Source organism: Lepidochelys kempii, chromosome 5 (genome assembly GCF_965140265.1).
Source record: "Lepidochelys kempii isolate rLepKem1 chromosome 5, rLepKem1.hap2, whole genome shotgun sequence".
NCBI lineage: Eukaryota > Metazoa > Chordata > Testudines > Cheloniidae > Lepidochelys > Lepidochelys kempii.
In genome coordinates, this window is record NC_133260.1 from 22,508,977 (window position 1) to 22,569,924 (window position 60,948).

The window sequence follows — 60,948 nt, forward strand, 5'->3', positions numbered from 1 at the left end:
ATCGCACTACAGTGCTTGTATTAGGTGAATGCCATCTCTTTTATTACAGTTCAAATATTTGTAATAAAAAATATATCAAGTGAGCTCTGTACACTTTATATTCTGTGTAATAACTGAAATATATTTGAAAATGTAGAAAACATCCAAAATATTTAAATGAATGGTATTTTATTAACAGTGCAATTAATCATGCAATTAATTTTTTAATCACTTGACAGCCCTGTTGCAAACCAATGTAAACTTTAGAGTGGTCTATACTTGAAGTCGTACCAACATAACTAACTGTATCTGTTAGGGATTGGATTTTTTTTTTTTTAAAAAACCACTACAATCATACCAGTCCAAGTACTAGATTGGACACTACTATACCAGCACATATATATAAAAAAGACTCCTGCTGGTAGTTATCTCCCATCCCATATAGGAATAGCCATATTGGGATAAAGCAGGTTTATACTAATATAACTACATCCCACACTATGGAGGTTTGTACTATTTTATCCATAGACATAACTGTATATGTATAGAGGAAGCAGTACAACTTTCTAGTGTAGAAGAGGTCTTTGACTTTGACAGAATGAAACAGCAGAGAGGTGCGAACTATTCCAGCTTCTCTTTAAAAGATGTTTGTTATGAAGCTCAATGAAAACACTTCTAGGGCCAAAATTGTCAACTTAGATGCACGACTGTGTGTGAATTAAACATAAGCTTTAATCTTATTTATTCTACCTAACAGGCAGTAATACCACCCTGCATCATTCTCCTTACCTCGTATCTTAAATAAGACAGACAAGTAACTCCTATATCACTTATACTAATGTCATGGCAGTGGAGTTACACTGGTTTAAGTTGCATCCGATGAAGTGAGCTGTAGCTCACGAAATCTTATGCTCAAATAAATTGGTTAGTCTCTAAGGGGCCACAAGTCCTCCTTTTCTTTTTGCGGATACAGACTAACATGGCTGCTACCCTGAAACTGGTTTAAGTGAATGCAGAAATCAGGAACTAAATGTTTAGCTGATACAGAAAGGCCATATTGAATCCTAAACTTGTGTGTAACCCTACTACTGTAATCAGTGGCAGATCTGAAGTAGATTGAGAGTAGTCAAACACTAAGATTTGTAGCTATAGCTAACAGAATATGATAAAAAGGATATTCATTCCTTTCCACAAGATGAATTGATGCGAGAGTTAGTGTAGTTAATCCTCATTGTAAGCATTTTGCATTATTAAACCAAGAGACAAATCAATGGAATCTTAGTCCCCAGGCCAATGAGCACGAAGGACTCGATACAGTGAAATGCTGATCATGAGTGTAAATTAAAGGCACTGAGCCCCAATCCCAGAAAGCATCCAATCTCTGCTAAGCAGCAACAGCAGTTAGAGAATTTTTACAGTTTGCCTGCCCAGGAAATTTTCTAAAGTTATGCAACATGACACCATGAGAAACAGATTGAAGATTTTTGTTTTTAAAAGTGACTTCATTGACTGCTATACAGTAACTCCTCACTTAACATTGTCCCAGTTAACGTGATGATGTTTCTGATCAATTAGAGAACATACTTGTTTAAAGTTGTGCAGTGCTCCCTTATAATGTTGTTTGGCAGCCGCCTGCTTTGTACACTGCTTGCAGGAAGAGCAGCCCATTGGAGCTAGCTGGTGGGGGCTTGGAACCAGGGTGGACCAGTAGCCCCTCTATCAGCTCCCTGCTTTCCTAATTCTCTGTGTCGCGGCCACACAGCAGGCTATCAATTGCCAGCAGTTCAGGTGTCCCTCCTCTCACTGCCTTGTGCTGCTCCTGTCCTCTGCCTTGGAGCTGCTGCCGAGAGCCTCCTGCTTGCTGCGCAGGGGGTGGGAAGAGGGGTGCTGATGTCGGGGTGTCCCTCTCCCCCCGCTCCTGACCCCATCTCCACAATGCAGAGGGGTGGGAACAGGACAGGGCTCAGGATGGAGGGAGCTTGCTGGCAGCAGCTGCTGTCTCAACTTGTTGAATCTACTTAAGAAGGCAGTGTACTTAGAGTGGTGTCAGCCTACTTAAAGAGGCAAAGCAACTCTCTCTCTCACACATACACACAGGCCTGGTCTACGGGGCGGGGGGAGGACAAGAGACGAGGAGGGAAGTTAAGTCGGTTTAAGTTAAGCAACTTCAGCTACAAAAATAGCATAGCTTAAGTCGACGTACTTAGAGCTACTTACTGCGGTGTCTTCACTGTGGTAGGTTGACTGCTGCTGCTCCCCTGTCGACTCTGCCTATGCTTCTTGCTCCAGTGGAGTACTGGAGTTGACGGGAGAGTGCTTGGTGTTCGATTTATCGTGTCTTCACTAGACGCGATAAATCGACCCCCGCTGGATTGATCACTTTGGAGGTAAGTGTAGACATGCACACACACCCTCCCACCCCTGGCACTTTGGAAAGTGGAGAGTGGTGCACTCCAGTGGGATAGCGTGGGCTCATCCGCGTGGGTTCAGTTTCCGCAGGGAAGTTTGCAGCCACTGCCATGCCTCTATTATGTCTCCTTCCTCCATTCCTGCTGCTTTGTAGAGTTTGAGGTTACATTAACGATGTGTTAACCCTTGAGGACTCAGCCGAGTGCTAGTTCATCGTTTAGCAGCAAGGCATTCCCTGGGAAATATCCCACCCTCTGACTCCACCACCTCAACCAAGCTTCACAATCATCATTGCTGTGTACAGAATTAAATTATTTGTTTAAAACTTACACACACACACACAGTCTTGTGCGTCAAAAAAAATTCCCTGGAACCTCTCCCATTTACATTAATTCTTATGGGGAAATTGGATTCACTTATCATTTTGCTTAAAATAGCATTTTTCAGGAACATAACTACAACGTTAAGTGAGGAGTTACTGTACCAAATTCAGAGGGAAAAAGTTTACTAAAATATGAATCTTTATTCAAATAAGGTTATGTTCTTCACTTCCAAAACAACAGATGGACAACCTTTTCAGTGTTACAGTAATTGATACATCAATACAAGTCAAAGTCTCTCAAACAGGAAACAGTCAATTTAAATAACAGTGATTTTCCATTTTGCTTAAAGGGCTCAGATGACTAATTACTGTACTTGTCACCAATGTGTTGAGATTCTCTCTCCATTTCAAAATTTAGTTTTATGTGCCATTTATTCTGCTATGCTCAATTTTAAGACTCAGACGAGGCTAATTTGCCCCTCAAACTTAAAATTAGACTCCTTTTTTTTTCATCTCTCTAAGACTCAACTGTTATTTGAAAAAAGCAAGTGTGTTTGTACACAACATTGCAACACTTAGTGGCACTAATGAAACAGTATTTTAGCTAACAAGATAGTCTGATGAAAAAGCCACAATTCAAAGTCATGGTAGGAACGAGAGTAAAGTCAAGTAGTTACCAAGATGTTTTATAGTTTCCACCCCTCCAGCAAGTAGCAAGGATAGCCTATGAATTATTGTTTCATTGCTAGAATTAGGTACAATCACCTTTTGAAAATTACACATTTTGGGCCTTCTGTTTCCACAGAAGTCAATGGCAAACTGCTACTGTTTCCCATGGGATCAGGTCCACCCGCAGCATAAATGCATTTTAATTTAACATGATAGTGTAGACATAATTTTAGACAGTGAGCTAATTCTGAAACAAGTTGCCTCCAGTGTTTTCCTCTTCCCAACACAAGATACAATACCACTGGTTGCTTCAACATTTTAATTTTCAAATTGAATAAGTCATAGTTGGAGAGATTCACAAAATGGAGAAACAAGAATGTATTAATTGGAAGATCTCTTTAAGAGCTGTACATCATTTTACCAAATTTATTCTGGAAAGTATATCTCATATGGTCCTACTCTTTCAGCAGAACATACTAACTATTTACCTATCATGAAAGTGGGGTTTTTTGTTTGTTTGACCACGTTCCAGTGCCAGAGGTGAGAGAAATAATACTGTGCATTGTTGGAAAGATAATGAACTACAATACAACAATCTGATAAAACACTGGCATTTTCTTCATTAATTTATTTTAGTCCAAGGCACCTGTAAATACTTACTGGGGTGAGAGAAGAGAGCAAATTAATTACTGCCTTGTGTTACTATGGGCTATAACAAGGGTTCTGCCATTGCCTTGTCTTTATCTATCTAGATCAGTTTGGGGCAGTAGTTTCTCCTATCCATACAGTAAATAAAGCCTCCCCATAATTTAAGTAAATTTATTAAACTATACCATTTATAGTGTATCACATATTTTAGCTATACAAATAGGTATGGAAAGGATCTAACCACACTTTATTGGTAGAGCACAGACACCCACATTTATAGGATAGTTTAATTTAAGTAACAAAAATATATTGCATAGATTTATTATTTTTCCAAATTCTCAGGCACAATACTAACAAACAGTTTTTCATGACACTGAACTTGACAGCATGTGTTGCCTCCTCCAAAGGAGTCAAAGTTGCATACATTAAGTTCTAGACAATTTCTGCACATATCAAGTCCAACACATTCTGTCATAAAAACTGAACAGTTGCAATGTCCAGTTTTCATCATGTGCCTTGCAGAAACTTAGAAATACTTTTAACTCTGTAGGAGAGCTACTCAAGAACAGATTACTATGGATATGTAAACAAAGTAGAGTGAATCCTTTTCTTATTACTAATTTGAGCATCTGTTCCATTTTGTCCCTGAAGCAAGTGTTCACATGATAAACAGTATTGAACAATCTTCAAATCCATCAGACTGAACACTTAGTTAACTTACACAATACTGGTTCAGTAAGAGTTGCTGGAGTAACAACAGCAAAACACATCTGAGGCAACGGCTCGTGAGGAAGTAGGAAACGTGTACGCAAAACTCCTAGCTTTCAACACTTACTATGTAAAATATTAAGCAGTCTCTCCACTGTGATATTTCGATTAGAGTCATGAAACCACTTATAAAAATAAAGGCATTTGTCAGTCTAAATATGCCCTTATCTCAATTGGAGTTTAAGAAATATCAGCAATATTATCTCTTTGTCAGAGAGGTTCCATTCATCACTTTATAAAATTACGGTCAGTCATGAAACTACTATAACCCTAACAATCCCCACACAACTGCTTAAAAGGACCTCTACTCTATTAGAAGGTATTGTTTTCTCCCATTGTCTCCAAAGAGACAAGCCTTTGTTTGCTTGTTCTGCATAGAGAGCCTTTGTTCTATGCTCCAGCAGCTACTGGTCAGACTGTTATTAAAAGCCTTTGTCTTTCAGGGTCCACACATTACCAAGTTATTTCTACAGACTCTTGTGAAATTTAGATCTACAAGCCACTAAATCATTACCAAACTGAAATCCAAATGAAAAATAAAAGATTTATAACAATGCTTTTTCCCCCAAATTAGAGGAATGCAATTTTTTATTTAAAAGAAATCTCGTATGTCAGGATGCTTAAATATATTTTTCTGCACAAATCATTGGACGTGAAATACTCAGCAATAGCAACTGGACCTCTATACCCCAATTCTCTACCTTGGAAACTTATTATAAAACAATAGGAGTATCATGGTCAAGTCCAAGTATCTACCAGAAACATTTAAAAAAAAAAAAAGTAAGGTCCACAGTTTTCCTTTGTACTTTCTCCATTTCTCCAAGGGCTGTTTTTAACCACAGTATTAATGTTTTAAACAAGAACTTATTTTGTTTAACAAAAATTCAATAATTTACAATATTGAAGCATTTTCAACACTAGAATTTCCCTCATTTACAGACTTATGTAATATTCTGTGCATACATACTGCAGGCATATACACACAAAAGGAACAGATCATCAAAAGAACTTTTTGGCTGCTGCTTCTTGCTGACTCCTAAAAAAAAAAAAAAAGGGCAGAAGATAATGCACGAAGAACTTAGTACATCTCATTACGTGAGAAGGCTACTCATTGTTTTTCCAATAAAGCTTCAATTACATCGCAAGCATGGCACCATCAGGGACATCAGATTGGTTAACAGAACATTCAACCCAAAATTTAGGTTTTATAAAAAACAACCCCCCCCCCCAAAAAAAACCCATATTTTAGAAAACCAAGCCCAGTGCATAAAAAAAGTGTTAGTGTATTTTGAGAAAGTTTAATTGAAATAGTTAAAAAGATTGCTCTGCCATGTTTGAGTTTAACAATGTAGCACTGTGCTAAGGGATATATACAACAAAAAGAGGAAAGCTGAATATGCTATTTTAATTTGTCAGCCTGGACAAATAAATAGTTTGTGCCAATATATAATAAAAATTTTTTAAAAATCTAACTTAATAATACAAGTTTATTTTGAAAAAAATGAATATGGTCACTTTAACTGTACTCAAAACTATCAATCTTTTAAAGAGTAACTTACCTGTACATGATATAACCGATGAACAACACTGTTTGAACTGCTACAAAAATGAAGAAGTGAGTTGTAGACAGGCATGATGGAAACGGTGGTAATTCTGGACACTTTGGTTTCTCATTTGATGGCTAGAAAGCAAAAATTTGTTAAGATAATGCAGAAAGATGCCAATTGAATTTTTAAGACTGCTATTTTAAAAAACAACATTTTCAAAAGAAAGTTGCACGTACAGGTTTATAGAAAGAACAGGGGAAGTGAAGGAGTATGTGGGTAGGAGACTCAAGATGTAACTGTGTTTTTATTTTTGTGTACGAGAGCTGACAGACTGAAGTTACTTGGAGGCTGGGAGTGTGAGGATACATTTTTAGTTAAGCACCCCAGACATAATAATTTCTTGCAGGACTCATAAGTCATTTGAGCGCAACAGTGGTGAAGGGGCCTTGAATTATCTAATCTGGACACAGAGTAGCAGCCGTGTTAGTCTGTATCCGCAAAAAGAAAAGGAGGACTTGTGGCACCTTAGAGACGAACAGATTTATTTGAGCATATCTGGACTGTAGTTGGGAAGCTCTGAATGCCTGAGCTATATACAAAATACTCTCCATGTTAAAGCACACCAGCATGCTTGGACTTTCCTCGCAGCAATAGGGGCAGCTGCGAAGTCTGCAGATGATGTTATTACTGAAGCACATGCTGAAGCCAGTTACTTATGGTTTTAGAAATTGGTGAAAAGAAAAATAATGTGCCATTGTTAGGGGAACACATCAGGTTGTGGGACAAAAGGTACCGACCTTTTCTTTCAGTTTTTCGGAAATTCCAAGAGTTTTTGCTTTGTAAATACAGAAGTTAAATATGGCATAGCCAAAAAATATTTGAGATACATTTACTCAGAATGCATCTCAGGCCTGTTACCAAAGACAGGACCTGTCTATTATGGATGGAGCTCTGCTAAATACATTAGATGGACAAATAGGAAATTATTTGAATCAACGTTCCCAGTTTACAAAGAAAACATTGCATCACTAAACAAAAACAAAAAAACCCAAAAAACACACACCACCAGGACTGAGTGATTCCAAAGGTTACAAGTTTCAGGCTACTATATAGGTAAATATTCAAACAGCCATACTAAAGCAACTAATATGCAGTATTTCACAGCAATTCCCACACAGCTTCTTACAGCTGGGTTTTTAAACTATTGCAGCTCTTGCTTTGCAAGTATGATAAAAATAGTGTATGTGCCCCCATGCACTGACAGGTACCTTTATAATAAAACGGTTTTTCTAATTATTAAGCATTAGCTATAACAATTACTGTAGGTCCTCTTCACGCAATTAGGAAAAAAAATTAGCGTATTCTGAGGAATTACCTTCTAATTGGTCACAACATTTATTTTTGATCAGATTCTGAACAATGTTTGTATTTGAGTGTGCAATTAGCACAACAGCAGACACGGAGAACTCTGCATGCTCAAATGGGCAGTTGTGCATTTAACTGGCCATTATATTAATTCAAGAATTGCATGCACATTATAAATGTGATTTCAAGTTAAGGCAGTTAAAAACCTCATGCCTTTTATGCCTCTTATCAAAACACTGATCATGCAGTTAAGGCAAAACAGTTTCAGTAGAGCAGCTTAATGAAAGATTAATTGATCAGTAAATTACATGCTGGCTTTTCCCAACATTTCAGTAACAGCCATATGCTGAATTTCTGCAGCCAGTACGCAAATTACCATATTTCGCTGTACTAAATGCTCAATGTCCCTCTTTACTATATGAAGATGCTCTTTGATGTCATTGAAGTGCTGAGTTGTTTCATAGAGTCCTCCTGCAGAGCCAGGGTGCTGAACTCCACTGACCAACCTCAGAGTGTCACCCATGGAATTTCTGAAAACAAAAAGACTGGTCTCATTTCCTGAAAAATTCCCTTTTGCATACATGCTATAGTTATAACCTATTAAGATTAGTTTCAATTTAACATCTTACAAACAAAGGTAGGGCACTTTTTTTTTTTATAGCTTCCATGAATATCTATGAAGAAGCACTTACTTTTTCAAAATACCGATTTTAAAACTTGCATTCAGCAGAAGAATCTCAATTTTGTAGAGTGCAACATGTCCCAAAGCTATTGTAAAAGCAAAATCAGCTCTATGATGAATATTCTTTCGCTAAGCATCTGCTTTGGCTTATTTTTTTTGATGAAGTCTCAAACAAAATGTTCTGAATCTGTGGATCTGACCAAAGCTTTAGGATAAACATGGTATAATGCTATCTTTTAAGGAAACTAAAAGCTGTTCCAAAAAAAATAATGCAGTCATGTAAGAAATAAAGAAGAGGCTTTAGGGATAAGAAAAGATTTAGGGCCATCCATGTTCCATGATTACCTTTTACATGAGAAACTCATTTCCCCATATACACTGCTGTAATACTTAATGTGTTCACATGAATTCATTTTGTTGTTACAATAAATCAAATTAAATCCACAAAAAGTTGAAACTCCATAACTAATATAAACTAATCAATGAGGAAAACATGCATGCTCCTCTATCAATATGTTCATGTAATTTTTCCCTATTGTGATGCTTCTTTTCAGTTGCAAAGAGGATTAAAGTCTACAGCTAAAACATTTACCATGTGAATGTTAATCCCTTCATTATTAACAGAATAATCAAAATTTATATCTTGGATTTAATTTACTTTAAACTTTACATTTTGTTCAGACAAGACAGCTTGACAACTAACTTCATCCAATGGTCTGTGACTCAACTTCCAACTAAAAACTCAAGTCATTTGGCTTGGATGTTTACCATTGTTGTACTGCAGTTACCAACGTGTATAATTCCACACACTACAAAGACAAACCATTTTTATACATTCTTTAAAATTCAAAATAGAATTACGTTTATTGTAAGAGCTACAGAGGTGAAAGCAAAGATCAAGTTTCGCTGATAGTGTTTGATCATCTATAAACGTAATGGTTAATTTAAGTAATTTTAAATTAATAGTTATAATACAAATTAATGAACTTTAAACACCGCCTAACCTTTGCATTAATTATCAGTCACATTGTTAAACTAAGCATCTGAATTTCAAGATCGGTCTTTTTATTTTTGGAATTCTGTAAGGGGAAAAAAATGTGAAAAGTATAAGTATCCAAAAGGTAACAGGACAATGCACCATACATATCTACAAGCACTACACCACAAATATACTATTTATCACTGCAGATTCTGTGAGTGGCTTTGGTTGTAGTAGTATTTGTATTGTTAAACCACAGCTCACTAGAGGTTTCTCCCTCCATTGTGATTGCAGTGAAGTGAATTTAGATCATTTGGTGGGGAGGATTCTTAACTTGATCAGTACTGTATATCCTGCGCTAACACTCATCTCAGTTTTACCCCAGACATAACCAGTATTGAGTTAATAAGAAGCACTCAAGTTATTTAATTACTAACCATACTGGTATAATATTTAGATATGACTAGGCTAAAAATCTATTTGTTTCTTTCAGTTACTAATATAGAAATACTCTTCTTTTCACGAGCAGACAATTAGATTTTCATCTATTTCTTGAATTTGGTTACTATCCCTAGTTTCTTTATGAGGCTCAGGGGAAAAAAAAAAAAAACCAACAACATGCTAGATTTTTATTCATTATTAGGTACATTTCTCCTCGGTACAGCTTTTCAAGAATTCTACTTTTCTTCTCCACCAGTCTTCTTAAATGACAAAACTCAGGAATCCCCTTTTCATTTCAGGTTTCTCACAAAAAGACAAGAAAATAATTTAACATAAGAAGTGTCTCTCTCCACAGTACTCTGTTTAAAAGCTATTAAAGAAAAAGTGAGTTTTAAGAACACAGTTACAGTCTGCTGCTCTTCCTGGTTAAATCTCAAATTTAGAATGGGTAATTCCAGGAGATTTACTTCACAATAAGCAAAATATTGTCAGTCATAAGTTACTGCAGGACTTTTGGTATTTACCAAAAATAAGTTCCTATTCTGAACACAATTCAAAATGTAACAGGAGAAAGAGGGGTTTACCTTCTGAAGTCATTTTCCTTTTGCCAGCCACTGCTAACAACACTAGTCAAAATGGCCATACAAACAGCTCTCAGTCTTTCTGTATTTTTCCTCTTCAACAGTCAGAAATACAACTAGGCTTGGCAGAATTCATTTATTTTTAAGCATTTTTATTTTAATCTATTTAAGTTTTCACAGTTGAGGGAAATTATGGTGATCAGGCAAAAGGGGTGACAATTTAATGACAGCAGATATTGAGATTTGAACAGTTAAAGCTTTATAGCTATTAAAACACAAATTGTCATCATCACCTGTCAAAATATACAAATATGCTTAAATCAAGTTCTCAAGCAGCATTTCTCACTTAGCCTATATGTAAATTTCAATCATTGATGGAAATATTTTTTCACCAGTTTGTGTGTATGGTAAAATTGTCGTTTAAAGACATTTACCTATAAAAATCTAATCTTTCCAAGACTAAATAAACATTGAATGTGACAAATTATACACATGCTAAAAAAGATTAGTGAACTTTTCATCCAATGTTTTTTTCCCCACACAGTTTTCTTTTTATCATCACTGTATCTGAAGTCAATTTGTGAAAGCGGGCCTTTGTTTGAATTACTTTTACAACTCTTTTTCTGGAACAGACGGCATATATTTGAGAAATAATTTTGCTTGTAATCTAAGCCATGCAAGCTATACTCAACAGCTATAGTGACCTCCACCTAATAAACACTTGTTATAATGAAATCTGTACCAATACAGTACATTGGTTTTTGTAATAATTTCTGTCCATTATATATGGAATGACTTTATGGCAGCAGGTGTTCTAACTCTCTAAATCAACTGACTTCTAGCACTAAGAATACAGGATGGGGTTAGATTAAAAAAAAGACAAAATTAACTATGATCCATTTTTGTTATTAAAAGAAAATATTAAGTTCTCTAAATAAATGTGGGCCATGTCAAATTTAAATTATGTTGCTCCTACAAAGACAACATGCCATTTGTTGCTATTGTCTACACTGGCAAGGATTCTTCTGTAATCAGATGATTAAGAAATCTACAAATCTTGACATGAAAATTACTTTGACAATAAGTCCTTTTCCTCCAGGGATGACCAATAAAGCAACAGTGGGCTGTTCATTTTTGTTATTTCCTTATCTATAACATAAGACATTACTTTAATCTAAGCAGAAAATATTAAGATGTTACGCAAATGCATACCTAATAAATAGTCACTGAAAGGGCAGACTACAATGTTAACAAGAAAATCTAATTTACTTGCTTGGCATAAGGATTGGTCAAGAATATTAAAATAAAAGCTTTCCTGGAAGAACAAGAGTGAAAATGGAAGTACTCTAATCTTCGTTCTACAAAAAAACCTGACCTACTTAGATGAATTACAAGATGTTTCTCTTGAACTATTAATACTATAAAATACAATTGTTTATAATTATAGCATAAAATTGCCTGCAAAAATTTTACAAAAAATTATTAATTTAACTTGTGAATACAAAGTTAAAGGAATTAAATTATACAATTGTGAAACATTTTGAATACAATGTATAAACATGCCTTTCAGAAAATTCCCAATATTAAAATCTATTAGTTTTATTAATACTTAAGCTACAAGCCACTACCAAAGAACAAAGTTTACAAAAGGTTCAAATAAGAGTACATGTGTGCCAATATACAACTGGGAGCAAAGATTTTTAAACATGCATTATTTGGGTCCCTCTCAATCTCGCCTGGTGAAGTGTTCCACTCTTTATAAATAGTCACTGGAGTAGGGATTTGAACCTGGGTCCCTCACATCCGAGGTAAGTGCCCTAACAGGCTACAGAGTAATTCTTACTCTCTTTTCCTGGCCAAGAGACAACTGTAATTCACGGTAGAAATTCACTGTCACTCATGACATTGAACAGTCACTGGACCAGAGAAAGACAGAATGACTATAGCACAGGAGTTAGGGCACTGACCTAGGATGTGGGAGACTTAAGTTCAAGTCCCTACCCCAAATGAGCTTTTTTATAAAAAGTAGATCATCTTCAACAGAACAGACTGAGAAAGATCCATATCAGAATATCCCATAGCCCAATGGCTAGGACAACACCCCCACCCCCCAGTGTGGGAGACCCAGTTTTAAATCCCTTCTCCACATCAGGCAGAGGTGGAGAAATAGAACCTCGGCCTCCCAAATCCCAGGGGAGTACCTTACCCACTGGGATAAAGGTTATAAAGAAGGCAATTGTCCTCCTCTGCCATTTTCTGACATTTAGTTTTGAAATTTTTATGGTTTTTTTGGTTCAGTCGAAACTATTGGTCAAACTCAATACAAATAGTTTTGAGTCTACCAAAACTGTATTTTTCAGCAAATAAACTATTTGCTGAAATATTTTTGCCCTGTTCTACCTCTAATGTCATTAATTGTGCTACACAAAAGACATTTTGGTGTATTAATTGATAGATCCATTCTTTTCAATGACTTGCCACATTCATTTCTAAAATGATAAATATCTGAACAGGTTAAATGAATACAAACATATATACATGCTGAAATGCACGATGCATCTATTTTGAAGTGCAGTTTCTGAAAGGCAAATGTTTTTCTGACTGAGAGATTGTTAAATGTTTCTCCCACCAAAATCCAGGAGATTGTAAGAAACACATTAATACCATGACATAACATGAAGAACTCAGGAAATCTCAAGTTACAGTTAACATTTCTGTATTTAATGTGCAGCTTGGCATCAGATATTGTATGAGAGAGCACTATGATTAGAGGTAATTACGGTTGATATTTTCCTAACTTTTTGCATTATAAACACAGTACAAGGTTTATTTTTCTTGTATAGGATTTCTTTGCTCTTTAGGCCAGAATTTTCAGAAGGGCCCAGTGCACAGAACTGGAGCCAGGTTTTCAAGAGTTAAGATACATTTTTCCAAAAGTGCTCAACACCCAGGAGCTCTGACTCACAAGAGGTTCTGGACTATTTTGAAAATCCAGCCCCAATTGAGAGCGCTCAGTCTGTGTTCCCTCTAACGTACACGCCTGCGCGGCTGCACAGGAGCCCATCGACTGCACACCTGATGAGGAGAGCCATGCAGCCACAGGGGCCTGGAGAGGAGAGAGGGGTGGGGGGAGTAGAGGGGGAGTTTAGGGTGCCTCTCCCGTGGCCCCAGAGCTGCTGCGGCAGGGAGAGGCGCCTCTCCCACGGCCCTGGTCCAGGGACTGCTGCAGCAGGGAGAGGCCTCTCTCCCTGCTGCAGCCCCAGAGCCCATATCCCAAACCCCTCATTCCCAGCCCCAGCCCAGAGCCCCCTCTGACACGCCGAACCTCTCGGTCCCACCCCTGCCACACATCACCTCCTTTTGGTGCACATAAAATCCATTCCACGCATGGATGGAGAAAATCAGAGGGAACGTTGCGCTCAGTACTTTTTCAAGTCTGGTCCTTGAACTCTCATTCCAGTGAAGTCAATGGGAAACTGACTTAAGCAGGAGCAGGACTGGGCCCGGGCCCTCAGTGGGATACTAAATATTTGTTTTTAAATATAGAGGTTTGGGGAGTGTCCAAACACAAAGGACAATGATACAAGACTTACAGAGATTTGAGTAGTCTGTGAGACTAATAATGCAAATAACTAAAAAAATTTTCTGTGGGATGCAAACGCAAAGACAGACTACAGATCAAGGTGGAGCCGTTTAGATATCATAACAACCAGGAAAGGGATCATCTCAAATACTCATTGTGGTAAGGAGTTATGCTTCTTCACTTCATCTAAAAACGTGTTTTTCTTCTCTCTCTCTCTCTCTCTCACATACACACACACACCCCCAGAAGTAATTCAAGCAGAGTTGCTTCACTCAAAACAAGTGATCAAATGAAGTTATATGGCAAAAAAGAGCATGAAGTTAGAATCATAGAATATCAGGGTTGGAAGGTACCTCAGGAGGTCATCTAGTCTGACCCCCTGCTCAAAGCAGGACCAATCCCCAACTAATAAAGTTAGTAGGTATAACATACAGCTAGATATCTTTAAGCAAGAGGAATGGTAAAGCAGAGCAATAAAGGTTAGATACACTTAGAGAGAGAGGTCCAACTGATCTAATCATAATAATTTTTGATGTACATACTGAAGAAAAATACACTTTTAACTGAATGGTAACTTCATAAATTTTAATATTTGAATGTAAAAGTTCAGAACTTTTGAATAGTGCTAGTCGATGGCCCTGGAAAGCTAACTTCCTTAACATAACTTGTTTGACACTAACACATATACTGGAAATATTTAATTTCACGTGTTTGCTCCTGGCATGAAAAACACCAATGCCTGGCAGAAAATGCTTTTTTAGAAGCCAGAATTCACTAATGCAGTGGTTTTCAACCTTTTTTCAATTTGTGAACTCCTAACAAATTTTAAATACAGGTGTGGACCCCTTTGAAAATCTTAAACAGTCTGCATACCCCAGGAGTCCGCGGACCACAGGTTGAAAGTCACTGCACTAACGTTAGTCTTTTGAGATAGTTACATTGCTTACAATATCTTCTCATGATGAGGTACAAACCTGAGTTCAAAAAAGGATTAGATAAACGCAGGAAGGATAAGTCCATCAATGGTGATTAGCCATGATAGTCGGGGACACATATGTTCTGTTTGTCCCTTAAGATCTGGTCTACACGATACACCACTACGCTGCTCGTGAAAAATCCAGACCCATGAGCGATGTAGTTATGCCAACCTAACCTCCCACGTAGACAGCATTATTTCATGGGGAAAGCAGTAATCTGAAGTGATACAATATTAATAGTGTGAACAAAGAATTTCTGTTTTTACAATGTCCAGAGCCAAATTCAAGAGGCTACAAGATTGGAGAAATATCAGCCAAATAAAAAGTTGCCTACTTTTCAATAAACTATTATTATAGAACCATCAACTAAACACAGTTAGTCTGGGTTTTAAGCTACTATGATACAAACAGTAATTTTAGGTGGTGACGGGAAGATTAGAGAAAAGAATGTCTTTCAGCTTGTTTACTGTGTGCATTTTATATGCAGGGAAGAAGAGCTTTGTATAATCAAGGAAAGGAGATGATTCCTTAAGTCCATGAAGGATCTTGCTGTGGCCAAGATAATTTGCCTAGGAAGCACAAATGCTATTAAAATATTTTCTATACCATTCCTCAAAAGTCACTTTCACTGTTTCCCCTTCACAGTCAGTTTCCCGGTTTGCGTAGTTCCTTTTCCACAATGAAACAGAGAAGAAGCTTACTCTTTTAAGAGCAAAAAACACAGGAAAATTAGATTGTAAAAACAGAAAAATTGACAGAGGCAAGTGCAGTAACCTGAAACCTTTTTAAAAAATTGACTAGACTGCCAGCTGTGTCGTCCCTTTAATCTCATATTGTCAGAGTAACATCTGAAATCTTAATCCTTCATTTACGTATGTATGTAAGAGGCATCTGAAGAGGCTCACTTAACTACTATCTGTACACGAAGGTCCCTCTAGACTCATGTACAAATTTTTCAGATTTGAGTTTGCCCGGACCTACATTGGTTTAAATAAGAAAGAATTAAAATGAAGTAAAAAATGGAGTTAGACCTTTGTAAAACCAGTGTAAGAGATCTGAATCAGGTCTTCAACAAGACACTAAGGACACACGCTTACCTCATTTCATTCACTTGTCTGAGGACCTCCTCTTGAGTTTTCACAATAGTGTCAAGCTCTTGTTGGGAGACCTGAAAAAACAAACCACAAAAATGGTCAATGCCAGAGTACAGTGCTATGCATGTAGAAAAAAGTAAACTGATTACATGATTGAATTCATGTCAACATATTAATGACATGGATTTTGAGTTCACCTGTCCTTGTTGGCCTGGAATACCAGCTCCTCTTTTGGCAATCTCTTCTGTTACTGCAGACACATATCTCCTCTGCTCATCGAGAATCATGTCCAACTGCCTATTAAGCTGCTTGATTTCAAGATGAATTCGATTCTGCCCTTCAAAGATTTGTCTCAATTCACGATCACTTACAGTTTCATAGAAATCATCCGCTAACAAAACAAAAATAAGTAGATTATAGTTCCCCATTTTCAGATAGTCAAATATGTGCATGCATATTCATATGCCATAGACTGTCATTTCACCTCAGCCCCAAAAAACACCCAGGGATTACGAGTACACTCATTTTTGCATTTATATTAATACCTGCAGCACCTCAAGACCCCAGCCTAGGATTAGAGCCCCTTTTTATTAGCAGTGATTATCAATGATTTTTTTTTTATTTAAATCAGATTTTTTTGATAAGTTTTTTCCTCAAAAAGTGTTTTATCTAAAGATAGCTTTAATTAAGTTACATTATAGCTCAAAGATATCTCATCAGGGAATAGGGATTATAAACTCTAATTCTATAGTATGAGACAATATATTCATGTAATGTTTAAGAAAAGTTTTGTAAATGAGTTCCAATAGTTCATGGATTAGGGACCCAATCTTTTGAGGTTCCAGGGGCTTCTATATAGATTTAGGTTAATCTTTCTATCTACCCAATGGGACTCAGTGCTCAGTCTAGAGGATACCATCAGAGATGCTTAGGTTTGCAGTTCTCAAACTGTGGATTTGTGTCTCCAGAGGTAACATTCTTGTTAACAGCAAAAATGTTGTTAAATAAATAAATAAAAATAAATATACAGAGGTGAGAAATAACAGACCTCAACTCTATTGTCCCTCTGCAAATTTGTGTACACAGAGTCAATCCCTTATCTCTCTCTAAAAGTGCAAAGTTTCAGAAAGTTCAGTGAATAGAAGATTGTTGGGGGTGGAATAAATCTGGACAAGGAGAAAAATCTGGAGATAAATGTGAGAAGCGAGGGACATATGCTTGTTTTGTTAAAATACTGTATGTTTGCTGTTGAAGAAAAAAAATCCAGAACACTTAACATTATTGTTTTAGCTAAATAAAACAATTTAAATGACTGTCTGGTTATGTTCTCCTCCTAATACAGCATGGCAAGAAAATGCTGCAAATATTAATGATTAACCTGTTGAACTGGAGATAGTTCACCTCCCAATGACTTCATACATATCTGCTTCAATTACCTTTGGTAAATGAAATAATCATTCATTTTCTGATATAGCTGTAAAACTAATCTGAAAAGCTTTCAAAATAAATCACTGTTTAAAAATGTATAGTGTGTACCTTCTAAAAATAAAACCTACATCTATCTCTGAGTTGTGAAGAATATGTATTATGGTTATAACCACCAACAAGGATGCACTTTTATGTAGGAAACCATGATTAAATCACGTCTTCCTGACTAGTGATTTAAATCATGATTTAATTCCATTTGATTTAAATCAAATCCACCCTGTGTATTAGTCACAGTAAAAAAACAAAACCCAAACCAAAGACAGTCACTGCTTCAGAAAGCTCAAGCTGCGATTCAGACAATGAGCAAGAAGGACAAGGTAATAATATGGACAGCGAAGTTCACGTAAACTAGTAGTCATAGTGGCCTCAGTAATCACCAGCCTAACCACTGTCCATCAGGAGAGATTTGAAGGAATAATCGTAAAAGTACATTTTAAAGGAGAAATCTGAGATAAAGAGGACTCTTTCCAAATTTTGACAGGAGTTCTTCTCAAGCAACGTGGGAATGGGAGAAAAGCAGTCAATCAAAACCAGCATTAAGTAGCAAAGCAAAAGCTGAAGTCAACTGTGAATCTGATTTGAAAGGCAAGTTGAGGCTAAAATGGTAGATGGTCATAAAGTGAAGACAAGAAGCTTGAGTTTGATACAGTGGGAAAGCGGGTGTCAGTGGAGGAATGCAAACTGGGGGGAAGGGTGGTCATATGACTGGACAGAACAGATGATCCTAGCAGCAGACCTGGTATAGCTAAAATTTTCTAAACTGGGTGCCTAAATCCATATTTAGGCATCTAAATATAAATGACCTGAATTTAAGACCAGCTCACTCTCAAATCTCATTTAAGTCCCTGGGAGCTACATGTGAAGGATCCTAAATATGGGTTTAGGAGCCTACTGTTAGGTACTTATATTTTAAATACCATGACATTAATAATTTGGTAATCCTATTTATTAGAGGTATGGTATACAATATACTTAGGCCATACCTCAGGGTTAGATTTGAAAGTTAACATGAGTTACTGGTATTTTTAAATATTTCAGTGCTAGTTATTTCTGCAGAGTTGAAGTTAACGGGACTCAAATATCTGCTTGAAGTTAAACATATGATCAAAGGCTTTACTGAATTGGGATGGACTGTTGAATTAGGGCCTTAACCACCAACACATCACAGACAGAAAGCGGATCCACAGAAAACATTTGCCTGGCTCTTTACTTTCAGATCAGCAGAAGAGGTTAGTTTTCTCAATGCATGTTCAAGAAACTGTCAAACTTTTTTCCCAGCCCTTTAAAAAGCCACTTGTCCACCCATCACCCCACAGACTTCTATTTGCTCCCTCAGTTACAAAGGAACATCATACATGTCTGTTAATATTTCAGCAATCCCTTGGCATAGAGAAGTCCAACGAACTTCTGGATATAGTAATTGACATAAAGGGAGTTGAGGGATCTCAGAATTTATGGGACTTGGCCCCAGTTCTAAATACAGTGGCACAGCTAAGGTAATTGTGAACATGCATATGCATATGCATCTTCAAGTTTAATAACGTGTTTTCCCTGACAATTAATAATTTGTTAATTTAACTTGCCTGGTTGCCCTTGCATGTCAGGATGATCCTTCTGAAATTCTTCCTTCTTTTTATCTAGCTCTTGTTGAAAATGCTCAAACTCCTCTTGATATTTCTCTTTATCCTGTTCAGGAATTTCTGCATCTGGGATAGGCTTTAAAACAATTTTTAAAAGCAAGATATTACTAGAAATCCTCAAAATTTTCAGTCTTCTTTCCAACAAATCTCATCTCCCAGGGGCTCTCTTGTCAAGATTTATTCACATTCCGAGGCAAAACAAACATGCTTCAACGCTCATACTACTTGCTAGAAGATCTAAAACTTATGGAAACACATACTTCAGAGTGTAAAGTTGATATTATAAGAGACTACGCATCCCTATTGTGATTCCTACCATTTTAAATTTTTCCTACTGTGTTTGTGGGAATTTTTTTTTCAGTTAGAAACATCAGAACTTTCAACTGAGAGAGACAGACAGACATTGTGAACAAATACTACAGTACAAAACAAGAGCCATGCGAAGTAGAAAGTGAAACTGGTGAAGCATTTTCCAGAGAAGAGAAATAGTGAAAATTTTAAAAATGTATTTTTCACTATTAATATAAATATGACAAAATGGGTATATTTTGTTTTTAAAGCTATGCAATTTAATTCAGTGCCCTTTTAAAGTGTCTAGTCTAAGATTTTTTCCACATTTTACTATTCAGATGTTATACTGTATTAGTCTCATTTTCCCAAGATAGTAGACTGTATACCCACATCAACATTTTGAAACAGAAAAGAAAAACATGAAATAAGGTACTTCAATGCTGACATTTTAATGGACTCCCAGCCACATGCTGAACATATGCACATCTGTAAAATTAATATATTCTAGTGCATAAAGATGCTTACTGCTTCTTTCCCAGGCTCAGTCAACTGGAAAGTTAGGAAAGACAGTACATCGTGGTCATCTGGATAAAAAGTAAATACAACAAATTAGTCTGAATAAACTAATATTTAAATTACCACTACTAGTTATGAAATATTTTTCCTAACACACTATAATTTATTATGGAAGTTTCTGATTTACTACAATACAATTCTAGCCTTCTTTTGATGGTTTGGATTTTGTGGAACGCTACCTTATTTCTCATTATTTGGTCACTTGGATTTGTATGAATGATGAATGGCATACCAAAGACTGAAGAAGTGAGAAAAGTCTTGTATTTGTAACTTTTTAAAGTACTGTATAGAAGTTAAAGTTTACTTTAAAAAGTTACACTAACTAATGTATTAGATAATTTCCCTTCCACGCATCTGTCCCCTGCCTGCCCACCCCATACATACACACACACACACACACACACAAAAGTTGGGAAGTACAGTCTGTCTGGCAGCTTTAAAATGTTCTAATACTCCTTTGTTTAATTTGGGATGAAACTGCCAAGTTGCAAATCTCAAACCTAAACAAATAGATGCTGTTTGTTTTTAAAAAGTTTATTTTTTCAACAATTCCTTTGATATATACCCTCAAGATTTTTTTTTTCCTGTGAGCTTAGTAGTCATGAATGGTGTTCAGTTAATACGGTTGGAGACTGAAGTCCTCTAAAATTCACCCAGATGCAGAGAGTGGGCAGTGGGACTGCACAGGGAGCAAGGAGTGGAGCTGGCACAGGCAGGTGTCCTTCTCCATACAGTTAAAGGAGTCTCAGCTCTAGCCACAAATAGGCCAAAGCATAAAAGGTAGTTTGGGGGAAGCTCATGACCACTGCATCTATATTATGTGGCCAGAAACCACAGTAAAGGAAGACTGCAACAGTAACTGTGCCGTCCACTGGTTGACAACATTCATTCCATTACTCACACAAACCCAGAATTGATCCTTACACAAGGACCAATTACTCAGGCATTGCGCAATGCTGGCTTCTTGATTTCACATCCATAAAACAGGGGCAGCACAGACAGCAGTCGCACAAGCTTTTTCAGACTATCCTGCTAATATGCAGTCCTTATCTGTAGGGACAGTGGGTCACCAACAAGGGCTCCAAGTAGTGCTAATTAGGGTGATGGCTTTGCAGCTGGGCTAGTTGTTTAATAGACACTAGAGCACGATCAGCAATTCATTTCACAAAGGCCAAACAGTTATGGCCAGCAGAGCCTAGACTCTTACTTTCAGCTCGTCACCATCATTCCATACCAACCGCTTCAACATCCCGTCATTTACAACTAGCCTCATTCTATCTTAAAATGTCAGTTGCCAAGTAATGATTTACTGAAGCCCTTTACATCACATCTCATCAACATGGACCTCAAACTTAAATACAGTGAAAAATATTACCTGCAAGCCCCCCTGTGGCTGCAGATATTCCAAAGTACCCTTGCGATGGTAGTATCATATTTTCCACTTTAGCACAAAATTCATAGTCTTCTTTATCCGGAGTAAAGCCATTGTTAATCATTACCTAGAAAGACAGGCACCTAGATTACACCTACAAATTTGAATTTGATGCTCAAAACATGCCAGTTTAATTAGCATAGAACTCGCATAAAATGAAGTGCGTTAGGTAAGTTAGAAAGAGGCTCTAGAAATAAGTAGTAAAACTCCTCATAAATTTAGCTATTAAAGTTCTAATTATGGAGTATGCAGCAAATGCTTTATTTCTTTATTTTATAAAACTATAAAATTAGACATTAGACATACAGGCTATGAAATACAGATCTTTTATACCAAAGGACACCAACAGTGAAAGAAAGCAGTTAGAACTTAATTTTCCAAAGTGTAGCAGTGGAGAAAAAAAAAAAAATTCTGATTCAAAGCTAGCTCCCCAAGTCAATGATATTCAGAGCTCAGTGGTTCAGGAGCCAAATTAGTGATCAACATTACCCAAAAGAACCACAGTGGGGAGAATTCATGGCTTCATTTATCATAGTACTATATATTCATATTTAAACAGTGTGACAGGGGAAATACCTGTATCTCAAATATATCTCAAAGCACATTTATATTAGGGCTGTCAACTCATGCGATTAACACAAAAAAATTAATCGCAATTAATCGCACTGTTAAACAATAGAATACCAATTAAAATTTACTGAATAGTTTAATAAACAAAAAAGTATTTTTCAATTCACCTCATACAAGTACTGTAGTGCAATCTTTGTTGTGAAGCACAACTTACAAATGTAGGTGTTTTTGGTTACATAACTGCATTCAAAAAACAAAATATAAAACTTCAGAGCTTACAAATCCACTCAGTCCTACTTCTTGTTCAGTAAATCAGTAAGACAAACAAGTTTGTTTACATTTACAGGAGATATGTTCTCTTCTTGTTTACAATGTCACCAGAAAATGAGAACAGGCATTGGCATGGCACTTTTGTAGCCGGCATTGCAAGGTATTCATGTGTCAGATATGCTAAACATTCGTGTTTTCATGCTTTGGCCACCATTCCAGACGACATGCTTCCATGCTGATGATGCTCGTTAAAAAAAATAATGCGTTAATTAAATTTGTGACTGAACTACCTGGGGGAGAACTGTATGTCCCCTGCTCAGTTTTACCCACATTCTGCCATATATTTCGTGTTATAGCAGTCTCGGATAATGACCCAGCACATGTTGTTCATTTTAAGAACACTTTCACTGCAGATCTGACAAAACACAAAGAAGGTACCAATGGGAGATTTCGAAAGATAGCTACAGCACTCGACCCAAGATTTAAGAACCTGAAGTGCCTTCCAAAACCTGAGAGGGATGAGGTGTGGAGCTTTCTTTCAGAAATCTTAAAAGAGCAATTCTGATACAGAAACTACAAAACCTGACCCACCAAAAAAGAAAATGAACCTTCTGTTGGTGGCATCTGACTCAGATAATGAAAATGAACATGTCTCGGGCAGCACTGCCTTGGATTGTTATCAAGCAGAACCCATCATCCACATGGACATGTCCGCTGGAAGGGACATATGAATCTGTAGCGCACCTGGCACGTAAATATCTTGCAATGCCGGCCACAACAGTGCCATGCAAATGGCAGTTCTCATTTTCTGGTGACATTGTAAACAAGAAGTGGACAGCATTATCTCCTGTAAATGTAAACAAACTTGTTTGTCTTACTGATTGGCTGAACAAGAAATAGGACTAAGTGGACTTGCAGCTCTAAAATTTTACACTATTTTGTTTTTGAATGCAGTTATTTTTTGTACATAATTCTACATCTGTAAGTCCAACTGTCATGATAAAGAGATTGCAGTGAAGTACTTGTATTAGGTGCAAATACTTGTAATCAAAAATAAATATAGAGTGAGGACTGTACACTTTGTATTCTGTGTTCTAATTGAAAACACCACATTTGAAAATGTTCAAAACATCCAAAAATATTTAAATAAATTGTATTCTATTTTTTTAATCACTTAACAGCCCTAATTTATGTTATTCTCACAGCAAAATGACTGACCAAGTATTATTTTATCAACTACAATTGAGTAATAGCATAGTAAAAGCATCCTGATTAATTATTAACATAAGTTATTAACCAAATCACAGTGTTTTAATATCATGCTGCAAAGAGCCATAAGACACATTAAAGAGCCACCTGCAGCTCCCGAGCCTCAGTCTAAGCATCCCTGGAGTAATACAAGTAGAGTCTACAGAATTCAGAAAGTAGTTCTCTTATCCAGCATGCAAGATATTACACAAGTTCTGACAAATGTAATAATTTCCTATATGCTTTATGATGCCACTCAAAAGCTTGGCTTCAGTGTACAACCAAGGCTTAGAGAGGGCCTCCTTCACCACAAAATGCACTGAGTTGCTTGGGCTAACAGCTCTGAGATCTAAAGTATTGGTGAAAGTGTCAGGGCCCACTCAATTAAGGGCTCCAGGAAAGATGCATCTTTTCTGAGGCTTCCCGGTGTTTGCTTTTTGGAGGACATCTTTTACTACTTTTACCTCAAAGCAAAAGAGTTGAACATATTAATTAGCTGGAACTTGGTACTTGGGCACATTTTATGGAAGCCCAGAATTAAGGTTAAAAATAGAACAAACGTGTATTTCATAGCTACCTCATCCTAGTGCCATTTCTTAATCCAGAGTGGGTTCATTTCATCACAAACTTAAAACAATTTCTTGGACATTTCCTTACATCATAAAAACCACCAAAACTGGACACACCTGCCAAAAGCAGCCTCGGAATGTAGAAGCAAGAATGTTGCAGGTGCATAGCAGAGTGGCTGTCCACACTATACTTTTCTCTGATTTCTATCAGTCCCTCATCTTCATAAAGTCCTACAGTTCACTTGCCTTTTTTTTTTTTTTTTTTTAAATTAAGTATGAAATTTTCTTGAACTCTTAAAGCTCCAGAAGTTGAATAATGTACTGCATTATCTCAAGACTACCAGAGTACTTACAGTTAGTGTTTTTTCGTAATATATAATCTTTGCTCGGACAGGATAGGGCTTGTTACGAAAATCTCTCTGACAAGATGCCAATGCTTGTGTGGAACCATCACTACGAAAGAAGAGAATCTGCTTACAGAACTACATCTTTACTATGTACTAGCTAGAAAAAAAGGCATGAAAATTTCATTATTTTAGTGGATTACAAATGTCAAGCAAATCTTTCCAAGAACAAAAGCCCTCTGGATAGTTAAATTAAGTTTTGCATTTCCAAAAGGTTTAGGATTGACAGCACTGGAAGTGAAGTCCTTTAGCGCAGGACACAAGCATGGGCAGAGGCAGTACAAGCTTCCCAATGCTACCTTTCCAATGTGCTTCAGTACTGACCCAGAGGGACCATCTCTCTATTCAGACAGCTAACAAGGGTGCCAAATGTGATGTAGACCTTCGTCCATCAGGAATAGGAATGAGACCACCAATTCATTTCACAAAGGTGTCACAGTTATAAACTGGAAGCTACTTGTGATCACTGAGAATTTGTGGCATATCTGAATGAGTGATCTACAGGTGAAAGGTTCTGTACCTCACCTATTTATTTGAGCCACCTTGTCCCAGTACACTCGGTATTATATTACCACAACATTCACTATGCTATTTTTAAAAAATTTTTGGCGCTCCTGTGCAGCTTCTGCTAAATTCACAACAGATAAAATAAAATTCAAAGCTATTAAATTATACTAGTGAACCAACAACACAAAAAAAAAAGCATTTTATAGTTCTACTCAAATTCAACCCCTCCATGGAAGAAGAATCTGTAGGAAAAGCGTATGCTTCTAAGTGATTTCAATCAATGCAGTTATATTATAACACACACACACACACACACACACACACACTGACTGGCATGTGCACCTACATGGAACACAACAAAAACTATTTGACATTCTTTTACCAATAAAAATTAAGTGTCTTCAACTTTGTTTAAAAAGCCTCTGAACATTTCAGCAATCAGTACTACAGGTCTATCTCATTCACGTAAAATTAACAGACTTACTTCTGATGGTCATAAAGAAGTTTTCCATTGTTGCCTACAACAATTATTGATGGATTGTTTTTCTGAAAGACAAACCATATGAACAAACAGGGTTTTAAAATTTAAAATGAAGTAATTTTACAAATTATAAACAGATTCAATATACAATTTCATTAACAGACTTCCCAACACCACAGTAGTAGGCTAGAGAGACAGCCAAAGTCTTAACTCTGATGCAGCTTTGGTGGGAGGGGAGTAGGAAAACTGAACAGTTTGATGAAATGGCACTGTGTCAGTCAACACGAAGAACAGCACCCTGCTTTTGTTCTAGAAAAGATCTGTTAGTGAAAAAAAAAAAAGTACGGGCGTTCAGTTATGGGCAGGCTATTTTCATATTTACTATTTATTCTTGCAATTTGATAATTTAAAAACAGAAGGTATTAGTTGAAAGATGATCAAATCCAATAAAGATACAGCATTTAATTCCTAAACACTATATACTGATGGGAGAAATAAGCACGTCTGCCTTTGGTTACACAACAACAGGAGCAGTGGGTAAAGGACTGACCCTCCATTCCACTAGTATCTTTGGAGGATGTTAAACAAAAGCTGCTAAGTTAGACATTTTAAAATTAGCAGGTTCAGATAACAAGCATCCAAGAGCTTTAAAAGAGCTGGCTGATGAGCTCACTGGACCATTAATGTTGATTTGCAATACGTCTTGGAGCACTGGAGAAATTCCAGAACACTGGAAGAAAGCTAATGGTCTGCTAATTTTTAAAAAGGTAACAGGATGACCTGAGTAATTATAGGCCTGTCAGCCTGACATTGATCCTGAGCAACATAATGGAGTGGCTGATACAAGTCTTGATTAAACAAGGGTAATGTAATTAATGCCAATAAACATGGGTTTATGGAAAACAGGTCCTGTTAAACTAACTCATCTTTTTTGATGAGAGTATAATTTTGGTTGATGAGGTCATAGCATTGACATAACATACTCAGATTTCTGTAAGGCATTTGACTTGGTACATCATGACATTTTGATTAAAAAACTAGAACAATATAAAACAAACATGGTTCACATTAAATGGATTAAAACTGGCTAACTGATCGTTCTCAAAATGTAACTATAAACAGGCGAGTCATTGAATGGGCTTGTTTCCAGCTCTTGGCCCCACGCTATTTAAAAATTTTTATCAATGACATGGAAGAAAACAAAATCATCACTGATAAAATTCGCAAAGGACACAAAAAATTGGGGGAGTGGTAAATAACGACAAGGAGAGATCACTGATGTAGAGCAATCTGGATTGCTTGGTAAACTGAGCACAAGCGAACAATGTAAATGTATACATCTAGTAACAAAATGCAGGCCCTACTTGAGTGATTGGGAATTCTAACCTGGGAAGCAATAACTGAAAAAGATTTGGGGTGGAGGATAATCTGCTGAACATGAGCTCCCTGTGTGACAATGTGGCCAAAAGTGCCAATACGATCCTGGGATGCATAAAGAGGGGAATCTCAAGAACGAGTAGAGAGGTTATTTTACCTCTGAATTTGGCACTGGTGTGACCACTGCTGGAATACTGTGTCCAGTTCTGGTGCCCACAATTCAAGAAGGACGTTGATAAATTAGACAGGGTTCAGAGAAGAGCCATGTAAATTACTGAAGGATTAGAAAACGTGCCTTATAGCGAAAGACTCCAGGAGCTCAATCTATTTAGTTTAACACAGAGAATTTTAAGGGGTGACTTGATTACAATCCATAAATTATCTACATGGAAGACAAATATTTAATACTGAGTTCTTCAATCTAGCAGAGATAGGCATAATTCAATCCAATGTCTGGAAGTTGAAGCTAGACAAATTCAGACTGGAAATAAGACAAATTTTTAACCGTGAGAACAATTAACTATTGGAACAATTTACCAAAGGTAGTGGTGGACTCTCTATCACTGACAATTTTTAAATCAAGATGGTATGTTTTTCTAAAAGATGTGCTGTAGAAATTATTTTGGGGAAGTTCTATGGCCCGTGTTATACAAGAGGTTGGACTAGATCATCATAATGGTCCTTTCTGGTCTTGGAATCTATGAATCTAAGTTGACTTCATTACATTCATAAAAAAAAAACACAAATAACTTCTAAGAGACTATACATATAACAGACAGAGATATATTTGAAAGTGTTGGTTTAAGTTGTTATAAGCTTGGAAGAAACTAAAAAGATATAAGAAGAGAAGAGCAGCGGGGGACAGCAGAGCAGCTCACAGCAGGAGCTTACCTGGGAGTTCGCCTGGAGCGAGCCCAGTGAGGCTTACATCTTGCAAACTGCTCTGAGGAAGCTCATAGTAGGAAGGTGATATGGAAGGGGGGGTTCAGCTGTTGTGACCTGCACTGGATGTGCCATGTTTGTCTTTCTTCCACAGGACAGAAGCGACTTTGTCTGTACAAAGTACAAGCTGGTCTCCATATTGGAAGAGAAGATTGAAGGTCTGGAGCAACAGATAACAACCCTGCGTTGCATACGAGAAACTGAGGATTTTCTGGACGAAACTCAGGATAGGCTTCTAGGGGCACAAAGCTCTACAGATATAGAGCAGGTTGCACAGAGGAGCCAAGAGGCCAGTGAAGAAGCTTGGCAACATGTGACCTCCAGAAGAGGTAAGCGGAATGTCCGGGTTCCAGTAACACAGACACAGGTAACTAACCGCTTTCATGTTCTCTCCACAGGTATCGTTGTGGAGAGTGGACCAGATGATATGTCTGGGGCGAGAAAGCAGAAGGAGACTCCACTGGTTGGAAGGCATGAGATGCTATGTCCTGAGGTTGGGAGTTCCACGACCACCACTCCCAAGAGGAGAAGGCGGGTGGTGGTGGTCGGGGACTCTCTCCTCCGGGGGACTGAGTCATCTATCTGCCGCCCTGACCGGGAAAACCGAGAAGTCTGCTGCTTGCCGGGGGCTAAGATTCGCGATGTGACGGAGAGACTGCCGAGACTCATCAAGCCCTCGGATCGCTACCCCTTCCTGCTTCTCCACGTGGGCACCAATGATACTGCCAAGAATGACCTTGAGCGGATCACTGCGGACTATGTGGCTCTAGGAAGAAGGATAAAGGAGTTGGAGGCGCAAGTGGTGTTCTCGTCCATCCTCCCCGTGGAAGGAAAAGGCCTAGGTAGGGACCGTCGAATCGTGGAAGTCAACGAATGGCTACGCAGGTGGTGTCGGAGAGAAAGCTTTGGATTCTTTGACCATGGGATGGTGTTCCATGAAGGAGGAGTGCTGGGCAGAGACGGGCTCCATCTTACGAAGAGAGGGAAGAGCATCTTTGCCAGCAGGCTGGCTAATCTAGTGAGGAGGGCTTTAAACTAGGTTCACCGGGGGAAGGAGACCAAAGCCCTGAGGTAAGTGGGAAAGCGGGATACCGGGAGGAAGCACAGGCAGGAATGTCTGTGAGGGGAGGGCTCCTGCCTCATACTGGGAATGAGGGGCGGTCAACAGGTTATCTCAAGTGCTTATATACAAATGCACAAAGCCTTGGAAACAAGCAGGGAGAACTGGAGGTCCTGGTGACGTCAAGGAACTATGACGTGATCGGAATAACAGAGACTTGGTGGGATAACTCACATGACTGGAGTACTGTCATGGATGGTTATAAACTGTTCAGGAAGGACAGGCAGGGCAGAAAAGGTGGGGGAGTAGCACTGTATGTAAGGGAGCAGTATGACTGCTCAGAGCTCCGGTACGAAACTGCAGAAAAACCTGAGTGTCTCTGGATTAAGTTTAGAAGTGTGTGCAACAAGAGTGATGTAGTGGTGGGAGTCTGCTATAGACCACCAGACCAGGGGGATGAGGTAGATGAGGCTTTCTTCCGGCAGCTCACGGAAGCTACTAGATCGCATGCCCTGATTCTCATGGGTGACTTTAATTTTCCTGATATCTGCTGGGAGAGCAGTACAGCGGTGCATAGACAATCCAGGAAGTTTTTGGAAAGCGTAGGAGACAATTTCCTGGCGCAAGTGCTAGAGGAGCCAACTAGGGGAGGCGCTTTTCTTGACCTGCTGCTCACAAACCGGGTAGAATTAGTGGGGGAAGCAAAAGTGGATGGGAATCTGGGAGGCAGTGACCATGAGTTGGTTGAGTTCAGGATCCTGACGCAGGGAAGAAAGGTAAGCAGCAGGATACGGACCCTGGACTTCAGGAAAGCAGACTTCGACTCCCTCAGGGAACAGATGGCCAGGATCCCCTGGGGGACTAACTTGAAGGGGAAAGGAGTCCAGGAGAGCTGGCTGTATTTCAAGGAATCCCTGTTGAGGTTACAGGGACAAACCATCCCAATGAGTCGAAAGAATAGTAAATATGGCAGCCGACCAGCTTGGCTTAATGGTGAAATCCTAGCAGATCTTAAACATAAAAAAGAAGCTTACAAGAAGTGGAAGGTTGGACATATGACCAGGGAAGAGTATAAAAATATTGCTCGGGCATGTAGGAATGATATCAGGAGGGCCAAATCGCACCTGGAGCTGCAGCTAGCCAGAGATGTCAAGAGTAACAAGAAGGGTTTCTTCAGGTATGTTGGCAACAAGAAGAAAGCCAAGGAAAGTGTGGGCCCCTTACTGAATGAGGGAGGCAACCTAGTGACAGAGGATGTGGAAAAAGCGAATGTACTCAATGCTTTTTTTGCCTCTGTTTTCACTAACAAGGTCAGCTCCCAGACTGCTGCGCTGGGCATCACAAAATGGGGAAGAGATGGCCAGCCCTCTGTGGAGATAGAGGTGGTTAGGGACTATTTAGAAAAGCTGGACGTGCACAAGTCCATGGGGCCGGACGAGTTGCATCCGAGAGTGCTGAAGGAATTGGCGGCTGTGATTGCAGAGCCATTGGCTATTATCTTTGAAAACTCGTGGCGAACCGGGGAAGTCCCGGATGACGGGAAAAAGGCTAATGTAGTGCCAATCTTTAAAAAAGGGAAGAAAGAGGATCCTGGGAACTACAGGCCAGTCAGCCTCACCTCAGTCCCTGGAAAAATCATGGAGCAGGTCCTCAGAGAATCAATCCTGAAGCACTTGCATGAGAGGAAAGTGATCAGGAACAGCCAGCATGGATTCACCAAGGGAAGGTCATGCCTGACTAATCTAATCGCCTTTTATGATGAGATTACTGGTTCTGTGGATGAAGGGAAAGCAGTGGATGTATTGTTTCTTGACTTTAGCAAAGCTTTTGACACGGTCTCCCACAGTATTCTTGTCAGCAAGTTAAGGAAGTATGGGCTGGATGAATGCACTATAAGGTGGGTAGAAAGCTGGCTAGATTGTCGGGCTCAACGGGTAGTGATCAATGGCTCCATGTCTAGTTGGCAGCCGGTATCGAGTGGAGTGCCCCAGGGGTCGGTCCTGGGGCCGGTTTTGTTCAATATCTTCATAAATGATCTGGAGGATGGTGTGGATTTCACTCTCAGCAAATTTGCAGACGATACTAAACTGGGAGGAGTGGTAGATACGCTGGAGGGGAGGGATAGGATACAGAAGGACCTAGACAAATTGGAGGATTGGGCCAAAAGAAATCTGATGAGGTTCAATAAGGATAAGTGCGGGGTCCTGCACTTAGGACGGAAGAACCCAATGCACAGCTACAGACTAGGGACCGAATGGCTAGGCAGCAGTTCTGCGGAAAAAGACCTAGGGGTGACAGTGGACGAGAAGCTCAATATGAGTCAGCAGTGTGCCCTTGTTGCCAAGAAGGCCAATGGCATTTTGGGATGTATAAGTAGGGGCATAGCGAGCAGATCGAGGGACGTGATCGTTCCCCTCTATTCGACATTGGTGAGGCCTCATCTGTAGTACTGTGTCCAGTTTTGGGCCCCACACTTCAAGAAGGATGTGGATAAATTGGAGAGAGTCCAGCGAAGGGCAACAAAAATGATTAGGGGTCTAGAACACATGAATTATGAGGAGAGGCTGAGGGAGCTGGGATTGTTTAGCCTGCAGAAGAGAAGAATGAGGGGGGATTTGATAGCTGCTTTCAACTACCTGAAAGGGGGTTCCAAAGAGGATGGCTCTAGACTGTTCTCAATGGTAGCAGATGACAGAACGAGGAGTAATGGTCTCAAGTTGCAGTGGGGGAGGTTTAGATTGGATATTAGGAAAAACTTTTTCACTAAGAGGGTGGTGAAACACTGGAATGCGTTACCTAGGGAGGTGGTAGAATCTCCTTCCTTAGAGGTTTTTAAGGTCAGGCTTGACAAAGCCCTGGCTGGGATAATTTAACTGGGAATTGGTCCTGCTTTGAGCAGGGGGTTGGACTAGATGACCTTCTGGGGTCCCTTCCAACCCTGATATTCTATGATTCTATGATTCTAAGATTTACAACACCATACTAACTGAAAGCCTCCAAGAGTTGAAAAGATGAATTAGTTATGCAGAAAACATGGAGTTGGGAGACCCCTAAAAAGGTGAAAAAAATTCTTTCCCTCCCCTCAAAATACATATTATTCCACTAAAATTCTATATAATTCTTTGCATTCTCTACAACATACTCCTTTGAGAAAGAGTAAGGAAATGCCCTTAGAAAGAAGGAAAGAAATCTAAAATAGAAATATAAATTTGGAGTTCACTTTCCCCCCCCCCCTTGTTCTTGAATTGTATTTGGGAATTCCTCCATGTTAAAGTCTCCAGAAGTTTTGTTTTTTAAGTAATCTTTTAAAATAAGTTCTGACTATAGACCAGAGGTGGACAAACTACAGCCTGAGGGCCACATCTGACCTGTGGGCCCGTCCTGCCTGGCCCTTGAGCTTCCAGCTGGGGAGGCTAGCCCCCAGCTCCTCCCCGTGTCCTCCCTCCCCCACAGTGACACTGCCATGCAGACAGCGCTTTGGCCCGCCGCTCCTACCGACGGCGCAGCGGGCTCTGGCTGGGCTGCAAGCTCCTGCCGCTCTGAGCAGCATGGTAGGGGTGCTGGGGGGTTGGATAAGAGGCAGGGGGTCCCTGAGGGCAGTCAGGGGACAGGGAACAGGGGATGGGTTGAGGGTTCTGGGGGGTGGTGGTCAGGGGACGGGGAACAGGGGAGTTGGATAGAGCGTGAGGTCCCGAGGGGCCTGTTAGGGGGCGGGGGTGTGGATAGGGGTCAGGGCAGTGGGGGGGGGGGGAGGTTGGACACAGGATGTGGTCCCAGGGGCATGGTTAGGGGCGGGAGGTCCTGGGAGAGGGCAGCCAGGGGACAAGGAGCAGCGGGGCGTTCTGAGGGGGGCAGTCAGGGGGTGGGAAGTGGGAGGGGGCAGATGGGGGCGGGGGCCAGGCTGCTTGGGGAGGCACAGTCTTCCCTATCCAACCCTCCATACAATTTTGTAACCCTGATGTGGCCCTCGGGCCAAAAAGTTTGCCCACCTCACTACAGACCCTAACCTATTTGACTGTGTCCCTGCAACATGACAAAATACAAAAAAGTTCCTCGAGTATGAGGACTATAGGGAATTATACTTAAACAAAAACAAAAAACCCAAACAATTATTTCTTCTTTTCTATGGCTACAGTTAATCTTGTAGGTTAATTATACAACCACATTCAATTAGGTCAGTGTTTATCCTGGAGTTAGGCCATGTCTACACTTACGTCATTAAAACTTTTGTCGCTCAGGGGCATGAAAAGACATTCCTTGATAAAACTATTTTTTTTGCACCCCTGAGCAAAAAAAGTTTTGAAGAGGAAAAGCACAGCAACGAACAGCTCCTGTCGACGAAGCTACTGCCCCTCATTCGGGGTGGTTTTATTTTGTAACTGGGAGAGCTCTCCCCGGCGACAAAGAGCGGCTACAGTGCACACCTTAAAATGGCATGGCTGCAGCGGCACAGCTGGGCTGTTTTAAGGTGTGCAGTGTAGACGTGGCCTAAGTGTTTTAGTGAAGTTAAAATATTTTATTAGTACCATTTAATTGTTCATTTAAGTTTAAAAGTGTCAATATTCAACTGGGACAAGTGAGTTTTTAAAATATTTGCACATAGTTCAGACTAAGTTTACAAATTATTCGCATTTCAAAGGCTAATGAACAGTCAATTAAGATTTTAAGTATTTTAGAAGAGATTACATGAGCTGCTAGATTACATGAGATTACATTACAAGAGATTACATGAGCATTCTGCATTAATTGTTAACCAGCAAACTGATTTCTGTAAAAGGTCATGTCTGGAAATAAGAGTGGACAAATAGCGAAAGGAGATATAATGCCTTGAAAAGAGCCAAAGAAAATCAAAATCAAAGAGAATAAAAAGACAATTTTTGCTCCTTAAAGAGATCTTAACATCAGACGATGGGGTTGCAATATTATCCCACAATATTATCACAAGTCTTGTGATATTTGGTGTTTTTTCTAAAGCTCCAGCTCCTGAAATCATGAGAATTTCAGTTGTCATTTAAAAAATGAAAAAAAAAAAAAAAAAAAAAAAAGATTCTTGCCACCTTGGTTGCAGAGAAAATATGGAAAAAAGAGACACAAGTCAAACTTAAGGCTCAAAAAGCAGACGGCAGAGAGAGAATTTTAAAAAACCTTGTGATTTTTAAATCAATTTCATGATATTGAGGGCATGATTCATGAGACTTTGGGGTGGTTCGATTCTTACCTCTGCTCCCCTCCCCATATGAAGCGTTAAGGGGCCAAAGCTATGTAAAGACAATCAAATAGATTTGGATTCATCCAGAGAGAGGACTCCTCTGGCACAGGAACTGAGGAAGACAGCCACAGGTTGTCTTTCGTGGACACTCTCAAATATTTCAGTGTAGAATACATTCCAAGACATAATGCTGTGGCAATTCTGAGCAGCACTGACAGGATGCCACAACTCAGTCCTCCAGGGTTATCAAATTAGATGCCAGGGTTCACTCTGGTTCCTAGACCTTCCCAAAACTGGGGGAACATAAAGGTGACTTAAAGACACCCTTACCCCTTGTCCCCAGGCTGTGAGTTCTGTGCTATACCCTTTAGAGGTACTACATAAAATCTCACCTGTGGTCTTTAAACTTCTGTGCTGTGTATTAATAGGTGTGGTTAACATATGTACAGATAGTTCTGACAGTATTTCAAAATTGAAGAATTTATTCTAGTTTGTCTACTGTGTAAAGTTTGACTATCAGAATCCATAAGACTCACCTGCTTATTAGAATTACCAAAAGAAAAAAAGAAAAAGTTCATAGTTGGACATTATTACAAAACGTCTTCAACAAATGATACAAAAGTTTGGATCCCTAAAGCAACTTGATCACACTGCAAATTCTGTATATTTTAGGATGTCAAAAATGCCTTAATATTTAGATAAGAAAAAACTCAGGGATATACTTGCAAAGTTAACATCACTGTAGGAACATTAACAACTGTATTACACTACTCATTTTAACTATTCAACCTTAATGATGCCCTTGCCCTAACAGAATTTTTATATACATTTAGTTCCCTACTGTTACTTTTTTTTTTTTTTAAACCAGAAAATACCAGGGGCACAGGTATACTTCTTGGTAGTACCATAACAGTGCCTATAAAAGTAGTAAGCACTTAGGAGTTAAGAAACCACTTTCCAGATAGTGGAAAGGTACCGAGGAGTAGACAGGGACAAGGAATCTAGAAAACACCTCACTACCCATTCCTCCAGCTAGGGAGGACAGAACTAAAACTGCCTGAGGAGCAAGGGAGTATTCTGGCCAGTTATTTTTAAAATTTCCTGTGATGTAGAAAGTCTGCATCATTCTGGGACAAAAAAGTCCAAGCAAATAGGAAATTTGGACAGAGAGATTGAAATGTCTCAGATTAAGAACAAAAAACCGCCATGCTGTATTAATTAGGTAGAGTACAGGGCAGTTGGATGCAGAAGAATCTAAAATAAAGAAGCAGTGGTCATGCAAAGCTTCAAAAACACGCACTTCCTGATCTGCATACATATGCCAGTATCCCTCTCCTAACGCATAAACATTTACACCTAATAAAATACAAGGGGTTTCAAACTATCAAAACCATTTTTCCTTCAAATCTATCAAAGGAACTGATCCTCAAATTACAGCAAGGTTCATCTTTCAAGCTTCAGCATTTAAAAAAAAACCATAGCCTGGTCAAAAAGGAGTCTTTTAGGAAACTGCATAACAGAAAAGTTGTAAAGCTTCATTTTCTCTTTTTTTTTTTAAAACCTGGATCTAGCTGAAAACCAAAAAAACCCAATATAAAACAGCAAATTTTTCACAAAAAGTATAACTATGCGTGAACACAAAATGGTAAAAGTGAAACCATTCTGGAACCTTTATTACAAGAGTTTGCTTCCAACTAACCTTTCCATCATTGTCAAAAGAGTCAAAGAAAATGCCAACACCATTCCAAGTATCAGCTGCCCCAAAAACTGGACCTTCTAAGCCTTGACCTTCAGTAAACCAGATTGCCTGTGCACAGAAATTAAATAAAGTAATAAATTAAGATTCAAATTTATAAAACAAATTTGTTTTTTCAAAATTAAATCAAGTTCATTTACTAGTCCATCAGCTCCAATCCGGCCTCTCCCTGTCACTCGAAATGTCACCTCAACCTCCCAGTATTCAAATATGGACTTGGTTTTTGTCCACACTGATCCTCTCTGGCTTTTTAAAGATGGAGTTATTCGAATCTGATCTGCACTAGGTATGGCATCTGAAAAAGAAAAAGAGAAAAAAAGAAAATCAACAGTGAACATATGAGAGAACATGAAGAGCACATCCTGCAATTATAAGGCAAATACTGGATTTGCTAAGCACACTTTACCTTATAATTTTGCAGATAGATGGTCCCTCTAACTGAAGAGCCAACTGTTTTCGGATTGTAGTTTTAAGAACCTAACATTTGAACAGTTAAGGGGCAATTAAAGTAGCAACATGTTTAAATTTAACATTTCATTGTCAAAATTTTACAGCTAAGGCACCTAGAGGTTAAGTGACTTGTTCAACTCCATACAAGAGGCCAAAAACAACCTGAAACTCCTAATCCTGCTCTGTAGCCAAAGAGCTAACATTACATATATTTGCTGTAGAAGATAAACAGCAAATGGGAGAGTTATCAAGTGGTTATTTACACATGTCTTTATTATCAAGCTTGCTACTGACTGCCTGCATGACCTTGAGCAAGTCACTTCAAAATAATTGGCTGAGGAACCTGAACTAGTAGCTTCATTTTCAGCATACCTTTTAAGAGTCAAACCACTTATTTAGGTGTCTAATTATAGATAGAGAGGTAAAGGCAAAAATCTACCTATACCACAATTGTGATAAAACGATTCTACTTGCCTGTCTAAAAGGTGCATTGTGAGGCTTAATTCTTTAACAATAATACAGTGCTTGGAGATCATGGAAAGATAATCCATCAGCACCAAGTTTCTTTTATGCAATAAATGTGAGGAGAGCATATGCCAAGGACACGACCAAAGTCGCCAGGTACCCTCTTGAAATTGTGTATGGACACCCTAAATTGTTTATAGCCGTACAGACCAGATGCCATATTGTCACTGGACTAATTCCAAGGATTTAACTACATGTGCATCAGTCTTTCTCCCACAAAATTGTTTTAAAGTGACTTGACATTCCACCCTGCCACATATGACACCATATTTACCAGAGCAACAAGGTGGGTGAGGTAATATCTTTTATTGGCCCAACTTCTGCTGGTGAGCGAAACAAGCTTGAGTCACCAGAGCTCTTCTTCAGATTGGGGAAATATATTCCAAGCATCATAGTACAGTTATGAATTTAAGCTTCCTCAAAATGTGTGTTAATTACATACACTACACAATCTGTTCCACCTTGCATTTGGCTGTGATGCTCGGAGTACCTTTCAAAGATCTGAAGAAAATCTATGTGTGGCTTGAAAGCTTGTCTCACTCACCAACAGAAGTTGGGCCAATAAAAGATATTACCTCACGCACCTGGTCTCACTAATATCCTGGGACCAACAGGGTTACAATTACACTACATACCTGGTTGTCATGACATAGAGCTGCATCCACAGTACAGTGATGAGAAACTTTTTTTAAAAAAAATAGTCACCCTGAATTCTTCACCTACTTTTACTGTGATCCCCAAAGCCAGTTGTGCTACCAGACACAGCACAGGGCACAAGGGGATGATTTCAGGGGTGTATGATTATAGACACCCCCCCGTCCCCCCACAACGCTTTGCTCCAGGGTCTCTGTGGGTGGGAGCGAGGAATCATAGAATATCAGGGTTGGAAGGGACCTCAGGAGGTCATCTAGTCCAACCCCTCAAAGCAGGGCCAATGCCCAATTAAATCATCCCAGCCAGGGCTTTGTCAAGCCTGACTTTAAAAACTTCTAAGGAAGGAGATTCTACCACCTCCCTAGGTAACGCATTCTAGTGTTTCTCCACCCTCCTAGTGAAAAAGTTTTTCCTAATATCCAACCTAAACCTCCCCCACTGCAACTTGAGACCATTACTCCTCGTCCTGTCCTCTTCTACCACTGAAAATAGTCTAGAACCATCCTCTCTGGAACCACCTCTCAGGTAGTTGAGGAGCTTAGGTACCGTAGATAACTATGACTACAGAGCCTCAAGCTCCATGTACGCTTGTGTGCGGTGTCCCCACGCTCATATGGGGGCCAGTAGTCCGGGAATCACGCCCACAGAGCCAGGCGCCCCCCGGGGACGCGCCAACGGAGCCGGGCATCTCCCAGGGCCTTAGGGGACCAGCACTAGCGGGGGAATGCCCAGGGGCCCGGAGGGGGCCGTAAGTGGGGGGGGGGTGAGGTAGGCCAGGTCTCCCCTCAGCCAGAGGGAGTCAGTACTGCGGGGGGGAGGGCGGGGCCAACGAGGCAGGCGCCCCCCCCCCCCCCAACTGGCGCTACCGGGGGTTGCGGGGGTCACAGGTCACTCCTCGCCCCAGCGCGGGCCGCGGATACTTACTGCCCGTGTGGACCCAGAACGGCACCGACCCGTCCGCCTGCACCAGGTGCGGCCCCTTGAAGCTGTACTTGTACTCGAAGCGGCGGTGCGGCTGGGCAGCGACCCCTCCCGCTGCCCCCAGGCTGCTGGCCCCGGCGGGGAGGAGCAGGCGGCAGCCCAGGCAAAGCAACGCGGCCCAAAGCACGTTCCCCCCAGCCTGGCAGCCCCGCCGCATGGAGACCGCCATCTTGGACTCTGCCACGGGGAGCCCGGCACGGCCAACAGGGCGCTGCCTGATTGGCTGCGGAGTCTGCGGGCCAAAGGGCAAAGTTGAGCGCGGGGCTACATGTCAGCGCCGCTCGCGGGGGCGGGGACAGGGAAGGAGAGGCCCCGCCCCCCAGGACGCCCCGCTCCCTCTTCTCTTCCTCTGCCTCGTCAGTGCGTCACTCCGTCGCCCGCACTGCTCTCAGTCTCCTCCTTTCCCCCGCCCCACCCGCCCCAGGCCAGGAGGGGGCGCCGCAAAGGGAGGGAAACGAGGGGCGGAGTGGGAGGGGAGGTGGCATCCATGGAGAGGCGGGCCTGTTCTGTTAGTTCAGGTGGCATATATGGGCTGTCCAGCCTCAAACAGTGTTCAAGCAGGTGCGGGGGTTTGCCGGCTCGGTTCCATGGCAAACACCCTGTGAAAAATCCTGCCAACTTGTCATTAAAGATACAGAAAAGAAGGAAAAACAGTGGAAGGCTTCGAACAGCATTAGATGAGGCTTTAATTTTAACACTATCCCTTGTGCCCTTTCCCTTTGGCTGTAAAGGGTCTTTAGAAGGAACCTCCGGGCCTGCCCTCCACCCTTTTGACAGTCTTTTAGGTGATATTAAAGATGGTAATAACTGTCCTTTTTGGGGAAAAGTTAGTTGAGATGGGCAGCTGCTCTTGTTAAAGGGAACCTAAAAGCCATAACAAGACAAACACATACAAAGGAAGGGAGAAAGAAAAGAACAGCAAAGATTAAAAATGCAGCTTCCATCTGTGGTGTTGACTCTCACTTGTAACCTCACTGCTGAACAAACACAGGAACAGCACACAGTCTTATCAGGCATGCCTAGACCTGGCAAACTCATACCAGCTGCGAGCTGTTTAGGGAATTTATTTTAGACACCTCTTTCGGGTCACAGCCTTACAGCAGTGTTGCAAAATATACAGTCTTGGCTCGCAAAGCCACACTCTTATTAGACAGAAGGAAAAGGGAGAGAGAGAGAAAGAAAAAGTAAGGTAGAGAAATAAAAGGACATATGGGGGTGGGGGAAGAGATAAAGTCTCATATCTCAGATGGTGTTCAGAAGTCAACTGTAATGGATGGAGGTGGTGATGTCATCTGGCTCCCTCTCTCTATCCTGGTCTGCTCAGGACATCTGTCAGAATTAGGATGAAGAAGGTCCAAGATCCTAGGAAATGGTGGGGTAACAATCATGATGATGAAACTCGTGCCAGTAGTGAATTTTCCCCAAAAAGTCTCTTTCTTTAAGGACCCACCAAAAAGAGTGCTGGTTAGAATAGCCCTCTCATTATTTTGTCCACCAGTTAAGCCTAGTTTCTGACACACCAGTTTTAGTTCACTGATTTCTGGTTTCCCCCCTTTTCTTGTTTACCAAGCATGATCTTAACACAGTCCTTGAGTTATGTCAGGAGGTGTCAAGGTTCCTTCCCCACTCTGAACTCTAGGGTACAATGTGGGGACCTGCATGAAAGACCCCCTAAGCTTATTCTTACCAGCTTAGGTTAAAAACTTCCCCAAGGTACAAACTTTGCCTTGTCCTTGAACAGCATGCTGCCACCACTAAGCATTTTAAACAAAGAACAGGGAAAGAGACCACTTGGAGATGTCTTCCCCCAAAATATCCCCCCAAGCCCTACACCCCCTTTCCTGGCGAAGGCTTGATAAAAATCCTCACCAATTTGCATAGGTGAACCCTTGGATCCCAAACCCTTGGATCTTAAGAACAATGAAAAAGCAATCAGCAATCTGAAAAGAGAATTTTAATTAAAGAAAAGTAAAAGAATCACCTCTGTAAAATCAGGATCGTAAATACCTTACAGGGTAATCATAGAATCATAGAATCATAGAATATCAGGGTTGGAAGGGACCCCAGAAGGTCATCTAGTCCAACCCCCTGCTCAAAGCAGGACCAATTCCCAGTTAAATCATCCCAGCCAGGGCTTTGTCAAGCCTGACCTTAAAAACCTCTAAGGAAGGAGATTCTACCACCTCCCTAGGTAACGCATTCCAGTGTTTCACCACCCTCTTAGTGAAAAAGTTTTTCCTAATATCCAATCTAAACCTCCCCCACTGCAACTTGAGACCATTACTCCTCGTTCTGTCATCTGCTACCATTGAGAACAGTCTAGAGCCATCCTCTTTGGAACCCCCTTTCAGGTAGTTGAAAGCAGCTATCAAATCCCCCCTCATTCTTCTCTTCTGCAGGCTAAACAATCCCAGCTCCCTCAGCCTCTCCTCATAACTCATGTGTTCCAGTCCCCTAATCATTTTTGTTGCCCTTCGCTGGACTCTCTCTAATTTATCCACATCCTTCTTGAAGTGTGGGGCCCAAAACTGGACACAGTACTCCAGATGAGGCCTCACCAATGTCGAATAGAGGGGATTCAAAATATAGAGAATCCTCCTAGGCAACACCTTAAGTTACAAAAAGACACAAAAACAGGAATATACATTCCCTCCAGCACAGCTTATTTTACCAGCCATTAAACAAAAGAAGACCTAACGCATTTTCTAGCTAGATTACTTACTAACTTAACAGGAGTTGGAAGGCTTGCATTTCTGATCTGTTCCCGGCAAAAGTATCACACAGACAGACAGAACCCTGTGTTTCCCCGTCTCCAGATTTGAAAGTATCTTGTCCCCTCATTGGTAATTTTGGGTCAGGTGTCAGCTAGGTTATCTTAGCTTCTCAACCCTTTACAGGTTAAAGGGTTTTGCCTCTGGCCAGTAGGGATTTTATAGCACTGTATACAGAAAGGTGGTTACCCTTCCCTTTATATTTATGACAGGAGGTCTTTTGGTTTGGACTAATTCAGGCTTTCTGACTCCCTTTTGTACCTTTTCCCATCAACATTTGTTATTATATGTTATTGTGACCTTTTATATACTTTCACTCACTTTTTACAGTTGAGCTCACAAATTGGGGAAATTTGTAGGCCCAGTTATCACAAGAGTCAGAGAGGAGACAGAAGGGAACGTCATATATAGGTGGGATGGAGAAGGTCCATAGGGAGGGGAAAGAGCTTCCTATGGATGTCTTGAAGAGGAGGGGAGTCCCCCCTGGGGAGAAGGAAGGGACAGTAGATTGCAGTCAGTGTCACTCCCTCCCCTCTGGCTAAATGCACAAGGGTGCATGGTGTTGCAAACTGCCGTGCCCCCACAGTACAGATGCACCCTCCTGCTGGAAGCACCCCTTAGCTTTAATGTAGAAAGGCATCTCACAGGGATGCCAGGGCCTATAGCATGCACTGTTCCATTTTGAAATGATGGGCAACATTTCTACCTAGCTGGAAGAGGAATATCCCTGTTTTCAGAAAGTGTCTTTCTTGATGTTAGCTTTCAACTAACTAACTTTTCAACTATTGGTTGGTTATTATGCGGGGAGGGAGAGCAGCAAATTGAGATTAGAGCAGGGGTCCTACCCAAACTTTGCCCAATTGAGGGTTCTGTATTAGCACAGTGCCAGGAGACTATATCTGATTTGCATGAAATAAAGCAAACTATGCTCTCCTCCACCAGCCACTCCAATTAGGATAATATGTTACCTGCTAAGATCTTTCCTTTCACAACGTGGTACAAAAGCTTACATAACCCCCAGTCCCTTAACTCTGCTCTGGTAGTACCACCTTGAGAACAATGAGAAATTCTGAGACAACCCTGTGCATCCACTATGCAGGATTATTCATATTAGTAATAAGGTATTAGAGTGTGTGATGTTACACCCCATATTCTTCATAGGAATATGGTTATGATATAATTATGGCATAACTAAGATATACTTTATGCAAGATGGTTAATGTAATTTATAATTGGAAAGATTATCATTTACTGAATGTGATTATCCAACTTGAATGCATGTATCATTTCTGTATCTGGAGTTAGGAATATTGACTATGTAACAATTACAATTATGTGTGTACTTGAGAAAACGCCCACCAGACAGTAAGCAATCAGCCGGAATGAGCCATTTAAGAAGGACAATAGAACTTGGAAGATACTAATCTCTCACCTTCCTGAGGAGTTTCCTGGGATGATACATTGACACTGCAAAGTCAGGTGATAATGTCACCTGATGCAAAATACCACCTTGGACATTGCTGGTACTTTTCCTCTGTAGGGGGATGGGGATCAAACAAAGGTTTCCTGCCTTAGGTGGATCCTTTTTAAGGCTAAGGAGGGGGTTGGTCTTGACTCTCCTCCATTGCCTACCCAAGAAGAAAGACTGCTGAAAGTACCTGAGGGGAAAGGCAGGTGTGAGTCCAGACTGAGACAGGGGTCCAGTCTGTAAGAAAAGATAACTGGAACTCTAATCTACAGAAAATCTGCATCCTGCCTAATTCAACATCTAGGGTGAGAAATTACATTTTGTGACCTGTTTCTTTGGTGAATCAAGCTTAGTTTGCATATTTTGTTTTATTTTCTTAGTAATCTTCTTTATTCTGTTTGCTATCCCTTATAACCACTTAAAATCTGTGTTGTAGTTAATAAACTTATTTCCTGTTTATAAAATAACCCAGTTTGTGCAATCCATATCTAGGCGGGCAAGAAGCTATGCATATTTGTCTTCACATTGAGGGAGAGGGTGGAATAAGTGATTCCTATGTATCCATTACTTATCTCACTGACTAGCTGTGAAGTTAATTTATTTGCAAAGTATGTTGAGATCCTAGGATGAAAAATACTATAGACGTGCAAAGCATTATTGTACAAAGTAAAGTTATCCTTGTATTATGGGACAAGGACATGGCAAAAGGAGGGAACAATGCATTTGTTTAAAATTCAATTAGTGTAGCATTTTGGGGAGCATAGGTGAGGTGAGCAAATTCTTGATTGTACCTTATTCAAAATACAAAATTCAAGTGTTTGGGAGTATTTGGGATTTGTTTTCAAATTGACTCTCAGCATACCAATGTCAATTTAAAAAAGAAGCAAAGGCAACATGTTGCAGAACTATCCACTAATTCTTGGTGCTCCAGTTTTTGTGGTCCCAAAATAGGTCTCCCTGGGGTCTGACTTTCAGAGATGCTGAGGACCTTCAGCTTGAAGTTGCTACAACTTCGGAGCCCAACAGTTTGAATTTTTTTTTAATGACCATAAAATTCTCTTTCTCCTCTTCCCTATATAAAGGAACAGAGAGAGAGAAGACCCATTATTCCTGTTGGTTCCTCTACATGCTTCCATTAGAAGAGGAGATGAAGATCCTTGAATGACCCAGGGAAAATTTCACCTAGGGAAAATTAATGACATAGCCACCCCAATCCACCAAGTCAAGATTCTCCCTCCATTACAACTGATGTCTCCGAGGGAGACCTTCTGAGGTAGCAGTCTGACTTTCCCCCATCTTCTGAATTGAGAGGGACTGCAAAGAGTTCCACTGGCGCTCAAACAAAGGGAGACTTTTCTGAGAGCAAATGGCCCTCCCATGCTTCACCTGCCCGCAGCCTTTGAGCAAGGCTTGAATAAGGGTGACCTCTGAGCTGGAACGGGACTTGAGCCTCAAGGGTTTTTTTCCCCAGCCCCATAACACTTAAAGAGACAGTGTGGCTGTATCAGGAGGTTTGTTTCCTTGTTCCTGCTTCAACTAAATGTGGTGTAAAATCATAGAAATATGGGGCTGGAAGGAACCTTGACAGGTCATCATGTCCAGCCCCCTGCACTGAGTCAGGATCAAGCAAACCTAGACCATCTCTGACAGGTATTTGTCCAACCTCTTCTTTAAACTTCTAATGATGAGGACTCTACAATCTCCCTTGGAGATCTACTCCAGAGCTTAACTACCCCTTGACCTGTGAAGGCAGCAAGTTTTCTCCCTGAAACACCAAATATAGGCGAGGGGACAGCCTGCTACCCCTTTAGAAAAAGGGGAGAGGGTAGGCTGCTGGGCGGTAAGAAAAGGAAGATCAGGGCCTAATGTAAGAGGTGGAGGAACAAGAGACAGGATTTGAGCAATTTCACTCCCTCGCCCTGAAGTCTCTCCACCCCACAAGGATCTCTAACTCCTTATTGGGCCAAAGGAAGGGGTTGAAATTCACTCCATCTGTTTCTAAAAAGTGATGCAAGCTCTTGTGAGACCCAGAATTTGTGAATTGTGTGAAGAGGCTTGAAAAGACATAAATTCCAGGTAGTTCACCTATTTCTAGAAATAAGAGAGTACTTTAACCCTTCCAAATGTGATAAAAGGTATAAAATGTATAAAGCATTCTGAGAGACTGTGTGTTTTTCTAGGTGGTTTTCAAGAACCCAGTTGTCATCTGGAGATTTTACTATGGCCATTAAGCAGCTACCCCATTAAACTATCATGCACAAGGATTTTTTTAAAAAACTAATTTTAAAAATGGGAATTCACACCTTTAAGACCCCACCTTCCAAACATAGAAAAATACTGGAAGCTGCCACAGTAAGGAGATTCTCTATTTAAAACTAAGCTCATTGTTAGGAATGTTTGCCATTTCCCAGTCAGTCATGAACTGCTTTTTGAATTTTTCAAAGACATGCACAAGTTTGAAAAAATGCCCTCTCTCTGCCAAAAATTAGTCCATCCTGAAATGAAGACAACCACCCATCCAATCCCCAATTATGCAAATTAGCACCAAGAAATGGAAACATTCCTTGAAGCTGTTATGCATAAGTGAGCATCTTTATTGTAGTACATAATAATGTTGCTCATTTGTAAGAACTCTTTCACTTTGTCCAGATAATTAAATTTGTTTCCATATATATTAAAGGGGAAGAGGACAGAATGGCTGAAGGTAGGGGCTGCAGAACTGGTTCATTGGTCTGCATCCAGCTGGGGTCAGTAGGAACTGACAGTTGTTGCCATCCAAGAAAACAGCTGTCTTTATCAGTTCAGTTCCAGGAGAGTAGATGTGCACTCAGAAAACACCATTATATGTTCCGGATGTCTCAGCAGAGCAGCCAAGGTCCAAATAAACATAAATACTCACATAGCCTCTTACCTATTGGGTCTGAGGTTCATTGGCGGGGTGGTGTGGTACAAGCTTGTATAACCCCATCAATTACAGGGTCCTAATTATTGCAGAGTCAACTGACCGACAGAAGGCCAAATTTCTTCTGACAGTGTGCTCAGAAAGAATTAATTAATAAATTAAATAAAGAATTATCAATATTCCTTGCAAAAATATTCATATAAACAATCTTCAAAGTCCTTATGTTAGTGCTAAAAAGAATGTCGTACAATAAATAGTTATCATTAGAACTAATCAAAAATTCCATTGAAACAACTTTTTGGACAGAAAATTACTTTTAAAAAAAATTCTCAGGAAACTTTTGTTTCATTTAAAAAAAACTTGTTTATTTTTAATATAAAACTATTTTTCCCCAGAGTTTTTGGTGAAAAATATTATTTTCTCACCTCCTCTAGATAACCATACATTATAAAACCATGGCACAACTGAACCAGAGTACTTTCACACACAGTTGTTTTCACTGAGCTCTAGCTGACATGATGGCGATGAGAATGTTCCTAGTAATGTGGACCTGAAGATGTGCTTCTGTGGTGGCCACCATTTGGATGATACACTGAATACTGAACCATAGGCTGCTACTTCATGAAGATTCCCTAGCTGAGGCTCTAAGAGACTCATGTCCTCTGTGGATCAGACACAGGGAGGAACCTGCAATACCCACTGACCAGTGGGTTACATTTCTTCGGTTAATTATCCATATAATCACCATGGTATATGAGTGTCTTATTTAAATCCAGGTGAGCAATCCACAAATTCACCTGTGTTTTCTTGCCCTCTTGTCAGGAACAAGTCAGATTTTTAGTAAATTCTCTCTATTTTTATTCTTCTCTCCCTCATTCTGACAGCACCACTGCTGACTGGTTGTAGAAATTTATTCTCAATTAATTTGCTCTGAAAAGGTGAGGTTTGAACGGGTTGGTAGTTGGACGGGTTGGTGGCATTGGGTTTTGATTTCTTGAATCCCAGCCATATAGTTGTGGAGTTCTTTCTATGGAATTGTTGACAACTTATTATTATTATTTGCATTACGGTAGTGCCTAGTATTCTCAGTCATGGACCAAGACCCCATTATGCTAGGTGCTGTACAAACAGAAAAAAGAGAGAGGCCTTGCCCCTAAGAGCGTACAATCTTGTCTATATTAGTAGAGGGTCTCAGTGTTCACTATCCTTCAGCATCCAGGAGGGGCCTTGGCAAGAATCTCAGGTGGTGGCTCAAACACCCTTTGGCACATCCAGCATTTTCTGTTGTGTGAAAAGGCCAAAGCCTGTAATGAAGTTTGGGTTGCTATCCTAACTGGGATTCCACACAGATCATTTTGGGAAGGTTGATCATTTTTCACAGCAGTCTGTGCTGACTCTTGAAGCCGACTGGTCATCCACCTAAGACTTTCCAGGAGTTATGGCTGACGAGAAGAAGGGTCTAACCTCCATTTCCATGGTCTTGGTGAAGGTCTGAAGGAATTCCTTAGCCCATAGTCTGTGTGTCAAGAGGTATTTTTTTGCTCACAGTGTTAGAGTCAACTACCTTTGTGTTCCCTCTGCCACAAGTTGTCAGAGAACCCTAAAGTATTTTGTGGGTGGTGTTGTCTGGGAAGGATGATTTAGATGCTAACATGTTGATTGCAATGAATAGTATGCGACTGTAACATTTTTCTGGGTATGTAGCAATTTTCCTAAGGAAGTTCTGGGAACTTTCTGGATCCAGAGGTTTTCTGGGGTGGACAGCTGTGATGTAGCCTTCTATTGCAATAGTGTCTTGTTATGCCTTCTTATCAGGTAGACCTGTGATGTCAGCAAGGAGAATGTGGTGGTCCATGCAAGATAGGATATGCTTCATGTGTTATCTACATCCACATACAGACAGAAGATGAAGTCTAGTGAATGCACACTATGTGGATAGAGCCTGTGACTGCCTAAGAGAACCCCATGGTTGTTAATCTAGACATGAGGGCTCTGACCAGAGCATTGGAGCAATGCCAACATGGGTGCAGAAGTCTCCCAAAACAATGACTGTAGCGGTGTCTATCATCATCTCTGTTAGCTCTGCTGGGAAGCCTGAACTTTTTGGAAACCTATAGACTAAAAGATGCTAAATGTTGACTTTGTTTTTGGCATTCAGACTTTGACTGTTGGCTAGAGTAGGCTGATCACTTAAAAATCAGGGTAGTCCTGACAGAACCTTTTCTGCCTTTGATGTAACCTTCAACAGAATGTCAGCTTTGCCTCTGGCCTTCTCCATTGCTCTGATATAGTGATGTATGGAGTAGCCTCAGGGGATGACATAGGCCAGAACTGTACCTGTGTTGTTGCTGAATGAGATCTCAGTGATGCAGCTCAGAGGTTTTCTTGAAGTTTCTTACCAAGCCCCAGGAATTTGACTAGGTTGCAACGAGAAACTGCAGGTGCTTTGGGATCCTAGGTGGTGCACTGCTGCAGTAGAGGCACTGGTACATGTAAATATTATGTTATGGCAGGCATCACCAAGTGGTGCTTAGTCTATTCATACTCTTCCAAGTTCAAGCAAATGTTCAGTCTTGGGGAGATATGCTGTATTGTTAGTTTTTGTTATGCAAAGTTCTGTGTAGAAACAGTGGTCCTCAGGGAGGAAACTGAGCAATCAGATGGTGAGTATAGTCTCTGGCTGGAGTAAATTCTTAAAGCAGAGTTGCTCATTGGGAACTGGACACTGGTGTTGGTCTGAGTTTTCTGAAAGAAGAGATGCAGTTTGACCACCTCTGTTCCAGGATTAATGTATATGTGTAAATACAAGAATTTACAGAATAGACCCAGACTCCACCTATGTTCTTGATTTCAACTCCACTGGGAAGCGGACCTGCAAACACCTGGACATCTGCTATCACTCGTAAGAGGACTGAAGTTGGTGTCCCAACGGGACACGTGTTAGAAGGAGGAGCGACAATTAGACAGTTCATTACAATGAGCTAGATCATCTCCGTTTAATCTGATCTAATCTAGTCTATCTAGAAGTATTCAAATAGTTTTTAATGGCCATAGATGGTATACCCCGGAGATCTACATGAGCAAGGAATATAAACTGCCACCTGCCTGGCACTATTCTGCAGCCGCAGACCCAAGTAGAGCCCTTTGAGGAATCCACACCTGGGGAGAGTGTGGGAACATAAAATTATTTATTTCTGGGAACATTACGTTGTTCATATTCAAGATAGTAGAGAAGAAAAGGGGTAATAAATAGAACTCCAACTGGAAATGTACTTAAAAGTGAAATGACTGAAGAAAAAAAAAGGCACGAGAGGAAAAAAGATATGAGTAACTTAAATGGTGAACATCAGTTGTGAGTACTCAGTAATGATCCCTAGCCCATGTAGGCTCATATATGTCCCTCTATCCCTCATCTGTATAGTCACGGAGAACCTCACAATCATTAGTGCATTTATTTTGGGGTATGTCTACACAAATAATGAGTTTGCGGCCTAGCCTGCTGCACACTAAGTGTCCATGTGGACCCTGCTGCCGCACACTAAAATTTCCCAAGTGCTCTTTCATGTACCCCACTTTGAAACAGGAATAGATTAAAGCACAATAGCGAACTTTTAGTGCCTGGCAGCAGGGTCCATGTGGAAACGTAGTGCACAGTAGGCTAATGTGAAGTAGATTTACACCCCAGCTTGCTGTGAATTATGTGTTTGGGTAAACAAACGCTTTGCAACTACTCCCTGAGATAAGAAAGCAGTATCACCCCATTTTGCACATAGAGAACTGAGGCAAAGAGATTAAGTGATTTGCCCAGGTCACCCAGGCAGTCTGTGGTAGAACTAAGTCTGTGGTGAGACCTAAGCCAGGGCATTATCCACAAGGCTATTGTTTCTCCCTGTTGCTATCCTGGTTCTAGCACAGGTTCTCTGACTGGTACGTACAGCGATTTATTTATTTTTTCATGAGAACCATGTAATCCAACCCATGCCCCCTTAACTCTCCTCCTAGGTAATCTATAGCACAGTTTGATAACACAGTTCTCATACAAACAAAAAGCCCTATCCACATCAGTGAAATAAACCATGCTAGAACGCCATACTAACAAGCATGCTTAGACACACACAACTGTAGCTAAGATGTTTCTGAATCATAAATGAACTGAGCTTTTCTTATTAATTTTATTTAGCATATGGACATAGGTGCTGGAACTAGGGGTGCTGCCATGAAGTGGTTTCAACCATATACAGGGGTCACAGTTTGGTTCAATGGCTCTTAGCACCCCCACTATACAAATCGTTCCAGAACCTCTGCATATGGGTGGAAGGAAGGTGTTTGTCAAATTTTCAGAAGTCCTAAGCAACGCCCTCCCACAACCCACTCCATGCCCCAGTAGGTGATGTCCAGCAATAAATTAATGTTAGGATTTTTGCCCTATAGGTGTGGTCCAAGAGGATCTCAAAATCCACAAAAATTTTTGACAGGAAAAGAACATTTCACAACTTTTCTTAATTTCCAGGCAGTGGTCCTTGCTGGTCCTACTCAGTTGCTCTTTCTAGCCTACAAATCCATAAATGAAGTATATTACTTAATTTCAATTACAATGTTAATTATAGAAGACAAATGGATACTGGATCTCACACCGTAATTAATCTACCCGATATTTACTTAGTAAATTGCTCAGACCAGATTAAGCTGTAGCTAGGGAAGCAGGACAAGGAAAGTGAGTGACAGAAGCATTATCATGGCACACTGCCTCCCATTGGGAGAGTTCTTCTTTCTTCTGAAAGAGACGCCTTCAGGGATCATGTAATTTGAATTCCCTGTGAATTTAGTGTCATCTTAGCTTGACCAGCTCTGGAAGAACATATTAACCTCCTCTTGTGATTTTCAAAAAACCATTCTAATTTAGCAAGTAATTAAGGGTCACATGTAGGATAAAGAGCTAGATAATCTTGGATTACGCACAGGAAGCTTTGTTTCCAAGGCAACCCCAGTGGAGGGGGTGTTAATGCCGAGGTCAGTCAGTTAATGAACTGGGAATGGTTACTGGCAGCAAAACAGGCTAGGGCCAGGGAAATGGAAATAACAATTATATTACCATTTAATGATTCAGTAATAGAAAACAAATGCTTACAAAGCTGGTTAACACAGAAAATATTGGAGACAAAGGTTGCAGTCAGTGGGAACGTTCTGCTGGGTAAGGTCAAGTGAAATCGAAAACAGTGACGCTTGACAAGCCTCATATTTCTGAGCTCAAATCAGTTCAGTTGTCATTCATGGATTTCATTGCAGTCTCAGTACGAACCTGTCAGTGTTTGCGTAAACTGACGTTGTTTTCGTTGGCACTAAATGCTGGACATTCATTTCTTCCTAAGGTTAGTCCTGACAGAGGTTACTACCTGTGGGACTTTGTTGGAGCGATATCAGCTGGATGGATTTAAGACACTGGGAGCAGGACACACAGCTTCTATGTATTAAGGAGGTAGCATTGTCTGACAGAGTTCTAGGCCTCCATGACTAATCTTACAAAAAAATCTCACGAGGCAAGAACAGAATTAAACATTATGGACAAGGGTGATATGCAGAAGAAACTCAAGAAGCACATGGTAAAGGTTAACTAAAATTCAATCAATATATTAAAACAATTATAACTTTTTAAAAAATGGAATCTAATGCAGGAGAGACTACTCATAAGAGATTGTAATTTGAATTATATTACCAGGTGGATACTTATGACCATTCTAAATGCTTGCTACCAATCCAATTATTCTTTTATAATCGGGCTGCCTCGGTGAACAGAAGACTATGTTCACATGGTTCAGTGGGAACATCTTCACAGAATCCCATATTCCTGCTTCTATTTAAACCCTTTCATACCTACCTCTCTCACAAGGTGGACAGATCCACATCAAGAGCCAAATTCAGTGCTAACAAATAGAGGTGTGACTTCCAGTGACTTAGATAGAAGTCAAGTCTGCTTATTCTAGGGGCTGGATGTAACCCTGAGATGTCAATGAGCTCTTGCATTTTGCAGAGTTGATGGTAAGCATTCCTTCATGATTCAACGTTTGGGGCCAACTTGTTAAAATCTGGCCACAAAATCCTGTGTTTTCATGCACAAACCGGCTAGCAGCACAGAGGAAACACTCTATGCAGTGTTATTGCAGCCATGTTGGTCCCAGGATGTTAGAGGCGCAAGGTAGTTGAGGTAATATCTTTTATTGGACCAACTTCTGTTGGTGAGAGAGACCAGCTTTCAAGAGGAAATATTGTTTATTAATTTGTGTTGAGTTTTTCAGACTTAGTGGGCACTTGTTGTTCCACCATGGAATTGCCTCTGCAGATCCCTGCTTATGAAGTCATGTGCCATGCCTCACGGGTACCTCCGAATGTTCCAAGCATGCCTGTAATGCCCTATGTGCGAAGGGTAACCTTCAGCATTGTACGTTACATGTAAGTAGGCCACTGAGACATGGCGCATTCCTGGCTCGCATACCAATCACACATCATCCTGATTCTAATTATATAGACACTATCAGATAAAATCTCACCCCCAAAATGTAGATTTTGCAAAAACAAGTTTTTATAAAACCTCGTTGCAATGAACTGTGGCCACACATACACACACCAGTGATAAGCACTGATCAAAAGCAGGCCCTTCAGCGCTCAGACCCTGAATCAGCAAAGCACTTAAGCACATACTTAAGTTTACATCCATCCATGTTCAGCAAAGCACTTAAGCACACGTTTGACTTCAATGGGACTTGAAGCCTATACTCAAAGTAAGAACCTACTTATTTGTACTGATGAATAGAGATGGCCTTTGCTGTCTTGGTGCCCCAAAGCTTAGGCATCTCTAGAAAGCTGCTAAAGCAAAACTACTTTACCTTTACGTCAGTGATACTCAGACCTCAGTGTTCAGGAGCCGCATTGGTGATCAGCATTACACAAAAGAGTCACAGTAGTGTGAATTCATTGTTTCATTTACCATTTATCTCTCGCTATATATATATATATATATATATATATATATATATATATATATATATAAGCTATAAACGAAACAATTAATTCACTGATTTTATACTTTATATTTTCTCACAGCAAAATGACTGACCAAGTAATATTATATGATCAACTACAGTTGGCTAATAACATAGTAAAAGCATCCTGATTGGCTAATAATTAAATTACACTGTGTTTTAATACCATGTGCTGTGAAGAGCTGCAGGAGACACATTAAAGCTCAGGCTTCAGAGTAGCAGCTGTGTTAGTCTGTATCCACAAAAAGAACAGGAGGACTTGTGGCACCTTAGAGACTAACAAATTTATTAGAGCATAAGCTTTGGGCTGTAGCCTACGAAAGCTTATGCTCTAATAAATTTGTTAGTCTCTAAGGTGCCACAAGTCCTCCTGTTCTTATTAAAGCTCATGAGCCTCAGTTGGAGTATCACTGCTTAAAGTAGTACACTGTTGCAGTGGGGGTGCTGAGAGCCATTGCACCAACGTGTAAACCCTGTATATGATGGAAACCACTTCAAGCTGGAGGGTACGGCAGTGGAAAAGTTTTCTGTTAAAAAATGCAGTTTTGTCTGAGCCAAAATGTTTTGTGAGGATGTTTCAATTTAGACTAAACTTTCAATGGGAAAATGTTCATTTTGACTTTCTTGTTCCATTTTGCTAATGTCAATATGTTTCACTTCAACATTATCATTTAAATTCATTTTGTTTGGACATATATTATCTCCATAACTAATTTTAATACTATATTATATTTAATCTTTTAATAATATATTGTAACACTGTAAAAACTGTAAAACTGTAAACAAAACTGACATTATTGAAACAAAACATGTTTAGCCTTATTAAAATGAAACTTTTTAACATTATTGAAATGAAAAATTTTAGTGGCTCCAAACTGAATTTTTTCAGAATTTTTGTTGCACAGGAAATTTCAGCTTTTTGTTCTGATTCAGAACCACCATTTTTCCAGAATTGCCCGCAGAACAGAAATTCTGGTTTGTGATTAGCTCTAGTTTCCATGAAATATTTTTAGAATTCCGATGGAGTAGGCTTTTTAAAAAGTAAATAAATAGCCACCTGTTGTGTTTGTAATTCAAGCATTGTGTTAGTGCATGTGAATCTTAACATTAAACTAACTAAATAAAATGAAAGTGACAATCTATTTTCATTGCCCAAACTGATACAAAAATCAAAAAATAAACAAAGAGCATCCATTATAAAAAGTAAATTTCATTATTAAAATTCTTCCAGACTTATTAATCTAAAGCAGTATTAGTACCAATAGGAAGGAAAGTTGTGATTTTTAAAAATATATGATTTTTAACCAAACATTACTGTTCTCATTGTTCTCAATGAACATTCAGAAATATTATTTCTTTCTTACCATTGTTTTCATTTGCAGTCTAATAGCAAAATTGGAAGACACATTCTGTTTTTCTCTGTACTAATCCTGTTCTCTTGCTGAGATAAACAATTTGCTCTTTCAGTTTATCCATTTGCAAATGAGATTATTGTCTCATAAAACAGCACAATAGTAATTTTATAAATTATGCAACATGAAGACTATGAATGATCTATTAGGTTTTTAATGTTTTCTTAACTCATCTGTATCACCAGTTCTCTCCTGTGATCTGTTGAGAGGAAAAACTCTGCAGGTGTTTTTCACCTTTTTTTAAAATAAATTCCCAACTATTTGCAATATTCAAATGAAATCAGTGTCTTAGAATGTGTTTTTAACAGTTGTTAAACTAGGAAACATTTAACTTAAAGATTTGGCCAAATTGTTTGAAAATGTGCATGGATTAGGGGTGTCTCCTATAGGGCAACTGATTTTTGGATGCCATCTGACTCCACAATGGTTCCTACATGCAGCCCCCGAACATGTGCATAGTTTTGCAGCTTCTAGTATATCTGCATTCATTTGGGGGACTATGGCATACTGAGGCAGACCCAGTTACTTGGTACACATACTGCACTGTATAAGTAAATATACTTTCCCCCCCAGTGTATATACTTTAATATATAAAAAGGAGAGAATGTGCAAAAAAAACAAAAGTGCAGCTGGAAGTACATGCCACTCTGTGTCTGTAAGATAGTCTTCATTTAGTTTTATTCTTCACATTTCACAATGAACAGGATAAAAATGTCACTGTAAGTAAATAATTTAGCCTTATGCTTAAGTAGATTTCACAATAAGCTACCAGATGTACAAGAGGTTACAAGCAACTGGTCAGTTCAGAAGTTCCCCAATGCTGCACAGATTTAGAGGCAAGGAGAAATCTTAACTCTAGGCATTCTGATTGCAAAAGGATCAAAAGTACATTTAAAAGGCATAAGTGAATCAATACAGAAGCTTGGAAAACCAGAAGTCATCGTACAATGGATTCAAGTAGCTCATCAAAATTGGACTAATGCCAAGTTTCTCAAAATAATGCATCCTGGTTCCCATAGTACAATGAAATTATTTTGTTGTCAAAAAATGGTGCTGTGTCACATCCGTTCAGTGTGAATGGTTTGGGTTGAGTATTAGTCTGCCACAGACATCCACTAAGCAAATCTAGACATTGTGCCAAATTGTTTTGAGGTTCTGTAAGACGAATTTATCTAGAGGTTGAACAAATATAATCAAACTGTTGACTGCTTAATTGTTCAACTCCAGGCTGCAAAGTAATTAATCACTAGGTTTATTTGTCTATTTATACAATTTCAAAACCCCAATACAGCCTGAACAGCTAATGGAGGCATTTAACCTATTGTGATTCCTGGCAAGTCTTAATTCAATATTTGATTTGGGAGGTGTATCCGCCAAACTTTTCCAAGAATAACAACTTAACAATGGGATTAATCAGAGTACTTCAAGTATTAAGCAGTGGCAAACCAGCAAACATCATTATGAACATGCTTTGTAGCTCTCATACAAATACTGTACAGTCAGTAATATTCAGTAAACAAACACTTGACTTCCCAATTGACTTCAGTCTTTTTCTTCTCAACATCTTCTTTAAGGAAACTCTACCAATGCCTGATGAAAAGGAAGCAAAAGCCCTTCACTGTGCAGAAGTCTTTATGGAAAGGAAGATACACTTCTGTGATTTCCTTTTTTTACACTCCTTCCTAAAACAGCTGGCCACAGTTAACAAACCAGCCTGACTGTGAAATGAAGGCAAGTTATAGCCTTTTCAGCTATCAATGCAGGATATAATACCTAATTTTGGTGGGAAACACAACATACTAATTATTACTCACAAAGCAGGGACAAAGTCATAGAGATTGCCTAGCCATTAATAATTATTACTTAGAAAGCACACCAGAACATTTATACTCTTCCTAAAATAATAGGTCAACAAATCTAGTCATTTTGTTCAACATCTAAAATACTCTTTTTAAAAAATGTGAGCAGAGCAGACACTGCATCATATTGGGACCTGTAGGTCACAGTGATACTCACTATCAATTACATTTCCTTGTTTCTTTCTCTCCTTTTTTCTTTTTTGGCTGATTATAATATTTTTATATCTGAGGGACTGCTATTTTGTAAGAGATCTCACTATCTTTTGCAGCTTTGGACAACCATGTTCAGGTCGAATTTTATTAAAATGAACAACTGACTTGTTCATGTTTACTTCAAGCAGGGATGAGCTGAACAGATTTGAAAACATCTGAAACCCTTTGAACGTTAGAGGTTGGAGAGTTTAGACTCGTTTAAAGTAAATGACCTGGAAGTGAACCATGAGAAACATGAAAGCATCCTAGGCTTTGAACTTTGACTTCTAGAATGCACCCATGAGAAGCATGAGTTACTCCCTTGGAGGAACTCATGTGAACCACTCCCTTACTTGAACCACCAGATTTTCTTCTCTCTTGTTGCTATAATTTCTTTCCTTTTCAGTTACCAAGGATTCCTTCTCATTCTCAGTTGCCAGACCTTTACCCTGATCTACCCAACACCTTGCCTTCTCCCTTCCTTGCCTCCCACAGCTGCTACACCTCTTTTGTCTTGCTTGCAAACCCTCCCCACCCCACATCCATCCATCCATCCATCCATCCCAACCTCTCTTTCACTTTCTTTCCATTCTCTCAGTGACATTCATTTTCTTCCTTTTGCCAGGTCCTGTCTCAGTTGCCACACACTCTCTTTCAGATGCCTTATCTCTTCTGTGGTACAGCACAACTGCCAGCATCATAACACTGGATAAGGAAGGAGCAGTGCAGAAATCCATAGTGTAGATTTCCTGTGATTCACTGTAGGAGCTCCCCTCTCTAATGGGATCTGCTATGTGGGATCAGGCCATTAGTCTGTATTGTCCCAGAAAATGGCCAGTGACTAATGGTCAGAGGAAGATGAAAATACTAATGATGCAATGCTGCTGCTTTCCAGTGGTGTTGACCATACACAAATAACTGCTTTGAACAACACAGTGATCTTCTTCAACATGGATTGTGATTAACGTGAACCTGGAAGTACTAATTAATGAAACCAGGAACTAAAAGTACCAAAACAGTAAGAAATCCTTCTACTCTGGGGAAAGATGGAGATACATAATAGCACTACATACTAGGCTTTCAGGATATTTCCTCATATATAATTCCTCCAAAATCCCAGGGCTCTGGGCCATAGGTGTGGCAGCCACAAGCATTGTAACCATCAAGGTGACACTGAATAGACTACAGGAGGAATAGGGAAAGGGGCCACATCCAGTCAGGCTGCAAAGAACACAAGAGAACCCCCTTTGGCTGCCAGCAGGAATTTGACCCCTCCACTCCTTGGCTCTATCTTGCTGCTGGTGAATGTCACTGAATCTGCACTTTCCACCTCCTGCTGCAGTGGCTTCTCTTCTGCCAAACTGAGAATGGCCCTGCTGGGGACTTCCTAGCTAAGAAGGAGGTGGGGAGAATGAACAAATGGGTCTGTGAGAGAAAGAGGGAGTGAGAGCGAGGATGCAAGAGGAGGATACTCTGGGTGAGGAGAGACGGAATGGTCAAGCAAAGGTGAGGAAGGAGAAGCAAAGAAAATGGAGTAGAATGTAACAGCAGAATCTTGCCAGTGAGCTTCATAGAACCCCAAGGTGTGTATTGTATTTTACTGCATGTTCCAAAACATCAAACCACACAGAACGCTAAGCTAAACCCACTTCCCCTGACAGGACACATGAAGGAAGTTGTCCTCTCAGCACTGAACTGATATTAACAACTAATCCAAAGCTTGATCCAATAAGCATACCTGAGTGGAAACTGGGGAACAATAGGGAATGCACATAAGGAAATAGGTACCAATTAGGATCCTGGGAAGAGAGAAACAAGGAGGAAATGTCCATTGGGGCCCAGATTCTGCTCCCAGTAAATCCAGTCACCCCCCTGATTTACATCGGTGTAAATTAGACTGGAAACCCAGATGCCAGAGTCCAGGAAGGAAACGTGTAGGAGCGAGAGGGAGAGAAGAAAAGGCTTTAAACTGAACATGTGTAAATGAATTGCTATTTTAAGTTGTTTTCTTTTAAAAAAAAGCTTCTCCAGTGCTTGTGTGTGTGGTCTTATCTGTGTCTGCAGTAATCCGAACATCAGCTGGGAACACAGAATTTGCTAGCTGGGAGGAGAGAAGGCTGTATTTCCCGACACGTCAGAGACGTGATGAGACACTCTCTTCAGGCAGAGCAGCTGCTGCCTTTTAGTCCCTTTGCCCAAAATACCTGCTCTTCTGGTCTCCCATGCCAGAGGGTGACCCGAGGTTGATGGCTTCCTCCAAAACCTAGAGGATTAGAGAGAAAGCAAATGGGGAGATTGAGTCCCAGGCCACTTTAGGGGGTTACATTGGTCTTGTTCCTATCTCAGCAAATATTTCACCTTGGGTTTATTCTGTTGTGTGGATGGGCCAAACCCTGGAAGCCCTTGGCCAGGCTGTGCACTGGGGAGTTCTGGGATGCACATAGGAGGGAAGGAATCCTGCCTCCAAAGCTACTGAGAAACAGCAGCAGAGCTACAAAAAGGCTCTTGATGCAATGTCAGGATTGCAATAGATTGCCACTGTGGTCCACAGCCAGGAGATGAAAAAGCTGATGTATTGCCTAGTTATGGAGCTGCCAGCCCAGCTCACTCCCCTCACCACAGCTTGCTCTTAGCCCACCACCGAACCCACCCTGCAGGCAGGGGGAGACTCTGCAGGACAGAGGTCTGCATAGGTCCCAAATCCTGCCCTCCCCTTGCCACTGCAGAACTGGGGCAGTTATGTTGGGTTGGGCCCTTTATGGCTATAGAAAAGGCTGCAGAATTGGTCCCTGTATTGTTTGTATGACAGTGAAACATGAAGGAGTAACATAGGATGACTGTTGTCTCATTGGAGTTCTTACAGAAGGGATGGCCTAGTGTAGTGCTACTCAAAGCGGTGGTCCGCAGACCGATGCTGGTCCGCGAGCCATCAGCTGCTGGTCTGCGCACACATTGGAAAAAAAAATTGCCGGTCCCCCACATCAGATAGCTTGAGAAGCAGTGGCCTAGTGGTTAGCATGCTAGCCTGGGACTTAAGCGACCCATGTTCAATTTTCTGCTTCATCACACTCTCCACTGTAACACTTTGTCTCTGTGCCTCAGCTCCCCATCTGTAAAATGATGAAAACAGAACTTCCCTACCTTACAGGGGTGCTGTGAAGATAAATGCATCAAAGATTCCCAGGCGCTCAGATACTATGGTCGTGGGGGCCACAAAAGTACCTACAACAGATACATGTTATGTGAGGTCTCTCTTACCCAGCAAAGTGTTTAATAAGATAAATACGAAGACTTATTTAAAAAAACAACAACAAATAAGCAGGCACATACACTGCACCTGTGAAATGTGTGTGTTCCCAGGCAAGTTGTGTGTGTGCAGGTGTAATTACCATCTGAACATGCAAACTGAGTGCAAGTCAGGCCCCCTCTTTTTGTTTTCAAAGTCATCCTCTAACTTTGCTGCAAGATGCTGCCAAACAGGTGGACAGCTCAGGATAACTGAAGTCATTCAAGCGTACATTCCTTCCAGTTTAGCTTTTCGTGAGTTTCCTCAGTCTTACTCATCCTTGCTGTAATGTTACTTTAATTTATGGGTGAGGGATATGTGAGTAGATGAGGGAGTAGTGAGAGTAGTGTACCAGATTACAGAGCAATAGCTGTCTTTTTACACAGACTAATTTTTTCAGCTGTGAGAATTTATTGCTCCGTGACAGACCTACAAACGTAGCAGTGAAAACAGAGTGTTCGAAGAATTAAAGAAAACAACCCTTCTTTTCACCTTAGAGCAGAGTCAATGGATGTGTGTCCTGCTGACATTGTTATTCAATCTGCATTTAGCGAAAAACTGTGGCTGTTGCTTTACGCAAAGACTAACTGTACTTCAATTATTTCAAAAACTGACCCTGGAGCCAAGATTCTTTTGACACAAATAAAAGAGATTCATTTGTGACTAGTGAAAAGAACTGAGAGATTTGGATTTTGTAGCTAAGACAGGAGGAATATCCTTTTTGGAGTAATTGTCATCTCCCCTGCACTACAGATAACCTGTGAGGAGTGTGCTTTTTAACCTGACAAACCATTACAATGAGAAACCATTCTGATTTGAACAGAAAACTTCCTGTAGCTTAAATTATAACCATTTAAAATGACCAGAGGTGTAGCCAGTGAAGTCTGACTGACCCTCTATTATGGCTTGTTCCAACTATTATAAATGGTGCTGACTTTTGCATATCATGAAACGTGCCTTTGCTAATGTGGGCGTTTGAGAAAAAATAAACATATTTATAATTATTAAGTTCCATGGTTGTTTTTTTTCCCATTTTCAAATCACATTACAAATATTAACCTTCAAAATAACTCTGTAAAATAGGTATAATTTTGGAGCCAGATCTTCAGCTGTTGTCAATTGTTTCAGCTCCATGGACTTCAACTGAGCGACAATAATTTACACAAATTGAGGATCTGGCCCTCACATTTTACAAGGCCAAATACTAGTAAGTTAGTTTCACCCAGCTTCCATTCCCTGAGGTCAGACACAGAATATGGCATATTGAAAAGTATTTGCTAGAACATAAGATTTAGAAGTTTGATGTGGTAATTTGACACTCTGATATCAGGGGAGAGAGTAAAAGCACTTGTCCTTGAGGAAAATGGCAGATGTTATTCCCCATCTATCAATAACATTCTTCAGATAATTTATCCTTTCATTTAAGATTTGTTTATGCATAGGAAGGTAAAATGAATTATCAGCTATTTCAGTGTAGGGTTGTTTATTTCATAAGATATCAAATATATTATTACCTAGATGATAGATTAGTTAGCCCATTAAAGCTA

At 40.0% G+C, this 60,948-nt stretch overlaps 1 protein-coding gene across 2 annotated transcripts; it reads right to left on the reverse strand.

Moving 5' to 3' along the window:
* Nucleotides 1-2,867: 2,867 nt before the first annotated feature.
* On the reverse strand, nucleotides 2,868-38,833 carry LMAN1 (lectin, mannose binding 1). Of its 2 annotated transcripts, XM_073343654.1 has the most exons (13): nucleotides 38,418-38,829; nucleotides 36,005-36,159; nucleotides 35,808-35,915; nucleotides 25,524-25,585; nucleotides 24,482-24,581; nucleotides 21,415-21,538; nucleotides 19,989-20,047; nucleotides 19,116-19,248; nucleotides 16,242-16,435; nucleotides 16,048-16,118; nucleotides 8,084-8,237; nucleotides 6,355-6,476; nucleotides 2,868-5,831 (listed from the first exon to the last, which is right to left on the reverse strand). In XM_073343654.1, the coding sequence occupies exons 1-13, from the start codon at nucleotides 38,641-38,643 to the stop codon at nucleotides 5,795-5,797; spliced, it is 1,545 nt and encodes a 514-aa protein (XP_073199755.1). In that variant the 5' UTR covers nucleotides 38,644-38,829; the 3' UTR covers nucleotides 2,868-5,794. The 2 variants fall into 2 exon arrangements, with proteins under 2 accessions (XP_073199755.1, XP_073199757.1); XM_073343656.1 differs by lacking the exons at nucleotides 2,868-5,831; nucleotides 6,355-6,476; nucleotides 8,084-8,237 and adding an exon at nucleotides 9,380-10,112 and having other exon boundaries at nucleotides 38,418-38,833.
* Nucleotides 38,834-60,948: the final 22,115 nt, after the last annotated feature.

What these genes read in the sequence shown, in the direction of transcription:
- LMAN1 (XM_073343654.1), bottom strand. Translation starts at nt 38,643, where the DNA reads ATGGCGGTCTCCATGCGGCGGGGCTGCCAGGCTGGGGGGAACGTGCTT. An exon ending in GTTCTGGGTCCACACGGGCA is followed by an intron (nt 36,160 to 38,417) that starts GTAAGTATCCGC and finishes TTTCTTTTTCAG; the next exon opens with ATGCCATACCTAGTGCAGAT. An exon ending in GGATTGGAGCTGATGGACTA is followed by an intron (nt 35,916 to 36,004) that starts GTAAATGAACTT and finishes TTCTGTGCACAG; the next exon opens with GCAATCTGGTTTACTGAAGG.